The sequence below is a fragment of the Capra hircus genome, chromosome 7 (genome assembly GCF_001704415.2).
Source record: "Capra hircus breed San Clemente chromosome 7, ASM170441v1, whole genome shotgun sequence".
Classification (NCBI taxonomy): domain Eukaryota; kingdom Metazoa; phylum Chordata; class Mammalia; order Artiodactyla; family Bovidae; genus Capra; species Capra hircus.
The window spans coordinates 51,141,464-51,213,552 of NC_030814.1; the positions used below are offsets into that span (position 1 = coordinate 51,141,464).

At 38.5% G+C, this 72,089-nt stretch overlaps 1 pseudogene across 1 annotated transcript; it reads left to right on the plus strand.

Annotated features, from left to right (window-relative positions):
* Nucleotides 24,507-25,270, plus strand: LOC102170974 (annotated as a pseudogene). The gene has a single exon (XR_001295891.2). The product of XR_001295891.2 is annotated as a mediator of RNA polymerase II transcription subunit 21 pseudogene (transcript).

Sequence of the window (72,089 nt, forward strand, 5' to 3'; positions counted from 1 at the left end):
TAAAAATGATGGTGAGATAAAGACTTTTTAGCATATATATAAGTTGAAAGAATTCATCCCTTACTGCATACCTTTACTAAAAGAAATGTTAAAGGTAGATTTTCAGGCAAGAGAAAAATACATATCACATGAAAATACGGATCTACACAAAGGAAAGAATATCATTAGAAAGAGTAACTACATGGGGAAATATATAAGAATTTTTCTTATTATTTACAACTTTTTAAAAAACAGCTGCTTTAATAATAAAGAACTAAAAATCTATACATGATAATAAATTAACAAAGGGGATGCAATGAAATCATAGAATACTTGGTTTATCCAAAAGCAGAAAAAAGGATAAAGGTAGTAAGAAAACAGATGGGACCAATAGGAAACATAAACATGGCAGACTCAATAATCTATATTTAAATCTATATATTTTATGAAAAATGTATATTAAATGTAAATATGTTTTATGTAAAATTTCAAGGAGATCAAATGAGTCAATCCTAAAGTAAATCAACTCTGAATATTCACGGGAAGGACTGCTGCTGAAGCTCCAATACTATGGCCACCTGATGCAAAGAGCTGACTCACTGGAAGAGACCCAGATGCTGGGATGGATTGATGGCAGGAGGAGAAGAGGGTGGCAGAGGATGAGATGGTTAGATAGCACCACCAACTCAATAGACATGAATTTGAACAAACTCCCAGAGATAGAGAAGGACGAGAAAGCCTGGTGTGCCGCAGACCATGGAGTTACCAAGAGTAGGAGACGACTTAGTGACTGAACAACAAAAGTGTCTTAGACATAAAATATGTGTGTTATATGTAAGTGTGTAAATTGAAAGACTGTCAAATTAGATGAAAAAGGAAAATCCAACCATTTGCTGCTTTCGAGAAACACACTTTAAATATAAAGATAGAAATAGGTTAAAAGTAAAAGATGATTAACATTAATCAAAAGAAAGCTTGACTGGCTATATGAATATCAGAAAATGTAGATTTCAGAGCAAAGAATATTACCAGGGATAAGGAGAATCATTTCATGATGACAAAGAGATCAGTTTACCAAGACGACTCTCTTACCACTCTTAATGTTTGTACCCAACAAATGAGACCTAGACTTATAAAAACTACAGGAGAGAATGTTTCTTATTATTTCATTAAATGAAAACTATTCATATGTTTATAAATCATAGTATCTGTTTATAACTCACTTTAAGCCAGAATTATTACCCACTGGCATTTTGAATACTTAGGAAAGTCTTGAAATTCCTTATGATCAAGTAGAAAAAAAAAAAAAGTTTACTCCATGTAACGCAAGAGAGTAGAGCTAGAATCCGACCAAAGTTAGAGGCTGTTATGACTCAACTGAAAGGGGAAGCTCTCCAGCAATGAAATCTGTCCAGAAATAAAGCAGGTGGTTGTCTTAGAGAGACTGTCTTTTACACCTCCAGAGATGGCAGAAAAACCACAACTAACGCTTAGGAGATCACATGCACGGGCTGCTACTATTTGAGCCTGGGTAGAATAAGTGAATTTTAAACTATAAAATTTGAATGCTTTATAGAAACCAATGTAGAAATTAACTAGAAACAATGAGGTTGGTATAGGATTAAGAAAGCGTTCAACATAGAGATTTGAAATTAAGCATTATTCTCTTGGATCCTTATATATAAGGATACTAAAGCCAACCAAAAATTTAGATCAATATCAATTTGTAGGCATCATGTTGAATTTTATTCATTGAAAGCTTGAAAATCATAGTTGCTGGAAGTAACAATAAAAATTTTTTTTTAATTTTTCTGCATTAAGGAATCTATACTTGCCTCAGAAATGATTCAACAGAACATAAAATATTAACATGTCATAAAATAAGTACAAGTGAAGTGTCCAGGAAAGATATATTATTTCTCTCTGGAAGATAGCAGTGGGCCTTTAGGATTAAGAATATTTGAACATGTGGGGATGGTAATGTAACTGATTTTTCAGCAGAATGACACACACAGAATTCCAGGAGCAAAATAATGTGGGGTCTCTATGAAAGAATGTGTAGTACTCCTTTTGACTGTGTTGATATATGAGAAAGGAAAGAGCAGGAAGTAATTTTAGAAGAGTGGGATGCCAGAATGACTGAAACAGTAGTGACCATAGAGTGCTGGCAAGTATTTGGAGGAACCAGATCTCTCATATGTTTCTGGCAGGAATGTAAAATGGTGTGCCGCTCTGGAAAGTAAGTTGGCAGCTGCTTACAAAACTAAACATATACTAATTACACTACCCAGTAATTGCACTCCTGGGCAATTATCCCAGAAAAATGAAAACTTACATTCACACAAAAACCTGCAGTAGCTTTATTTATATCTCCAAATTGGAAACAACTACAATGTCCCTCAATAGGTGAATGGTTAAACAAACTGTGGGCTTCCCTGGTAGCTCAGTGATAAAGAATTTGTCTGCCAATGCAGGAGATGCAAATCTGATTCCTGGGTCAGTTGAAAAGATCCCCTGGAGGAGGGAATGGCAACCCACTCCAGTATTCTTGCCTGGGAAATCCCATGGACAGAGGAGCCTGGCGGGCTGCAGTCCATGCGGTTGCAACAAGTTGGATCCAACTAAAGCAAGTGAGCATCTAAACAAATTTTAGTACACTGAGCCCTGGAATCCTATTCAGCAATAAAAAGGAATCAATTATGTATACATGTAATCACTTGGATGGATTTCAAGGATATTATTCTAAGTGAAGGAAGGCTATCTCCAAAATGCATATACTATAGGTCAATTTATATAACACCCAAAATTACGGACATGGAAAACAAATTGTCAGAGGTTAAGGATGGCTGTTGGAGAGGGAATGGAGGATATGGATGTGACTCTACTGAAGTAGCATGAGGGAAATCTTTGTGGTGATGGAAAATCCTACATCCTGATTGATGAAAAAACTATGCATTCAATAAAATAACATGGAAGCACTCACATACATTTCATCAAAATAAATTCCTAGTTTTGCTTTTATACTACAATTATATAAGATTTCATTATGGGGGAAACTGGGTAAAGAATATACAGGACTTCTTCGTATGGTACTATCTTAGCAAAATTCCAAAAAAAAAAAAAGGTTTTAAAACATGTAGATTATAAAATCCTACTTTTTTTTTCTATAAAGCTAAACATATACTTATCATTGGACTCAGAAATCTCACTTTTTAGTATTTATTCAAAAGAAAATTAAAATATATGTTCATACAAAACTTATAAAAGAATATTTATAGCAATTTTGTTCATAATCACTGAGAAACAGACATGATCCAATTGTATGTCAGTTGGTGAATGGATTAAAAAAAAAAACTATTGTACATCCTTACAGTGGATTTTTATTCAAGAATAAAAAGAAATGAACTGCTCCACCATGGATGAACATTAAGAACATTATTCCAAGTGAAAGAAACCAGATACAAAATTCCATTCATATGACAGTTTTAAAGTGACAAAATTACAAGGGTAGAAATCAGATCAGTTGCTTCCAGGGGCCATGAACCAAAGGACAGGATACAGACTTGACCACAAAGGTACACATGAAAATACTCTGTGGTGAAGTGTGTTACTCAAGTGACTGTTAAGCATAACTTATGTAAATATACACCCAAATTTTGAATTTTGCCTTTATAAATTTCACTTCAATAAACTCAACTTTGGTAAAAAAAAAAAAGGTGACATTCAATATCATACTATTTAAAAACATTTTTATATATATGTCAAGGAATATAGAAATGGATTTACATGACAGTCCTAACATTTGTTATCTCTGAGGGAATTACCTATGATTTTTCATATTTCTCTTTCGTTTTTCTTGTCTGATAAGTTTTTGCATGCAAGTGGGTATTATCTTTAAGAACAAAAATGCTATTTTAAAAAATTAGTTAAGCATTTTTATGGCAGGATAGGACACAGAGTCATCCAGCTCTCTGGTTTAGTTTACAGATGAAGATATGAGGGTTAAGACAAACAGAATGATTTTTCCTAATTTACTTAAATTTAAAGGGTTTACCAGGTGGCTCAGTGGTAAAGAATCTGCCTGCCAATGCAGGGGATGAAAGGGATACAGGGTCAATCTTTGGGTCAGGAAGGTCCCCTGGAGAAAGAAATGGCAACCCACTCCATTATTCTTGCCTGGAGAATCCCAAGGACAGAGGAGCCTTGTAAGTTACAGTCCATGGTGTCACAAAGCATCATTTGCTAAGACTAACAGAATGATTTTTCCTAATTATTTAAATTTAAAACCACACATCCACAGTCGCTTGATCTCCTAAGTTGTATGATCTAACTTCAAATGTCATAATTTATTTTGATAGAGGGGGCAATTTTCATCCTTCCAGACTCCTGCTTCTTAATGCCAAAACAAAGTGTTTCAGGATTTGTGGCCGATCTCCCACAGGTGGATCCCAATACTGTCTGGACAGAGAAGATTAGTTCTGTAACCTGCACCACAGAAGATGAGTAGTTTTTGGAAATGTGTAACTTCCTAGCATATTGATCTCAGCAAACATGATAAGAGAATCATTCACTTTACAGAATTGTTGAGCAGACTGACATGATTGTGTGAAAAGGTTAAAACAGCTATTATTATTGGTAGCAGTTCAAGTTATACATGCTGAAATCTACTTGAGAGTCAATGGAGATATAACTTAGAAATGTTGGCTTTGGAGCAATGCTGCTGCTGCTGCTGCTGCTGCTGCTGCTGCTGCTGCTAAGTTGCTTCAGTCATGTCTGACTCTATGCAGCCCCATAGAGGGCAGCCCACCATGCTCCCCGGTCCCTGGGATTCTCCAGGCAAGAACACTGGAGTGGGTTGCCATTTCCTTCTCCAATGCATGAAAGTGAAAAGTGAAAGTGAAGTCGCTCAGTCGTGTTGGACTCTTGGCAACCCCATGGACTGCAGCCTACCAAGTTCCTCCATCCAAGGGATTTTCCAGGTGAGAGTACTGGAGTGGAGTGCCATTGCCTTTTCCTGGAGCAATGCTATCTGAATTCAAAAACTGACTTTTTGGCTGTGTGACCAGGAACACTTTTCCTAAACTCTCTGTCTCAAATTTCTTCACCACTAACCTGAGAAGTGTTACATGATTGCCATGAGGATTACATGAGGTATTTCATGTCAAGTGTTTAGATGGTACCTGGAGTATGGAGAGTTCCCAGTGTTTTCTGTTGTTAGAAAGGTCTTCTTGTTAGGCTGCTGACTACATTGAATTAGAGACCACAACAGGGAAATCCACTTCTCGGTCTTTTAAAGTGTTGACATATTTAAGGAAGTGCTAAAAACCAGTACTTAATTTTAGGTGCACATCTAATAGACTCCGCTTCTGTGAAAAGAAGAGAAGTGAAAAGCAAAGGAGAAAAGGAAAGATATAAGCATCTGAATGCAGAGTTCCAAAGAATAGCAAAGAGAGATAAGAAAGACTTCCTCAGCGATCAATGCAAAGAAATAGAGGAAAACAACAGAATGGGAAAGATTAGACATCTCTTCAAGAAAATTAGAGATACCAGGGGAACATTTCATGCAAAGGTAGGTACAATAAAGGACAGAAATGGTATAGACCTAACAGAAGCAGAAGATGTTAAGAAGAGGTGGCAAGAATACACAGAAGAACTAAACAAAAAAAGATCTTCACGACCCAGATAATCACGATGATGTGGTCACTCACCTAGAGCCAGACATCATGGAATGTGAAGTCAAGTGGGCCTAAGAAAGCATCACGATGAACAAAGCTAGTGGAGGTGATGGAATTCCAGTTGAGCTATTTCAAATCCTCAAAGATGATGCTGTGAAAGTGCTGCACTCAATATGCCAGCAAATTTGGAAAACTCAGCAGGGGCCACAGGACTGGAAAAGGTCAGTTTTCATCCCAATCCCAAAGAAAGGCAATGCCAAAGAATGCTCAAACTACCATACAATTGCACTCATCTTACACACTAGTAAAGTAATGCTCAAAATTCTCCAAGCCAGGCTTCAGCAATATGTGAACCGTGAACTCCCTGATGTTCAAGCTGGTTTTAGAAAGGCAGAGGAACCAGAGATCAGATTGCCAACATCTGTCGGATCATTGAAAAAGCCAGAGAGTTCCAGAAAAACATCTATTTCTGCTTTATTGACTGTGCCAAAGCCTTTGACTGTGTGGCTCACAATAAACTGTGGAAAATTCTGAAGGAGATGGGAATACCAGACCACCTGACCTGCCTCTTGAGAAACCTGTATGCATGTCAGGAAGCAACAGTTAGAACTGGACATGGAACAACAGACTGGTTCCAAATAGGAAAAGGAGTATGTCAAGGCTGTATATTGTCACCCTGCTTATTTAACTTACATATAGAGTATATCATGAGACACGCTGGGCTGGGGGAAGCACAAGCTGGAATCGAGATTGCTAGGAGAAATATCAATAACCTCAGATATGCAGATGACACCACCCTTATGGCAGAAAGTGAAGAGGAACTAAAAAGCCTCTTGATGAAAGTGAAAGAGGACAGTGAAAGTGTTGGCTTAAAGCTCAACATTCAGAAAATGAAGATCATGGCATCTGGTCCCATCACTTCATGGGAAATAGATAGGGAAATAGTGGAAACAGTAGCAGACTTTATTTTTTGGGCTCCAAAATCACTGCAGATGGTGATTGCAGCCATGAAATTAAAAGTCTCTTACTCCTTGGAAGGAAAGTTATGACCAACCTAGATAGCATATTCAAAAGCAGAGATATTACTTTGCCAACAAAGGTCCATCTAGTCAAGGCTATGGTTTTTCCAGTGGTCATATATGGATGTGAGAGTTGGACTGTGAAGAAAGCTGAGTGCCGAAGAATTGATGATTTTGAACTGTGGTGTTGGAGAAGACTCTTGAGAGTCCCTTGGACTGCAAGGAGGTCCAACCAGTCCATCCTAAAGGAGATCAGTCCTGGATGTTCATTGGAAGGAGTGATGCTCAAGCTGAAACTCCAATACTTTGGCCACCTCATGCAAGGAGTTGACTCATTGGAAAAGACTTTGATGCTGGGAGGGATTGAGGGCAGGAGGAGAAGGGGAAGACAGATGAGATGGCTGGATGGCATCACTGATTCGATGGACATGAGTTTGAGTGAACTCCGAGAGTTGGTGATGGACAGGGAGGCCTGGCGTGCTGCGATTCATGGGGTTGCAAAGAGTTGGACACGACTGAGCTACTGAACTGAACTAATAGACTCCAGGTGAGGGGAGTTATTTCCTTCTTGGTACCCCTTGCTTTGGACAACTTATTGTACTCCAGCTGGTATAGTCTGTAAGGAACTGGGTCGCTGTCAAAGAACAATAGCCGCACATGGCTGGACGGACTGACAGGTCATCTGAGTCATCAAGAAGCGATACCTTTTCAAATAGTTCATAAAATCAAACAGCTCACTCTAAGCCCATAAGTTTTCAAATACTTCACCTGTTGAAAAGAGAGGAAGTGGCTTATTATCCATCAGCGAATGAGACTGGAGGGAATGCCTTTTCTTTCTGTTACCAGTCTTTTATGCCCTTAGCTTATTTGCAAGTTCATGAATAAGGTCAAAATAGTGTTTGATATGGAATTAAGAAGCCTTTTAATTCCAGTCCTCACTTTTACCCAAAGGGAGAGAGATTAAATTCTTAAATTACTAGTGAGGTGAGGCACACTCGGAATGAAAAAAGGGAACAAAAAGAAGGTAGACCAATTAAACTGTACTAATGAAGTGTATCAACCAATATAATAAAAATATTGCTTCACAGAGGATATTTAAGATAGTGAAAATACTCTGTATGATCCTATAATGGTGGAAACGCGGCATTATACATCTTATACATTTGTCCAAACCCATAAAATGTACACTACCAAGTGTGAGCCCTAATACATGTATATATATGGCTGAGTCCCTTTGCTGTCCACTTGAAACTATATTCCAATATAAAATTAAAAGTTTTTGAAAAAAATAAATACAAAAGTGAACCCTAATGAAGATATAATTAAACAATATAAAAGGAAGGAATTTCTGAGCTATAAGGTGTTAAGAAGAAGCCAGTCACTCTTCTTGGTAAAGACTGGTATTGTGTGCCTCAGCTCCTGTCTTTATCAGGTATTATATATTCACCTACATGTCTAGCTCGTCACATCTCCAAATCTCCAACAAGTATGTGAGGTTTGGAGAAGAGAGGGAAGCTCTGATGCAATTTTTTTTTTTTTTTTTGCCTCTAGATGAATGACTATATGCAATTTTTAAATTAAAGCTAGTCCTTAAAAAATACAATTTGTTGTCATCTGGGCGAGGTTGCATTGTAAGATGCCACTGCTGTGAGGGTGACTGGCTGTGGCACCAGGCCAAATCCATTGTGGGTGTGGAGACATCCAGAATAATAAAGTATCACTCCACCCTGTTGTCTTGTCACCTAATTAACTGGTGTGCTCTGAAAACAACTCTTGGGAGTCAAAATAATCTCTCATCTTAGACTTGTGATGCAATGGGAAAATGGCAGCCTACTTAGGGCGGAAATGCAGAACATCCTCTGACGTTGGTTTTCTGGGAAGGGAGGCAAGTGGAGAGAAATGGGTGCTATAATTCCCATGGAAGTTCACTCTTGATTCCTTGCCCACTTGGCCTAGGCTTCTGAGCTCAGCAGAAGGTGCTTGCATAACCCAAACAGCTTAGTCCCAGGCCTCCTCTCCACGGGTGGAAAAAATTAATATCATCTTAGGGCCAAATAAATGCCTTTGTCAGAGTTTACTTTTTCCTTTCATTTCTCATGGAAGTAAACAGTGAGAGTAGATATAAGGTGGATCCTCTGACCAAAGGAAAAAATACTGAAAACCTTTCAGGTCAGGCCCTAACAAGAAAACACACAGCCCTCTTGAGTCTTCAGTCTTTGCAAGAGTTCAATACCCGAAGAACCAGGTGTATTGATATATAAATTTATGCATAGTCACAAATATGTGATAGTCTTTGAGCAGGAATGGATCATAGTATATTCTACCATTTTAAAATATCTTCATTTTATTAGCAAGGGGAAGCCACAGATTCAAGGACAAATAGCTAGACACTAGGAGAGCTGGAACCTCATTTCACTTCTCCTGACTCCTAGCTTCATGTACTTTTTGCCAATCACAACTTTTTCACTCACTCATTCATTGCCTGATTTGAGGATTGACTCTTTATTCAACACCCTGTATGCCAGGGAATAAACTCAGACTCATAATGGGATTTCATTGCTCAGTTACATTTTAAATAGTTTTAATTTATTTTAAGTAGAGGCCGTTTTGACCCCCAGGAGACACTTAGCAATGTATGGAGACGTTTTTGTTTATGACAGTTAGGGATAAAATCACTGCAGATGGTGACTGCAGCCATGAAATTAAAAGATGCTTACTCCTTGGAAGAAAAGTTATGACCAACCTAGATAGCATATTGAAAAGCAGAGACATTACTTTGCCAACAAAGATCTGTCTAGTCAAGGCTATGGTTTTTCCAGTGGTCATGTATGGATGTGAGAGTTGGACTGTGAAGAAAGCTGAGCACCGAAGAATTGATGCTTTTGAACTGTGGTGTTGGAGAAGACTCTTGAGAGTCCCTTGGACTGCAAGGAGATCCAACCAGTCCATTCTGAAGGAGATCAGCCCTGGGTGTTCTTTGGAAGGAATGATGCTGAAGCTGAAACTCCAGTACTTTGGCCACCTCATGCGAAGAGTTGACTCATTGGAAAAGAGTCTGATGCTGGGAGGGATTGGAGGCAGGAAGAGAAGGAGACGACAGAGAACGAGATGGCTGGATAGCATCACTGACTCAATGGACGTGAGTCTGAGTGAACTCCGGGAGTTGCTGATGGACAGGGAGGCCTGGCGTGCTGCAATTCATGGGGTCGCAAAGAGTCGGACATGACTGAGCGACTGAACTGAACTGAACTGATGGCCCCTACTAGCAGAAAGTGACTGGGAATGCTGTTAAGCATTCTGAAAGGCACAACTCTCCCCACCCAAACAAAGAATTATCCAATTTAAAATGCCAATAGAGATGTTCAGAGACTTCACTGATTATCTTGGTTATTATACACTTGATTCCAGAACAAGGAATTTGGCTATATTCCACAGGGAGTATAATATACTGATAGAAAAGTCAAGTGATACTTATTTTTTAATGTTTTACAGGATTGGCCAATTTCTTATTTCTGATTTTAAAAATAAAATCCTCCCCTGAGTGCAGAATATATGAACAAATATTAAATCCATCATTTTTGAGAGAAAGAACCATTAAAAAAAAATGTAGAATACTCGACATTTTACTTAGGTCTTCTGTTTCCTCCATGCTTTCCAATCATTATTTTTTCAGAAGCATCTCCAGAGCTGAACTTCTTGTAGATCTAATGTCAAGATCCTTTCCTTCCAAGGATCTTTCATGAGTGACTTTTCATCTTTGACGAAACTTCACCAAGTTACCTAGGGATTCACAGCTGGTCACATATAAAGGTTTATTTGTATTTCTGATCCTTTTCACTGTTTAAACCATGATTACCTTAAATTGCATTTCAAAGGATGCTTTCCTCACTTCCATTCTTCCTGCTTCTTCAGAATTTTCCTAAGTGTCTTCTGTTCTTACTTTGGAGATGGCAACATTTCTGTCTTTGCTATATGTAGTTCAATGTTTAAACAACAGAATTTGTTCAAATATAATCTTGAATATAACTACGCAAGTGAAAAAGTGAAAATGTTAGTCACTCAGTCGTGTCTGACTCATTGCAACCCCATGGACTGTAGTCCGCCTGACTCCTCTCTCCATGGAATTCTCCAGGCAAGAATGTTGGAGTGGGTTGCTAGTCCCTTCTCCAGGGAATCTTCTGAGTCCAGGGATTCAACCCGGGTCTCCTGCAGGTAAACTGCAGGTAAATTCTTTACTGTCTGAGCCAACAGAGAAGCCTGAATATAACCATAACATACATAATAAATAAAAGTGTTTTGTTTCCGAACAGAGATGGGAGGACTAGTATGCTTCATCTAGCCTCCCCCTACATTTGTACAGTTGTTCAGTCTTTAAGTCCTGTCTAACTCTGCAACCCCATGAACAGCAGCATACCAGGGTTCTTTGTCCTTCACTATCTCCCAGACCTTGCTCAAACTCTTATCCATCGAGTCAGTAATGCCATCCAACCATCTCATCCTCTGTTGCTCCCTTCTCTTCTTGCCCTCAGTCTTTCCTGGCACTAGAGTCTTTTCCAATGAGTCATTCTTCACATCAGGTGGCCAAGTACAGAGACCATAACTTTTCAAGTCATTTGGACACATCTAGCATTTAGGATGGGGGTACCTGCCAAGACTTATACACTTACTTTATTGATCAAAATGAAAGAAGAAGGGTTCTTCTTTCCTAAATGCTAGATGTGTCCAAATGACTTGAAAAGTTATGGTCTCTGTACTTGGCCACCTGATGTGAAGAATGACTCTGTTTGGAACGCATGTAAGAATTAAAGATTTTAAAATTAAAAAAAAAAAAAAAAAAAAACAAAATGAAAGAAGAAAAAGATACAAACTGTTTGAAAATCACAACAATGTCAAGTGTACTTTTCTCCCTGTTTTCCTCCTATATCTCAGTTGCTCCGAGGTATGCTAAATATTCCTGTCATGAAGAACTGTATTTTTCTTCACTGAACACATGATTCAGATTAGCCATCCCTTCTCTTCATTTTTAAAGATGTCTTCTCATTTCCCATTATATCAAAACTGTTCATTCACTGTACTTGCTTCAGCAGCACACATAGTGAAACTATTCATTCGCTGATTTGCTGAGTCATTACTGAACATCAATTTCAAGGTTGGTGGAAGTTACTGAAGATGAATCAGATACAAATCTTGCCTTCAAGGATCTTCTAATAGGGTAGGCAAGGTGTATGCCCAATGTAGCTCTATTTTGAAATAAAAAGTGTTAATTGCCGAACAATATACTGGCTTGGGGATTTAGAATGAAAAATTGTACTATCAGCTGAAATATGAAGAAAAAGTTTATAGGAGACATGAAATCTGAAAAAAAAAAAAAGCCTTGAAAAATGAAATGAACCTTGAGAAATGGTGTCAACATAGATATGTGGGTTAAGACTCAGGAGATGTATATCTGGAAGAACAATGATATCACAGAGCTTAATTTGACTGTAACAAAATGTGAATGAAATAACAACAAATACAATTAGGAAAAGATATTAAGTGCTCACATCGGCAGCACATATACTAAAATTGGAATGATACAGAGATTAGCATGGCCCCTGTGCAAGGATGACATGCAAATTCATCAAGAGTTCCATATAAAAAAGAAAGAAAAGGATATTGGGACCACAATGTAAAGGACACAATACCTGGATCTCGGACTCATTCAGCTTTATCTCTCATGGCTTCTTCTACCTGATATTTTTTAATATCAAATATTTTATAGGAAGTCTGAATACCAGATTCAGTTCAGTTCAGTTCAGTCGCTCAGTCATGTCTGACTCTTCGCGACCCCATGAATTGCAGCATGCCAGGCCTCCCGTCCATCACCAACTCCCGGAGTTCACTCAGACTCATGTCCATCGAGTCCGTGATGCCATCCAGCCATCTCATCCTCGGTCGTCCCCTTCTCCTCCTGCCCCTAATCCCTCCCAGCATCGAAGTCTTTTCCAATGAGTCAACTCTTCGCATGAGGTGGCCAAAGTACTGGAGCTTCAGCTTTAGCATCATTCCTTCCAAAGAACACCCAGGGCTGATCTCCTTCAGAATGGACTGGTTGGATCTCCTTGCAGTCCAAGGGACTCTCAAGAGTCTTCTCCAACACCACAGTTCAAAAGCATCAATTCTTCGGCGCTCAGCCTTCTTCACAGTCCAACTCTCACATCCATACATGACCACAGGAAAAACCATAGCCTTGACTAGATGGACCTTAGTCGGCAAAGTGATGTCTCTGCTTTTGAATACCAGATTAATGCTCTATTAAAAGAAACATCTTTGTTACTTATTCTGCTTTAAATATTTGCTGAGTATGGACAACTTTTGGCATGCCAAATTGAAGAGCAATATGATATACCTTTATAAGTTAGAGAATATAATAAACTGGAAACTGTTCTCACTTACATATAATCAATAAGGAAATATTATTTTAATACTTGGCCAATGTTAGAACAAATGACATTTAAAGTGGAGTTGAAAAAGATATTTTACTGGAAATGAGCTAAGCTTTATGAGTAATATTTGGAAAAATAGTAAAATGAAAAATTATCAAAGTTGTTTGAAAAAAATATTATAAGCTGTGGTTTTAAAATACATTTAAGAGAAGTGAAAGTCACTCAGTTGTGTCCAACTCTTTGGGACCCCATGGAGTATACAGTCCATGGAATTTTCCAGGCCAGAATACTGGAGTTGGTCACCTTTCCCTTTCCCAGGGGTTCTTCCCAAACCAGGGTTTGAACCCAGGTCTCCCACATTGCAGGCAGAGTCTTTACCAGCTGAGCCACAAGGGAATCCAAAGAATACTGAAGTGGGTAGCCTATCCCGTCTCCACGGGATTTTCCCAACCCAGGAATCAAACCGGGGTCTCCTGCATTACAGGCAGATAGTTTACCAATTGAGCTATCTGTATTCTATCTTTACATCTTTCTATCTATCTATCCCAATATTCAGTCATGATAACAATTACTATGGCAAATACCGTAACAGATTGGTGGTGCTAGGAAAAAGTGTTGCCATGTGATAATCTCCCTTGACAATGCTGATTACCATGCCAAACATACCTGCTTTAGGAGAAACGTTGGAACATTGACCATTACAAGTCATCTGGCCCTGGACAAGTTACATTGTCCTCTTAGAACAAAGATTATTCATTTATGCCACATAGAGACTAGACCAAATGTTTTCTAATTTCAAATAATAACAATAATAGTAATTTTGTCTTCCATGATGCATGACTTGTCTATGAGGAAACTTCCCTGCCCAGTTCATCTGAGGAAAAAGAAGCTCAAAGCCATTTTTTGATTATGGGAAGACAAGGGCACTAACTGGACAAAGATCCTAGGGCAGTCAATCCATAGGTTGAGAATACTTTGCTCAAAGACTTCTGAATAAGGGAGGCAATGGATGTTATTTTAGCTAAATAACCCTCTGTTTTAGCTAAATTTTCCTGATGGAATTTGAGTGATACAGTATGGAGAGTATCAAAATACTGACGAACAAAAAAATAAATAAGGCATAAAAAAGTAGCTTAAAGCTAGGAAAATAGTGAAGTCAGAACTAATGAAGGGCTGAAGAAAGGAAATCTGTTGTTCCCAGAAATAAAGGCAGGACAGGGGTTTTAAGTATTGCAATTGCATCAACAGAACTCTCAACAAAATATGAAATTCCAAAACTGTAAAATTACTAAACACCAAAACATGTCTACAGCAGTTCAAGACACTTGAATTTTACCTTGGTGACTATGCATTGATTGTAATGTAATATCAAAACCTTAAAAAAATAAAACTCTGGTACCTCAGCTTTGTAGGTCCCTTAAGTATACTGTCAGTTTTCCTATTGGATCATTTATTTGAACTGCTTTCAGTCTTCAACCAAAGGCTTTTGAGGGTCCCCCTAGTATCCTTCTTTGTTCTTTTTTATTCAACTTCAGTAGAAACTACATAACTTCAGATTCACCCTCTTAAAAAAAACTTCAGTGTACTATACAGTATTAACTATAAGCACAAAGCTGTACAGCTGATCTCTAAGATTTTTTCATCTTGTATACCTAAAATTCTAAACTGATTAAACAACTACTTCCCATTTACCCCTCCCCCTAGCCCCTGCAACCCATCCTTCTACTTCCCATTGCAATGAGTGTGACTACTGTAGATAAAGTGGAATCATGGAACATTTGTCCATCTGTGTCTGTCTTGCTTCACTTAGCGTAATATCATCAAGGTTCATCTATGATGTAGCATGTGATAGGACTTCCTTCTTTTCTGTGGCTGAATAACATCCCATTGTATGCGTATACCACATTTTCCATCTATTATCCTTCTTTCTTATTGGCACATGTTATCCTCACAATATGTTCTCATTACTAGAGGTAGTTTGGGTAAAACTTCTCCTGAGGGCCTAGAGAACTATGTTTTTCACCTGTCATCTTATTTAATGTTCCCCATAGGCCTATGAATTGTTTTTCTCTCCATTATAAAATTAGAAACTGAGGCTAAGAATCTTAACCTAAATCATAAAACTAGAGAGTGGCACAGACTGGATTCAAACCTAGAGACATGTGACCACAGAGGCCATGCTATTGTGCTGCCTTCCAGATTTGAAACACCAACAGTGGAAACGTAAACTGGAGAAGCCTATGGGCAACAGTATGCTGCTAAGTCACTTCAGTCGTGTTCGACTCTATGTGACCCCATAGACGGCAGCCCACCAGGCTTTCCCGTCCCTGGGATTCTCCAGGCAAGAACACTGGAGTGGGTTGCCATTTCCTTCTCCAATGCATGAAAGTGAAAAGTGAAAGTGAAGTCGCTCAGTTGTGTCCGACCCTCAGCGACCCCATGGACTGCAGTCTACCAGGCTCCTCAGTCCATGGGATTTTCCAGCCAGGAGTACTGGAGTGGGGTGCCATTGCCTTCTCCCGGAGAACAGTATAGAGGTTCTCAAAAAAAGAACTGAAAACAGAGCTACCATATGATCCAGCAATCCCACTCCTGGGCACATATTTGGAGAAGACTGTAATTCAAGAAAATACATGACCCCAGTGTTCACAGCATTTACAATAGCCAAGACATGGAAACCCAAATGTCCATAACTGAAGGATGGATAAAGATGTGATTTGTATAAACAATGCAATACATACTCTCAAGAATGAAATAATGCCATTTGCAGCAACATGGATGCAACTAGAGATTATTATACTAAGTGAAGTAAGTCAGAGAAAGAACGACCATATGATGCCACTTATATGTAGAATCTAAAATATTATACAAATGAATTTATTTATGAAACAGAAATAGACCCACAGACATAGAAAACAAACTTATGGTTACCAAAGGGGATAACAGGTGGAGAGGGACAAGTTAGGAGTTTAAAATTAGCAAATATTAAACTACTATATATAAAACAGAGAAACAAGGTCTTACTGGTCCTATAGCACATGGAACTATATTCAATACCCTGTAATAGACCATAATGGAAAAGGATATAAAAATAATATATTTATACATGTATGGAAAAGGCAATGGGAACCCACTCCAGTACTCTTGCCTGGATAATCCATGGACAGAGGAGCCTGGTAGGCTGCAGTCCATGGGGTCGCTAGGAGTCGGACACGACTGAGCGACTTCACTTTCACTTTTCACTTTCATGCATTGGAGAAGGAAATGGCAACCCGCTCCAGCATTCTTGCCTGGAGAATCCCAGGGATGGGGGAGCCTTGTGGGCTGCCGTCTATGGGGTTGCACAGAGTCAGACACGACTGAGGCAGCTTAGCAGCAGCAGCAGCAGCATACATGTATAACTGAATTACTTTGCTGTATACCGGAAACTAATACAGTGTCATAAATCAACTATATTTTAATAAAAAAAATTTTTTTTGATGTCAGAATGTTGTAATCACACACTTCTGGCTGAAAATAATAGCATAACATTTTTCAAAATACTTTCATATCTTTAGTTCATTGAATAATAAAACTGTTTTACATTCCTATATGGGAGATAAATGAGAAAAGTAATAACATTCTCATTTTACAGATGAGGAAACCTAATATTCCACCAAATCTAGAGACTGTATAAAGCAAACTAATTCAGAGGACACAACACATGCTTTAGAGCCAACCTTCTCCACATACCAGGTATATTAACTATGGCATCTCTTCAGAAGAGGAGAAATAATGACATTGATCTCACAAAATAATGTGAGGATTAAAGTTAAATGAAATCTAGCTCAATACTTGGCAAATAAAAGGTGTTCAATAAATGATTGTTCTCTTCCTCTTCCATTCCAGATCCCACCCAATTCTTTTTAAGAATTAAATCACACTGTCCTTAATAGCCACCAAACTCTCCAAGGTCAAATCATAATGTGAAATGCATGAAGTATGATTCATTGTATAGGATTTCCTTAGATTTAAAGAATGTCATTTTATCCAGGACTATTCATGTCTATTTATGTTCACTTGCTAATTTATTTCTACCCCACCTTCTTCTAAAAAGTATTTGAGGCAAACAACTCAACTTCTAAATCAAATTTCCTGAATATGAACAGGCTCCTCTGTCCATGGGATTTCCCAGGCAAGAATACTGGAGTGGGTTGACATTGCCTTCTCTGAACATAAACATAAGACAGCTTATTCTTTCTGAGGTCTTCTAAGGAAACAATTGCCTATAGAAAAGGAAAGAAGTGCTAAGGTACAAAGATCTAAAAGCCACATACATTTAGCAATGAGCACTGATTTCATCTGTGAGATAGTGGAGGAGCCTGACAGGCTATAGTCCATAGCGTAGCAAAGAATCTGACATGACTTAGCAACTGAACAATAACAAGTGATTTCATCATCAAAAACAACTTCATCCTAAAAATCTGTGGTTTCTGAGCCCTAATTTCCACACTGGCAAAATAAGGAATGGGGATTAGCGGATCCTTCATTTTCTTCTCAATTTTATGATATAACATCGTCATGTGGGAAGAGCATCAATCAGAATTCAAGTGGAGGAGAGTTCCAGCTGGTACAAAGAGCTTCCCCTCTCCAACTGGCCTCAGAGAACATTCCCTCCTCTGACTTCCTCTAGCATATACATACTGACTTGCTCACCCATTTAACACATTATTTTAATGATTAAATTATAATTCGCTCTTGTTTTTAAAGCTGTATATCTAACAGAACAGAGTCAATACCTTATACATTTTTCATAACCAAAATACCTAATAAAATATCAAATAACAGAGAATACTTGCTGATAAGGGAAATCTTTTTTTTCTCCCCAAATTAAAAAATTTAAATTCCTTGAATCTGCTTACAATTATGAATGTATCCTGGTCCACACAGACAATTTTCTGTCATTTTATTGGTCTCAGACATTGTAGCAATAACACACTTTTACCTTAATTATTATATTTGATGCTTCCAATAATCTTAGATCATGCACAGTTTTATTTGATCTACATTTTTATAACATTTTATAACCAGGGATGCATGCCAAGTGAAGACAACAGATAGATTAGGTTTTGTGAAATCTTCAGAAAATTACTTAAAATTTCTGAGCCTTGGTTAAAATTTCTGAGATTAAGGTATTTCATAGAATTATCATGAAGATTATTTAGAAAATATTTGAAAATTCCTTTGTAAGTGCTTAATAAATGATAGCTATTAGTTCCATTAAAATAAAAGTATTGAAAAAATTAAGGTATTGGAAAGGAAAACATAAAACCATGTTTATTCAGAAATGATGTGATTGTCTACACAGGAAGTTCAAAAGAACCATAAAAAGATTCCTGGAACTAATAAACAGTTATGACAAGATTCTTCCAAACTTGGTCCATAGATTCAATGCAATTCCAATCAAAATTTTAGCAAGTTATTTGGTGGATATTGACAAACTGATTCTAAAATTTATATAAAGAGGTAAAACACAGAGTAGTCAATACTCTGTTGAAGACATAAAATAAAGTTAAAAGAGTGATGTTACCTGACTGTAAGACTTACAAAGCTACAGTAATCAAGACAATGTGGTGCTGGCTAGAAGACATACAGATCAATGGAATAGAACAGGGAGCCCAGAAATACACGCACATAAATAGTCAGCTTATCTTTGACAAAAGGAGAAAAAGGCAATAAAATGAAACAAACATAGTCTTTTAAATATATAATCCTGGAACAAGTGAACATCCACAAGCAAAAAATAAATAAATAAGATGGACTTTACACCCTTCACAAAGATTAACTCAATAGAAACATTACCTCAAAATGTAAAATACAAAACTATAAAACTCCTAGAAGACAATACTGGACAAAACCTAGACAACTTTGGGTACAGTGATGACTTTTTAGACATAACATCAAAGGAATGATCCACGAAAGAAATAATTGATAAGCTGTAGATAATCAAAATTTACCTGAATCTTCCCCTGAATTTCGCTGAGATTCTAAAAGCTCTAAAATATTGAGTCCTAATTAAAAATTTAAAAATCTTTCCATCCTCAAAAGTCTTCCAATGACTCCTCCAAGCTTCAAAATATTTCTACTCATCTCTGTTTTGTAAAATTTACATAATTTGGCTATCATTTACTTGTTGGAATATATGTGAGTTCTTGGACTTTGATCACACCTTGGCTTATGAATATATCTGCTATTCTTCTTTTTGTTACTGTAGGAAGAGTAAGAATTTTAAGCTAGATACAAATTGAGTTTGAATCCAGGTTCTGTTCATACCCATGGGACTCTACACATTCATTTAACCTAGCTTCATCTGTGAAAAAGTGATGGTAATATAAGGGTTGCTGATAATACCCATAGTGCTTATAACTCAGGACTTGACACATAGTAGGCACTCACGCAGGGCTTCCTAGGGGGCACTAGTGGTAAAGAACCTGCCTGCCAATGCAAGAGATGTTAAAGTCACAGATTCAATCCCAGGGTCAAGGAGATCCGCTAAAGGAGGGCATAGAAACCCACTCCAGTATTCTAGCCTGGAGGATCCATGGACTACAGTCCATAGGATCGCAAAGAGTCGGACATGACCAAAGTGACTTAGCATGCACATACAGACACCCACTAGTTGGAAGTGATGGTAATACTGAGGAAGATGGGTTTTTGACCACTAAGCAGATTTTCAGAGAGTAGAGAAAGTCTCTATCTGAATAAAAACTTCAACTAAGTCCTAAGTTAATCAATACTTATTTAGCTTGCATGTGTTTTTCCCTAACTACTAGAATACCTGATATCTAAACACTATATTCTATCTCATATAGCTCCTGGAGATGGGGAAGGGCAGGGAAGCCTGGCATGCTGCAGTCCATGGGGTTACACAGTCAGATACGACTGAGTGACTGAACTACAAAATTCTATCTCATGCTGTTGTCTTTATGTAAATAAAACATTCACTAATCAGATGTTTTGGAGACTGTTAATGGAAGTTAATGATTAGAAGTATGGATTTTGGAAGGATTATGTCTGCCACCAACAAACTGCTTAAAACTTGGCAAGTTACTTTATCTCTCCTTGCCTCAGTTTTTTTATACATAAATTCTGAATGGTAAAAGGAGTTCTCATAATTAAATTAACACTTACATAAAGTACTTAAAATAGTTCTTGACAATTAAAAGCTCTCAATTTCAGATAGTATTTGCTTATCATTATTATTTCATTTTTAGTTCTCTTTGATAACCTTCTCCCCAACTCCCTTTCAAAACATTTAGCATTATCTGGTCAAAGAAAGGGTCCTTTAGTACTTAGTGACTTGAAATAGGATTCAATTTGGGTTCGCAAAGGTTAAAAAGAAAAACACTGACAGTGCCAGGAGAGTTTGTGGAAATCAGCAGAATTTATAGAGTTTAGTGTACTAAACTCTGGCAGAAGTGTGAATTGGAAAAGCCTTTCTAAGAGCATTGCAGAGCAATTTAACTTTGTTATGCCAGTGAAATAACAGAGCAAATGCACTAACCTGAACATATAAGATTGGTAATTGCACACCTTTATATAAAAGGGAATATCAACTTCAACCTATACCAAAAGGAAAATGGTAAAATAAACTATAGAATATTCACACGTGTGTACTCATAAGCCCCTGAAGCCTCACTCTCCATTACTATAGCCTTTCTCAGTAAACATGTCCAGCTTCAATTCAATTTCTCTAGCCTAAAGTCTACGATTCCTACCTGACTCCTTTCTATATAATCTTTGAGTAAGTCCCGCCAATTCTTCTATTACATACTCTAAATTACTCAGTCGTTACCAACTGAGCTAAGCCATTATCATCTCTCACATGGGCTGCTGCTATAGCCTCCTCGTCAGTTTCTTTGCTTCCATGCCAATGAAGTTTTCACAGAGTAGTCTGAGATGTCTTAAAAATGTAAATAAGATCAATTAAAACATTTGCTTAGAGCTTCTGATTATTCCCCACCAAACCACACGTGCAGAGATAGATACAGACTTTCAGCTGTGGTCCACAGTATGCTAGTGAATCTTTCCAATGTCACCCTGCGCTGTTCTTTCTTCTTGTGTACTGTATTCCAGCACCATCAACCCTCTTACTGTTTCTCCAACACGCCAAGCTTGTTCCTGCCTTAGAATCTTATACCAGCTTACCCTCTGCCTAGAAAGTCTCTCCCCTAGATTTGTGAGTGCCTGATTTCTTTACAGGGTCAACTTAAATATTTCTTCTCAGATCTTTCTTCACAACCAAATCTAAAGCAGTCCTCCATCTACTTCATCCCCATTCCCAGTCATTTTCATGACACAGTTTATTGCCTTTGGAGAATAATCATATTTGGAATCCTCTTGCTATTAATCTGTTTCTGCGCATTGCTTGCTCAGTCATGTCTGACTCTTTTCGACCCCATTGATTGTAGCCCACCAGGCTCCTCTGTCCATGGAATTCTCCAGGCAAGAGTACTTGAGTGGGTTGCCATTTCATTCTCCAGGAAATCTTTCCAACCAGGGATCGAACCCAGGCCTTCTACATTGCAGGAAGATTCTTTATGTCTGACCACCAGGGAAGCCTGCTTACTTCTTCACTGTTAATCTGTTTACTTCTTTACTATTTTTCTTTTCCTAGGAAGATCCCCTGGAGAAGGGAATGACAACCCACTCTGGTATTCTTGCTTGGAGAATCCCACATACAGAGGAGCCTGGTGGGCTACAGGTCCTTGGAATCACAAAGAGTCAGACACAACTGAGTGACTAAGTCCAGTCCACTTGAATATAGGCTCCATAAAGCAAGGATATTACCTAAGAGAGAACTCTGGGTTATTTCTCAGATTTTACTCCATGAAAAGGTATTTCATGATGATTATTATTATCATTATCATCATTATTATTGCTTATTATCTGACTTAAGAATCTTTACATGGTTTTCACTATTTCAGAGCAAAAACAAGAGCATTTCTTTACATAGATCTCATAAACCATATAGCTTCTCCCACTTATTTTTTCTTATACTCCCATTTAAAAAATAGTAAACCCATTAATTTGGTGCCGAAGATATTTATTTTTCCTTAAATCTTCTCATCACAGTCCTATTTTTATAAATTAGAATATTTATATATAACAATTGCACTTGAAAAATCTTTAAAAACCATGTCAGTCATTTAACCTACCTTATTTCATATAACTATACTTAACAATCTGAAAATACAGGAAATATTATGTCTGTGAGTAAGAGCTAACATTTGTTGACTGAGTGGTTAAAAACCTGCCTGCCAATGCAGGAGACATGAGAGATATGGGTTCAATCCCTGCGTCAGGAAGATCCCCCGGAGAAGGAACTGGCAACTCACTCTAGTATTCTTGCCTGGAGAATTCCATGCACAGAGGAGCCTGGTGGGCTACAGTCTATAGGGTCTCAAAGAGTCACACATGACTGAAGTGACTTAGCACTTAGCACAGAACACTGTGAAATTTGTTCTCCTTATGTTAACCGATCTTCAAAACAACTAACAACACATTCTACAGATCAGGAAGCCAAGAAGCAAACAAATTAAGTTGTCTGATATTTCGCAAGTATTGTTAATGGCAATGTCAGAATTCAAACCCAATTCATCTGACTCCATATATTCTTTTAACTTCTATAGTATGTGGATTTTAACTTCTATATTATATTAACTTCTTTATTATATTGCTTAACTTCGTTTCTTAACTTTTCTTAACTTCTATCTTACTTTCATGTATGAAGAAATTTCCTTAGAGTTTGAGGAACTTGAGAGTACATGGCAGAACAGAATGAAAAACATGTGCTCTATTAATTTATTAAACTATCCTGTCTATTCCAAAGAGATTTGGTGCCTCAGTCAAGATAATGAAATGTTTCGTGATAAGAGATGCTGTAAGAACCCACTTCTTACCTCCTATCCACTGTTTGCTTATTCTCTGTTGAAAGTTTTCTTCCTCATGGGATTGATTAAAAATCTTGTGGTTGTCCACTACTCACTGTTACATCCACTTTTGTCCCAGCACATGTGAACACATGGGACTGGCATAGAAAAGGAACTTCAGGGAGAATGTGTGGTCTCAGGAGCTAGGATGTCAGATTTGGCTGAGAAACACCAGCAGTAATAGCTGTCCTGGATGGAGCGCTATCTGTATTACAAGTACTCTGAGCACTCAGCGTGCATTATCTCATTTGGATCTTCATAATAATCCTATGAGGTACCTATAATTATCTCCATTCTGAAGTGAGGCAACAGAGTTTAAGACTTACCCAAGATCACCAATACAGTATACTAACGCATATATATGGAATTTAGAAAGACGGTAACGATAACCCTATATGCGAGACAGCAAAAGAGACACAGATGTATAGAACAGTCTTTTGGACTCTGTGGGAGAGGGAGAGGGTGGGATGATTTGGGAGAATGGCATTGAAACATGTATAATATCATATATGAAATGAATCACCAGTCCAGGTTCGATACAGGATACAGGATGCTTGAGCCTGGTGCACTGGGATGACCCAGAGGGATGGTACGGGGAGGGAGGAGGGAGGAGGGAGGGGGGTTCAGGATGGGGAACACATGTACACCAGTGGCGGATTCATGTTGATGTATGGCAAAACCAATACAATATTGTAAACTAATTAGCCTCCAATTAAAATAAATAAATTTAAATTAAAAAAAATACTTACCCAAGGTCATGCACAGGGGTAGAAGTAAAACACCAGGATATGAATATGAGTTTCTCTAATGCCATTGACTACTCTTAAACACTACTCATACGAATTCCTAAACAAAACTAGGAGGGATCAGAATACTCTGTACCAGAGTCTTATTTTAAGCCTGTTTATAAATGACTTTTTAAACTGCAATATGGAGAGTACAACTTGTAATTCACACAGGGAGAATGCTGGCTAAGGGAGGGCTCAGAAGTAAAGGAGGGCATCCTGAGATAGAACAAAGTTTCTGTCCTTACATAACACAGGTGTGTAAAATGTTTCCAGCCTAGACATGCATCAATGCTGTCACTTGATTACACGTTCATAGCTGTCATTCCCAATATTATTATGGTATCATGGCAACTAATTCAGGTCAGAATTCCTGCATTTTAATTCTTGCCAAACAGTGGAAAGAATGTCTCACTTATTGTCAGAAGTCAAAAACTCCTTAGAGTTCATCTAGCCCAACCTATTCATTGTGTAGATTAAGACATGGAATCCAAGCTGACATTAAAATGTACGGTAGCAACTTGGATGAATCACAAAGACAGTATGTGGGGTGACAGAAGCCAGATACAAAAGATGAGGACTAACATGTAAATTTTACAAGGAAATTTAAGCCTACTATTTTTAAACCACATGATATACAATTTTTTTAATATAAAGTTCCACTCTGTTTGCGGGAGGAACATGGCGGATCGGCTCACGCAGCTGCCGGACGCTGTGAACTCGCTTGCAGATCAGTTTTGTAACGCCATTGGAGTGCTGCAGCAGTGTGGCCCTCCTGCCTCCTTTAGTAATATTCAGACAGCCATTAACAAAGATCAGCCGGCTAACCCTACAGAAGAATATGCCCAGCTTTTTGCAGCGCTGATTGCACGAACAGCAAAAGACATTGATGTTCTGATAGATTCCTTACCCAGTGAAGAATCTACAGCTGCTTTACAGGCTGCTAGTTTATATAAGCTTGAAGAGGAAAACCACGAGGCTGCTACCAGTCTGGAGGATGTTGTCTACCGAGGGGACATGCTTCTGGAAAAGATACAGAGCGCACTTGCTGATATCGCACAGTCCCAGCTGAAGACGAGAAGCGGCACCCATAGCCAGTCTCTTCCAGACTCATAGCACCAGTGTATACATACTGCGGGTGAGGAAAGAACTGTTTCAATGCCAGTAGGAATTCTGCATCAGATTTAGGTGTAAGCCTTACCAACAGTTTCAGAAACATTGAGCACTATGACACATGTTATCTTTTCAGCTATTTTAAATAGTCTTCTGTTTTCACTCTTAATAAATAAGCTTATAAAATCATGAATGAACCAGCTTTAAAACTGTCACTATGCCACTATTTTTTATTATCTGAGTGAAATTATTGAGGCCAATATTACATTAATGTTCATAATATAATTAATAAACAGCTGTACTGTAAATATATATATATAAATATATATATATAAAGTTCCAGACAGATAAAACAAATATGTAGTGATAGGAATTCAAATAAGGGCAACATCTGTGACTGGGGGGAAGAGACATTTGCTATAAAGAGGCACAAAGAAACCTTTAAGGCAAAAAAAGATTTCTATGCTTTGATCTGAATGATGATTACAAAGATATATACATACATAAACACCTCAAAATGTGCACTCAAGATTTGCAAATTTTAGTACATGCAACTCCTATCTAAAAAGAAAATGAAAGAAGAAAATAAATGCCTACATATTAAGATGCTTGTCTTCTCTTACATCATCCTAAGATGCTTGCTCATCTTCCACTGAATAATACTCAGAGACTATTTCTTCATTATATTTAGAATTACATTTAGGATTGTATACAAAAAAATTACTCTGTACCACAGGGAAAAATTCACTCAGGATCATGTAATAAGGAAAAGACTAGGTTTGGATTTTACATTTCATCTCATAATGGCTTAGAAATGCCTGAAATTATAAGTTTTCAGTGAAGTCCCCGGCAACACTTTTGGAAAACACAGTACAAAAAACAAAAGTACTGAGTCTCAAGCTAGACAATTCATATTCAAAGGTCAACTTTACCATCATTTGTACAAATTACACAGCCTTTCACATGATAGGCACTCAATTTATTTTGGGGGAGGAGCAGTGTGAAAGGCAAATTTGGAAAACTCAGCAGTGGCCACAGGATGGGAAAAGGTCAGTTCTCATTCCAAACCCAAAGAAAGGCAATGTCAAAGAATGCTCAAACTATCACACAATTGCATTCATCTCACACGCTAGTAAAGTAATGCTCAAAATTCTCCAAGCCAGGCTTCAGCAATATGTGAACCATGAACTTCCTGATGTTCAAGCTGGTTTTAGAAAAGGCAAGGGAATCAGAGATCAAATTGCCAACATCCACTGGATCATCGAAAAGCAAGAGAGTTCTAGAAAAACATCTATTTCTGTTTTATTGACTATGCCAAAGCCTTTGACTGTGTGGATCACAATAAACTGTAGAAAATTCCGAGAGAGATGGGAATACCAGACCACCTGACCTGCCTCTTGATGTATGCAGGTCAGGAAGCAACAGTTAAAACTGGACATGGAACAACAGGCTGGTTCCAAATAGGAAAAGGAGTATGTCAAAGCTGTATATTGTCACCCTGCTTATTTACCTTCTATGCAGAGTACATCATGAGAAACACTGGACTGGAAGAAGCACAAGCTGAAATCAAGATTGCTGGGAGAAATATCAATAACCTCAGATATGCAGATGACACCACCCTTATGGCAGAAAGTGAAGAAGAACTAAAGAGCCTCTTGATGAAAGTAAAAGAGGAGAGTGAAAAAGTTGGCTTAAAGCTCAACATTCAGAAAACTAAGATTATGGCATCTGGTCCCATCATTTCGTGGCAAATAGATGGGAAAACAGTGAAAACAGTGGCTGACTTTATTTTTGGGGGGCTCCAAAATCACTGCAGATGGTGATTGCAGCCATGGAATTAAAAGACGCTTGCTCCTTGGAAGAAAAGTTATGACCTACCTAGACAGCATATTAAAAAGCAGAGACATTACATTGCCAACTAAGGTCCATCTAGTCAAAGCTCTAGTTTTTCCAGTAGTCATGTATGGGTATGAGAGTTGGACCATAAAGAAAGCTGAATGCTGAAGAATTGATGCTTTTGAACTGTGGTGTTGGAGAAGACTCTTGAGTGTCCCTTGGACTACAAAGAGATCAAACCAGTCCATCCTAAAGGAAATCAGTCCTGAATATTCATTGGAAAGACTGATGCTGAAGCTGAAGCTCCATACTTTGGCCACCTGATGGGAAGAGCTGACTCATAAGAAAAGACACTGATGCTGAGAAAGATTGAAGGTTGGAGGAGAAGGGGGTTATAGAAATTGATATGGTTGGTTAACATCACCGACTCAATAGACAGGAGTTTGAGCAAGCTCTGGGAGATGGAGAAGGACAGAGAAGCCTGATGTGCTGTCGTCCACAGGGTCATAAAGAGTTGGACACACCTGAGCAACTGAGCCACAACAGAGAACTCAATAACCAAGAAAACAAAAATTCAGTTGAAAAATGGGCAGAAAACTTAAATAGACATTTCTCCAAAGAAGAAATACAAGTGACCAATAGGCACATGAAAAGATGCTCAACATTGCTCATTATTATAGAAATGCAAGTAAAAACTATAATGAGGTACATGGCACGCTGATCAGAATGACCATTGTTAAAAGTCTGAGTGAGTGAAGTAGCTCAGTCTTGTCCGACTCTTTGCGACCCCATGGACTATAGCCTACCAAGCTCCTCTGTCCATGGGATTTTCCAGGCAATAGTACTGGAGTGGATTGCCATTTCCTTCTCCAGGGGATCTTCCCAACCCAGGGACAGAACCCAGGTCTCCCGCATTGTAGACAGCTGCTTTACAGTCTGAGACAAATAACAAATTCTGGAGTGGTTGTTAAGAAAAGGGAATCATCTTACACTATTGTTAGGTAGCAACTCACTGTTACATCTTCTGTAAGTTGGTGTAGCCACTTGGAAAACACTATGAAGGCTTCTCAAAAAACTAAAAATCGATATCATATAATCTAGCAATCTTATTCTTGGGCATACATCCAGAAAAAAAGCTATAATTAAAATACTACTCAACCATGAAAAATAATAAAATAATGCCATTTGTAGCAACATGGATGCAACTAGAGATTATTATGCTAAGTGAAATAAGTCAGGAAGAGAGACAAATACCATTTGATATCGCTTACATGTGGAATCTAAAATATGACACAAATGGGCATCCCTAGGAAACAGAAACAGGCTCGCAGACACAGAGAACAGAACTGTGGTTGCCAAGGGGGAACAGGGGTGGGGTCGGGACAGAGTTTATGGCTGGAGTCAGCAGATGTAACCTGTTATATAGAGAATGGATAAATAAGGTCCTACTGTATAGCCCATGGAACTATATTCTATATCCTGTGATAAACTTTAATGGAAAAGAATATTAAAAGGGAATGTGTGTGTGTCTATATATATATATATATATATATAAGTTGGTGATGGACAGGGAGGCCTGGCATTCTGTGATTCATGGGGTCTCAAAGAGTCGGACACGACTGAGCGGCTGAACTGAACTGAACTGATGTATAACTGAATTGCTTTGCTATGCAGCAGAAATTAACACAACATTGTACATCAACTGTTCTTCAAAAAATAAATATAGTATAAAGTGAAACCATTTATAATAGAATTTTTAAGAAAATCAAACACTTAGGAATAAGACTTCAGAAAGTTGTGCAAGATCTCTGAACTTAAAAAATCTGAAAGACATTGAAGACCCACATAAATGGATAGATACTCTGTGTTCATGGGTCAAAAAACTCAGTATTGAAGATGTTAATTCTCCCTAAATTGGTCTATAACTACAATGTAAACCCATTTTAAAAGATAAGTATACTTTGCTGGACTTTTTTTGTAAGTTTTTAAAAATTAATAGTCTGATTCCAAAGTTTATCTATAAATTCAAAGGATACAGAACAGCAAGGATAACATTTAAAAGGGAGAATAAATTTGGAAGACTTAAACTACAAGACCTTCCAGAAAGCAACAAGCTAAGACAATATGAATTTGATGCAGAGATAGAAAAATAGACCAATGGAAAAGAATACTGAAACCAGAAATATTATATGAACTAATAAGAAAAGCAACCTAACTAGTAAGTGGGCAAAAGCCTTAAATAACAGTTCAAAAAAAGCAGTATCCAAGAGGCCAATGTGCATATCAAAAGGCACAAAGCATTATAAGTAATTAAACACAAAATCACAATAATGTATCACTATTCCTCTACCCAAAGAGCTAAATTTAGAGGACTGATAATGTCATGTGTTGTCATTACTACTGTCTCTACTACATCACGTAGTATATTGAGCAACTTGAACTCTCCTGCATTCCTTGTGGGAGTACAGGTTTGTTCAACCACTTTGGAAAACCATTGCCTACTTTGTGATACACCCATTAAATTTTTAGGGGTAAACTCAAGAGAAACAAAGTGTATTTCCACTAAAAGACATGTAGAAAATGTATATAAGCTTCTCCATAAGAGAAAAACCCAAATGCCCATTAACAACAGAATAAATAAATATATTGCAGTATATTTATACAATTTAATATTCATCAATAAATAGCAACATACATACATCCATTTAAATTAATAAATTTCAAAAACATTACATTGAATGAAAGAAGCCGGACACCAAAGCATGATTATGCTATGTGATTTCATTTATATTATGTTTAAAAATAAGCGAAATAATATGTCCTTTAAAAAGAAATAGAAACAATAGAAGACAGTAACAGCATAGAGAAAAAAAGTGAAAGTGAAGTTGCTCAGTTGTGTCCCACTCTCTGCGACCCCATGGACTGTAGCCTACCAGGCTTTTCCACCCATGGGATTTTCCAGGCAACAGTATTGGAGTGGGTTGTCATTTCCTTCTCCAGGGGATCTTCCTGACCCAGGGATCAAACCAAGGTCTCTGGCATTGCAGGCAGATGCTTTACCCCGGGCCAATCAACATCCAGTTTTAAAAAGAGCACTGAGAAGTAACAGCAATCTGGAGTCCCTGTTTGAAAAGGGTTCTGGGTAGCGTGTCCACTCCACAGGTGAGATTTTGAACTGCAATTTTGGAGGTTCCCACTTACAGTCCCAGAGAGCAAACAAATATCATCATCAGTTTGCATGCAAAAATGCAGCTCTCGTTTTACTTTAACCTTTTTACAATGCTGTTTGTTTTATCTTGTGAGTCATTTATTTTGTTAAACCCTAAGTGGTTGCCCAGACCTCAAGAATTCCGAGACCCACTCTCTTTCTAAGGTGCCACCTGACATGCTGTGCTTGTGGGCCAGCATGGGATCTGGGCAGTGTCCAGGGAGGTCAGAAGTAAGGTCAGAGCCCTGCCCCCCTGCCTCTGAAGCCTGAACAAGATTTCCTCCATTTCCCTAACACATAAGAATAAGTTAGAAATCTAAATCACCTGACATACATTAAGAAAATAGAAACTTAAACATTTCACAAAGAAAGAGGAAACAACCATTAACTCTGCTTATGAAGCCAACATAACATTAATTCCAAAACTAACAGAGATAATACAAGAAAGGAAAATTAGAAAACAGCTCTCACATGGACATAGACACAAAAACCCTTAACATATTTAAATATGAGGATGAGGAGAGAGAAAGAGAACGATATATTAAAACTGAGTTTTTCCCAAGTATGCAAGGATATATTAAAATATATATCAATGTTATTATCATATTAGCAAAGAAAATAAATATGCCATGTGATCGTATAACCACAGAAAGAGCCTGAACAACAACTCAGTACATACTAAAAACACTTAGCAAACCAGAAACTTGTAAGGAATTCATAGAGAAAATTAAAGCAATCATTATTCTCAATGGTGAAATAGTTAAAACTTTCACTTGGAATATGGAACAAAGCAAAGATTTCTGCTAAAGCCATATGTATCCACCACTGTACTGGTGGCCGTCCTAGTCAATGTAACAAAGTAGAAAAAGGAAATAAGAGGCACAGGAATTAGAAAGGAAGAAATAAAACTGCTGTTGTTTATAGACAGCTCAAATGTGGGCACCAAAAGAATCTACAAATAAATTAGAATAAATATGTGGATTTAGCAAGCTTGCTATGCATGTCATTTTAAAAATCAATTACAGGGACTTCCCTGGTGGTCCAGTGGTTAAGACTTTACCTTCCAATGTAGGGGGTGCAGGTTTGATCCCTGGTCAGGGAGCTAAGATGCCACATGCTGTGGCCGAAACACCAAAACATAAAAACAAAAAGCAGTATTGTAACAAATTTAATACAGGCTTTAAAAATGATTCACATAAAAAAATCTTTTTTTTTATTCAAAAAAGGACTGACTCAAAAATCAATTCTAGCTATATAAACCAGCAATAAAAAAAACAGTATGAAATTAAAAATGAAACATAAAAATTTTCAGAATCAATATAATGAAAGATGTGCAAAACCTCCGCATCGAAAACTGTATTTCAGAGAAATGTTTCAGAGAAATTTTAAAGTACTGAAGTAAATGGAGAAGTACATATTCATGAATAAATAGACTCAATACTATAAAATTTTCAAATCTCCCCAAATTTAATATATGAAGTCAACTCAACAACCTTCAAAATTCTAGCAAGATTCTTCATAGGAAATGAGTAGCTGCATTTATATTATATATTGAAAATCTACTTTAATGATAAAATAACTTTAATTAACAAAATAATTTAAATGGTGTAAGAGTAAACAAAATGACCAATGAAAATCAAATCCAGAAACAGATCTACACATAAACAACATCCTAATTTATGAAAAATGCAACATTGAAATGTATTCCTATATTAAGGAAGATCTTTTCTTACTTTTTTTAAAAGATCTTTTCAATAAAGGGTGCTCAACAATTAGCATACAGGGAGGAATGAATACACACACATACATTATATATATATATGTTTCATACCATGCAAAAACAATAATTCTATATTGAAGATCAAAACCTGAAAAGTAAAATACTAAATCTTTTAAAGAAAACAACGATTGCGATTTCTCTCATCATTAAATTTTTAAAAATTAAAAATTCTCTAACTATAACATTTTCAAAAGTGGAACTATATTAAAATTAAGGAATTCTGATCACTAAAATACCTTTGGGAGTTACAAAGGGTCGCAAGATACTTGCGGTGCATTTATCCAACACAAGATTCTAATTTAAACTCCTACAAATCAGTAAGAAAAAATATAGGCAACTCAGTAAAAATTCTGAACACATCTGTCACACACACACACACAAAAGAGATGTCCAGATGATCAAAAAATGCAACAATGCTTTAAAAGGGAACTTATGATTGCCAGGGGGCAAGGGATAGCTAAGGACTTTGGAAAGCTCATTTACACAGTGCTATATTCAAAATGCATAACCAATAAAAACCTATTCATAGCACATGGAAGTATCCTCAAAGCTTTGTGCCAGCCTGGATGGAAAGAGGGTTTGGGGGAGAATGGATTCATGTATATGTAGGGCTGAGTCCTTTCACTGTTCACCTGAAACTATCACAGCTTGTTAGTCAGCTACACCCAAATACAAAATGCTTTTGGTGTTAAATAAATAAGTAAATAAATTTTTTAAAAGAATGCTTTAATGGTGGCTCAGAAGGTAAAGAATTTGCCTGCAATGAAGAGGACCCAAATTTGATCCCTGGATCATGAAGATCCCCTGAAGAGGGGAATGGCTACCCACTCCAGTATTCTTGCCTGGAGAATCCTGTGGACAGAGGAGCTTGATGGGCTGCAGTCTGTGGGGTCGCAAAGAGTCGGACATGACTAAGCAACTAATGATATAATTAGTCACAAAGGAAATGCTAAGTGAAATCACAATGAGATAATTTCATACCTACCAGATTGTCTAAAATGAGTAAGACAAGAAATAAAAGTGTTGGTGAGCATATGGAATAACCAGAACTTTTAAACACCGAGAATATAAATTAGAATAAATATTTGGGAAAATTGTTTGGCAATATGATAGACCCCTGCATTCTTGAAATCTGTAACTGCACATTGAACAAGCTGCAGAACAAAATTATTTTTTAAAATACCACTTTATAAGGGACTTGAGGATTTGCAAATTTCAGTATCCACAGCAGAGTCTTAGAACCAATCACCCCAGATACTAACAGATGACTGTTTCTGAATACAAGCATATACTTTGACCCAACAACTCCACTCTTGATTATATTCCCAACAAAAATGCATACATAGAATGGCTAACTGTTGCTATAGAATGGATCAGGTATATTTACACAATGGAATGTTACATGGCAATGGGATTGAATAACCCACAAATATAAGCACCAATTTGGATGTCATAAATATAACACTGAAGAAAAGAAGCAAACCATAAAAGCTAACTACAGTATAACTCCATTTATATAAAATCCATTAAAAAACAAGTGTTCTACAACATTATAAATCAACGGATTGGTCATCATTGACAAACACAATGATCTGAAGAGAGTGTGAGGAAATGCTGGTTAAACAGGTGTGTTCAGTTTTTGGAACCTACCTAATTGAAAATCTATTATATGTGCATTTTATGTATATAATAAAACCATAACAACTTTTCAGTATCAACATTGTTGTTGTTCAGTGGTGGCAAATAGATTCTAACTTTGGAGTGGGGAGTGATGTGATATAAAGAGAAATAGGATAGATGTTATGATGGATGAGGGAATCAGAACTTTAATTTTTCTCTCAGGGCATAATAATTTTGCTTTTAATTTAAAATATAAATAAAAAGAATATTAAAAGTTAAGAATTATAAAAAGTTTACAGGTTGGACTTAGAATCAAATTAAAATAAAACCGAATAGGTAATTATGGGTACCACTTACAATTACTGCAAGTCATATGAAGACATAATGTTTCAACTCTTAAACTTCAAAGAGCCTGTGCTACCCTTCTTAGGTCAAAAAATTTTATTACAAAGTTCTTGATGGGCTCTACCAGATCTATGCATTTAGAGGTACAATTACTATAGGATTATCACACACGCACACGCACACACACACACACACACACACATGCACGCACGCACAAAACTCAGTAGCATATTATTGGAACATAAGAGGTGATAGCTGCATTAATCCATTAAATGGAATACATTTAAAGTATCATTATTGGACTTTCCTGGTGGCGCAATGGATAAGAATTCACCTGCCAATGTAGGGGACATGGTTTCAATCTGTGGTATGGAAAGATTCCACATGTGTGAAGTAATTAAGCCTATGTACCACATTTACTGAGCCCGGACACCACAATGCCTAAGCTTGCACGATGCAACTACTGAAGCCAGTGTGCCTAGAGTCGTTGCTCCACAAGAGAAGCCACCACAATGAGAAGCCTGCACACTGCAATGAAGAGTAGCACCCACTCGCTTCAAGTAGAGAAAGCCCATACAAAGCAACGAAGACCCAGCACAGTCAAAAATAAACAAAATATAAAGTACCATGCTCAATTATAGATCTGGTTAACAAAATCAGGCATATCTAGAGGAGGGTTATTTCTACAGGAGAGTATGTAAAATATGTCTTATAAAATAATGGAAAAAAATAGGGACGTTGCTCCCAGAGAAGAGTACCTGAAAATACTGAAAGCTTATCTAGGGAAAGTGGGTGCTGATTCCTTTAGTCTTTGTAGCTGCAGAATGCGAACTGGGACCCTTGGATAGAAATTATAAGAAGACCAATTTCAGTTTATTATAAGGAAAAACAAATAATCCAATATGGACTTACTTGCCTTGAGAGGTATATACTGCCTATCTCTGCCAAAATATTGAAGATGGGATATTAGCAATTAACAGAAAGTGGCAATTGATCTTTTTCTTCCAACACTAATAATACAACTTTTTTTTTTAAAGGATGAAGCTCTTGTGGGTGAGATTTGACTTCAAAAGACTTAGGTTCTCACACTGGTCTTCTTTACTTACTAGGAAAAACAACCTTGAACAAGTAACTTGACCTTTCTCACTGATCAGTAAATTGCAGATATTTCAACTTCCTCACAGCATTGAAATGGGGACAAAAATGTACAGATTGAAGCATTTTGAAAACATCCATATGTATATTTGCTGTTGTTACTTGAGGAATCTTACTTGTATCAGGAAGAAGACAGAAAAACTAGATGACAGGAGATATTTTAGGAGCTATCAGAAATAACTGAGTGGGAAAGAAGCAGCTGGGATATGGGTGGGAATTTCCCGGGATGGGATCTGAAGCAGGGGAGAGCTTATCAAACACGATGGAAGGGAAGCTTAGTTGAGATTCTCCCCCTGAACAGAGAAGGTTCTTAGGTATCTGAGGACTTCTGTACCTACTGGAGCTATACCTAACTAACTCAGCCACGTGGAAAAGGACAATTGGGGCCAGCACACTTCGTAAGCATAAAGTTAGTGAAAATGATTTTAAATACAGTGATAATCAGTAAGCCAAGATTGTAAAGAATGAGTTATTGAACATGGTAAAGATTTCTGAAAAACTGACAATGTACCATTTATGTGCCATACAGCTTATCCACATCCAGGGGAGAAATATTCTAAATATCAGTGCATACACATTTTGCCTCCTTGGATAAAAAATAAAAAATAATCCACATAATTTAAATTACTCTTTACAACTATATAAAATGCAGTTATACTCTCTGGACTTCATTAAGGCTTGTGGTCGTTTGCCCTGTACTATTTTTATCCCCTAATTTATGTGTTCTCTTATAAGGTTTGTGTGTGAAATTTTCTGCCTTAGCAGTCTATACAACATAGCCTCACCCTTGGCCTCAACATGACATGGAAATCCTCCATCCCCAAGATGCAAAACTAAAGTCCTCTTTCTGATCAGATCACCCTCTTTCTATTTTCCCCACTAACTCCCACTCAAACTGCTTCTTATATTAATCACTTCCTTAACATTAATCAGGTCCTTCTCCCCTTTCTATTATCTCTGGCTGAATATCCCTTTTAAGTTTTTTTTTTTTTTCTTCTCTATTTCAACTTAAATTCAAGGCTGAAAATATCAAGTCCTCTTTCATTTTCAGAATCACAGGATCTTGAAATTTCAAGGCTCCTCTTTGCAAAATTCCAGACCCAGACAACAAAGTCCAGAGCTTCCCTGGTGGGCCAGTGGTTAAGAATCTGCCTTGCAATGCAGGGGACACCAGTTCAATCCCTGGTCCAGGAAGATCCCTAACGCTACAGAGCAACAAAGCCTGTGCACCACAGCTCCTGAGCCCACGTGCCACAGCTACTGCACCCTGCACACCTAGAGCCAGTGCTCCACAAGGGAAGCCCCCACAGTGAGAAGCCCGCACTCCACAACTAGAGAATAGCCCCCACTTGCTACAACTGGAGAAAACCTGCACAGTCATCAAGACTGAGTACAGCCAAAATAATAAATAAATCTTAGAACAAAACAAACAACAACAAAAAAAAGCCAGATATTTTCATGTGGAGGCATAGCTTATATTTAAGAAACTAGGCTCTTTGTTTAGGCATTTTTTTCTAAATATTTTTCTAAACATTAGACAAATACAAATCAAAACTACAATGATGTATCACTTCATACCAGTCACACTAGTCTGAATGGACATCAACAATAAATCTACAAACAATAAATGCTGGAGAGGGTGTGGAGAAAAGGGAATCCTCCTACACTGTGAGATTGTAAACTGGTGCAACTGCTATGGAAAACAGTATGGAGGTTCCTTAAAAAACTTAAAATGGAGCTACCACATGATCCAGCAACCGCACTCCTGAACATATGCCTGGAAAAACCATAATTTGAAAGGATCCATGCACCCCAATGTTCACATTTTACACATTTCACAAAAGCTAGGACATGGAAGCACCCCAAATATCTACTGACAGAGAAAGAAATAAAGATGTGGTACATATCTACCATGGAATATTACTCAACTATAAAAAAAAAAAGAGTGAAATAATGCCATTTGCAGCAACATGGATTGACCTAGAGATTGTCACACTGAGTGAAGTATGTCAGACACAAAAAGATAAATACCATATGATATTTCTTACATATGGAATCTAAGGAAAAAGGCTGCAAATTAACCTATTTACAAAACAAAAATTGAGTCACAGATATAGCAAACAAGTTTACTGTTATCAGGAGGGGAGAGGAGGGATTTAATTAGGAGATTGAGATTGAACATAGATACACTGCTGCTGCTGCTGCTGTCACTTCAGTTGTGTCCAACTCTGTGTGCGATCCCGTAGACAGCAGCCACCAGGCTCCCCCATCCCTGGGATTCTCCAGGCTAGAACACTGGAGTGGGCTGCCATTTCCTTCTCCACATATGTACACGGCTATACATAAAAGATGGGCTTCTCAGGTGGCTCTAGTGGTAAAGAACCTGCCTGCCAATGCAAGAGACATAAGAGACAGGGGTTCGATTCATGAGCTGAGAAGACTCACTGGAGGAGGAAATGGCAACCCACTCCAGTATTCTTGCCTGGAGAATCACATGGACAAAGGACCCTGGAGGGCTACAGTCCATAGGGTCACAAAGAATTGAACACAGTGGAAGCGACATAGCGTGCACACACAGCATATATAAAAGATGGATAACAATCTGTATAGCACAGGAAACTCTATTCAGGGCTCTACAAAGAGCTGTATGGGAATCAAGTGTAGAAAAGAGTGCATATATGTATATGTGTGACTGATTCACTTTGCTGTACAGCAGAAACTAACACATTGTAAATCAATTATACTTCAATAAAAAATAATTTTAAAAGTGAGATTGCCTTTGTAAAAATATATTGTTATTGACAGATATATCTAATACATGATTTTTGTGAATTCTTTCCTCCTACTAATTTTTTGGTGGTTTTTTTTTTTTTTCCTTTGGTGGTGGTGTTCTTTTTCCAGTTGTTTTAGGTGTAAAGTTAGGTTGTCTATTCAATGTTTTTCTTGTTTCTTGGGATAGGATTATATTGCTATAAACTTCCCTCTACCAGTACTTTGGCCACCTCATGTGAAGAGTTGACTCACTGGAAAAGACTCTGATGCTGGGAGGGATTGGGGGCAGGAGGAAAAGGGGACGACAGAGGATGAGATGGCTGGATGGCATCACTGACTCAATGGACATGAGTTTGGGTAAACTCTGGGAGTTAGTGATGGACAGGGAGGCCTGGCGTGCTGCGATTCATGGGGTCGCAGAGTCAGACAGGACTGAGCGGCTGAACTGAACTGAACTGAGGACTGCTTTTGCTGCATCCCATTGGTTTTGAGTTGTCTTGTTTCCATTGTCATTTGTTTCTAGAAATTTTTTAATTTCCCTTTTGATTTCTTTAGTAACCTGTTGGTTATTTAGAAACATATTGTTTAATTTCCATGTGTTTGTGTTTTTTACAGGTTTTCTTCTTGTAATTGATATCTAGGCTCATACTGTTGTGGTCAGAGAAGATGCTTGATATGATTTCAATTTTGTCAAATTTACTGATGTTTGATTTATGACACAAGGTGTGGTCTATCCTGGAGAATGCTCCATGTGCATTTGAGAAAATGCATTCTTCTGCATTTGCATGGAATGTCCTGAAGATATCAATGAGAACCATCTCATCCAATGTATCATTTAAGACTTATGTTTCTTTGTCAGGTTTTGGTATTAGGGTGATGGTGGCTTCATAGAATGAGTTTGGAAGTTTACCTTCCTCTGCAATTTTCTGGAAGAGTTTGAGTAGGATAGGTGTTAGCTCTTCTCAAAATTTTTGGTAGAATTCAGCTGTGAAGCCGTCTGGACCTGGGCTTTTGTTTGCTGGAAGATTTCTGATTACCGTTTCAATTTCCATGCTTGTGATGGGTCTGTTAAGATTTTCTATTTCTTCCTGGTTCAGTTTTGGAAAGTTGTACTTTTCTAAGAATTTGTCCATTTCTTCCACATTGTCCATTTTATTGGCATATAACTGCTGATAGTAGTCTGTTATGATCCTTTGTATTTCTGTGTTGTCTGTTGTGATCTCTCCATTTTTATTTCTAATTTTATTGATTTGATTTTTCTCTCTTTGCTTCTTGATGAGTCTGGCTAATGGTTTGTCAATTTTATTTATCCTTTCAAAGAACCAGCTTTTGGCTTTGTTGATTTTTGCTATGGTCTCTTTTGTTTCTTTTGCATTTATTTCTGCCCTAATCTTTAAGATTTCTTTCCTTCTACTAACTCTGGGGTTCTCCCTTTCTTCCTTTTCTAGTTGCTTTAGGTGTAGAGTTAGGTTATTTATTTGACTTTTTTCTTGTTTCTTGAGGTATGCCTGTATTGCTATGAATTTTCCTCTTAGCACTGCTTTTATAGTGTCCCACAGGTTTTGGGTTGTTGTGTTTTCATTTTCATTAGTTTCTATGCATATTTTGATTTCTTTTTTGATTTCTTCTGTGATTTGTTGGTTATTCAGAAGTGTGTTGTTCAACCTCCATATGTTGGAATTTTTAATAGTTTTTCTCCTGTAATTGAGATCTAATCTTAATGCATTATGGTCAGAAAAGATGCTTGGAATGATTTCGATTTTTTTGAATTTATCAAGTTTAGATTTACGGCCCAGGATGTGATCTATCCTGGAGAAGGTTCCATGAGCACTTGAGAAAAAGGTGAAATTCATTGTTTTGGGGTGAAATGTCCTATAGATATCAATTAGGTCTAACTGGTCTAATGTATCATTTAAAGTTTGCATTTCTTTGTTAATTTTCTGTTTAGTTGATCTGTCCATAGGTGTGAGTGGGGTATTAAAGTCTCCCACTATTATTGTGTTATTGTTGATTTCCCCTTTCATACTTGTTAGCATTTGTCTTACATATTGCGGTGCTCCTATATTGGGTGCATATATATTTATAATTGTTATATCTTCTTCTTGGATTGATCCTTTGATCATTATGTAGTGGCCTTCTTTGTCTCTTTTCACAGCCTTTGTTTTAAAGTCTATTTTATAGGATATGAGTATTGCCACTCCTGCTTTCTTTTGGTCTCTATTTGCGTGGTATATCTTTTTCCAGCCCTTCACTTTCAGTCTGTATGTGTCCCTTGTTTTGAGGTGGGTCTCTTGTAAGCAGCATATAAAGGGGTCTTGTTTTTGTATCCATTCGGCCAGTCTTTGCGTTTTGGTTGGGGCATTCAACCCATTTACGTTTAAGGTAATTATTGATAAGCATGATCCCATTACCATTTACTTTATTGTTTTGGGTTCGGGTTTACAAAAAAAGAAAACTACAGGCCAATATCACTGATGAACATAGATGCAAAAATCCTCAACAAAATTCTAGCAATCAGAATCCAACAACACATTAAAAAGATCATACACCATGACCAAGTGGGCTTTATCCCAGGGATGCAAGGATTCTTCAATATCCGCAAATCAATCAATGTAATTCACCACATTAACAAATTGAAAAATAAAAACCATATGATTATCTCAATAGATGCAGAGAAGGCCTTTGACAAAATTCAACATCCATTTATGATAAAAACTCTCCAGAAAGCAGGAATAGAATGAACATACCTCAACATAATAAAAGCTATATATGACAAACCCACAGCAAACATTATCCTCAATGGTGAAAAATTGAAAGCATTTCCCCTAAAGTCAGGAACAAGACAAGGGTGTCCACTTTCACCGCTACTATTCAACATAGTTCTGGACGTTTTGGCCACAGCAATCAGAGCAGAAAAAGAAATAAAAGGAATCCAAATTGGAAAAGAAGAAGTAAAACTTTCACTGTTTGCAGATGACATGATCCTCTACATAGAAAACCCTAAAGACTCCACCAGAAAATTACTAGAGCTCATCAATGAATATAGTAAAGTTGAAGGATATAAAATCAACACACAGAAATCCCTTGCATTCCTATACACTAATAATGAGAAAGTAGAAAAAGAAATTAAGGAAACAATTCCTTTCACCATTGCAACAAAAAGAATAAAATACTTAGGAATATATCTACCTAAAGAAACTAAAGACCTATATATAGAAAACTATAAAACACTGATGAAAGAAATCAAAGAGAACACTAATAGATGGAGAAATAGACCATGTTCATGGATTGGAAGAATCAATATTGTGAACATGAGTATACTACCCAAAGCAATTTACAAATTCAATGCAATCCCTATCAAGCTACCAGAAATATTTTTCACAGAATTAGAACAAATAATCTCAAGATTTGTATGGAAATACAAAAGCCTCGAATAGCCAAAGCAATCTTGAGAAAGAAGAATGGAACTGGAGGAATCAACTTGCCTGACTTCAGGCTCTACTACAAAGCCACAGTCATCAAGACAGTATGGTATTGGCACAAAGACAGAAATATAGATCAATGGAACAAAATAGAAAGCCCAGAGATAAATCCACACACATATGGACACCTTATCTTTGACAAAGGAGGCAAGAATATACAATGGAGTAAAGACAATCTCTTTAACAAGTGGTGCTGGGAAAACTGGTCAACCACTTGTAAAAGAATGAAACTAGATCACTTTCTAACACCGCACACAAAAATAAACTCAAAATGGATTAAAGATCTAAATGTAAGACCAGAAACTATAAAACTCCTAGAGGAGAACATAGGCAAAACACTCTCCGACATAAATCACAGCAGGATCCTCTATGATCCACCTCCCAGAATACTGGAAATAAAAGCAAAAATAAACAAATGGGATCTAATTAAAATTAAAAGCTTCAGCACAACAAAGGAAAATATAAGCAAGGTGAAAAGACAGCCTTCTGAATGGGAGAAAATAATAGCAAATGAAGCAACTGACAAACAACTAATCTCAAAAATATACAAGCAACTCCTGCAGCTCAATTCCAGAAAAATAAACGACCCAATCAAAAAATGGGCCAAAGAACTAAATAGACATTTCTCCAAAGAAGACATATGGATGGCTAACAAACACATGAAAAGATGCTCAACATCACTCATTATTAGAGAAATGCAAATCAAAACCACAATGAGGTACCACTTCACACCAGTCAGAATGGCTGCAATCCAAAAATCTGCAAGCAATAAATGCTGGAGAGGGTGTGGAGAAAAGGGAACCCTCCTACACTGTTGGTGGGAATGCAAACTAGTACAGCCACTATGGAGAACAGTGTGGAGATTCCTTTAAAAATTGCAAATAGAACTACCTTATGACCCAGCAATCCCACTGCTGGGCATACACACCGAGGAAACCAGAATTGAAAGAGACACATGTACCCCAATGTTCATCGCAGCACTGTTTATAATAGCCAGGACCTGGAAACAACCTAGATGCCCATCAGCAGATGAATGGATAAGAAAGCTGTGGTACATATACACAATGGAGTATAACTCAGCCGTTAAAAAGAATTCATTTGAATCAGTTCTGATGAGATGGATGAAACTGGAGCCGATTATACAGAGTGAAGTAAGCCAGAAAGAAAAACACCAATACAGTATACTAACACATATATACGGAATTTAGAAAGATGGCAATGATGACCCTGTATGCAAGACAGCAAAAAAGACACAGATGTGTATAATGGACTTTTGGACTCAGAGGGAGAGGGAGAGGGTGGGATGATTTGGGAGAATAGCATTGTAACATGTATACTATCATGTAAGAATCGAATCACCAGTCTATGTCCGATGCAGGATACAACATGCTTGGGGCTGGTGCATGGTGATGACCCAGAGAGATGTTATGGGGAGGGAGGTGGGAGGGGGGTTCATGTTTGGGAACGCATGTACACCTGTGTGGATTCATGTCAATGTGTGGCAAAACCAATACATATTGTAAAGTAAAATAAAGTAAAAATAAAAATTAAAAAAAAAACTAAAAACAAAACAAAAAAATAAAAAATAAAGTTAACTGTATTTGTTAAAAAAAAAAAGACTTATGTTTCCTTATTAATTTTATGTTATGATGATCTGTCCATTGGTGTGAGTGGGGTGTTAAAAGTCTCCTACTATTATTGTGTCACTGTCAATTTCTCCTTTTATGTCTGTTAGTGTTTGTCTTATGTATTGAGGTGCTCCTATGTTGGTTACATAGATATTTACAATTGTTATGTCTTCCTCTTGGATTGATCCCTTGATCATTATGTAGTGTCCTTCCTTATCTCTTGTAATCTTCTTTATTTTAAGGTCTATTTTGTCTGATATGAGGATTGGTATTCGAGCTTTCTTTTGCTTCCCATTTGCATGGAATATATTTTTCCATCCTTTCACTTTCAGTCTATATGTGTCTTTAGGTCTGAAGTGGGTTTCTTGTAGACAGAATATATATGGGTCTTGTTTTGTATCCATTCAGTCGGTCTGTGTTTTTTGACTGGAGAATTTAAACTGTTTACATTTAAAATAATTATTGATATATTGTTCCTATTGCCATGTTCTTAATTGTTTGGGGTTGATTTTATAGATCTTTTTCTTCTCTTGTATGTCTTCACTATATAAGTCCCTTTAACATTTGCTGTAAAGCTGGTTTGGTGGTACTGAATTCTCTTAACTTTTGTTTGTCTGAAAAGCTTTTTATTTCTCCATCAATTTTGAATGAGATCATTGTCAGGTACAGTGATCTTGGTTGTAGATTTTTCCCTTTCAGCACTTTAAAGATATCCTGCCATTCCCTTCTGGCCTGCAGAGTTTCTGCTGAAAGATCAGCTGCTAATCACATGGGATTTCCCTTGTATGTTACTTGTTGCTTTTCCCTGCTGCTTTTAACATTCTTTCTTTGAGTTTGGTCTTTGTTAGTTTGATTATCATGTGTCTTGGCATGTTTCTCCTTGTGTGTATCCTGTATGGGACTCTGTGCCTCTTGAACTTGATTGACTATTTCCTTTTCTATGTTGGGGAAATTTTCAACTATAATCTCTTCAAAAATTTTCTCATATCCTTTCTTTTTCTCTTCTTCTTCTGGTATCCCTATAATTTGAGTGTTGGTGTGTTTGATATGGTCCCATATATGGTCCTCAGTTCATTTTTTTTAGTTTTTTCTGCTCTTCAGAAGTTATTTCCACCATTTTATCTTCCAGCTCACTGGTTTGTTCTGATTCAGATATTCTGCTGTTGATTTCTTCTAGAGTATTTTTAATTTCAATAATTATGTTTTTGTCTCTGTATATTTATTCTTTAATTCTTCTAGGTCTTTATTAATTGATTCTTGCATTTTCTCCATTTTGTTTTCAAGGTTTTTTATCATCTTCACTATCATTTTCCTGAATTCTTTTTCAGGTAGTTTGCCTATTTCCTCTTCATTTATTTGGACTTCTGGTTTTCTAGTTTGTTCCCTCATTTGTGTAGTATTTCTCTGCCTTTTTGTTATTTGTTATTTTTTTAAAACTTATTGTGTTTGAGGTCTCCTCTTTCCAGGCTTCAAGGTTGAATTCTTTCTTCCTTTCAGTTTCTGCCCTCCTAAGTTTGGTCCAGTGGTTTGAGTAAGCTTTGTTTAGGGTGAGATCTGTACTGTGTTTTTTTTGTTTGTTTGGTTTTCCTCTGATGGGCAAGGCTGAGTGAGATGGTAATCCTGTCTGCTGAGGATTGAGTTTGCATTTTTGTTCTGTTTGCTGTTTAGATGAAGCATGGGTGCTGCTGGTGGTTGGGTGATGCCAGGTCTTGTATTCAAGTGATTCCCTTTGAGTTCTCATTATTTGATACTCCCTATTGTATGGACCTAACAGAAGCAGAAGATATTAAGAAGAGATGGCAGGAATACACAGAAGAACTGTACAAAAAAGATCTTCACGACCTGGATAATCACAATGGTGTGATCACTCATCTAGAGCGAGACATCCTGGAATGTGAAGTCAAGTGGGCCTTAGAAAGCATCACTACGAACAAAGCTAGTGGAGGTGATGGAGTTCCAGTTGAGCTATTTCAAATCCTGAAAGATGATGCTGTGGAAGTGCTGCACACAATATGCCAACAAATTTGGAAAACTCAGCAGTGGCCACAGGATGGGAAAAGGTCAGTTTTCATTCCAATTCCAAAGAAAGGCAATGCCAAAGAATGCTCAAACTACCACACAATTGCACTCATCTCACACGCTAGTAAAGTAATGCTCAAAATTCTCCAAGCCAGGCTTCAGCAATGTGTGAACCGTGAACTCCCTGATGTTCAAGCTGGTTTTAGAAAGGCAGAGGAACCAGAGATCAGATTGCCAACATCTGTCGGATCATCGAAAAAGCAAGAGAGTTCCAGAAAAACATCTATTTCTGCTTTATTGACTATTCCAAAGCCTTTGACTGTGTGGATCACAATAAACTGTAGAAAATTCTGAGAGAGATGGGAATATCAGACCACCTGACCTTCCTCTTGAGAAATCTATATGCATGTCAGGAAGCAACAGTTAGAACTGGACATGGAACAACAGACTGATTCCAAATAGGAAAAGGAGTACGTCAAGGCTGTATATTGTCACCCTGCTTATTTAACTTCTATGCAGAGTACATCATGAGAAATGCTGGACTGGAAGAAACACAAGCTGGAATCAAGATTGCCAGGAGAAATATCAATAACCTCAGATATGCAGATGACACCACCCTTTTGGCAGAAAGTGAAGAGGAGCCTCTTGATGAAAGTAAAAGAGGAGAGTGAAAAAGTTGGCTTAAAGCTCAACATTCAGAAAACGAAGATCATGGCATACAGTCCCATCGCTTCATGGGAAATAGGGAAACAGTGGAAACAGTGTCAGACATTATTTTGGGGGGCTCCAAAATCACTGCAGATGGTGATTGCAGCCATGAAATTAAAAAATGCTTACTCCTTAGAAGAAAAGTTATGAGCCAACCTAGATAGTATATTCAAAAGCAGAGATATTACTTTGCCGACTAAGGTCCGTCTAGTCAAGGCTATGGTTTTTCTTGTGGTCATGTATGGATGTGAGAGTTGGACTGTGAAGAAGTCTGAGTGACGAAGAATTGATGCTTTTGAACTGTGTTGTTGGAGAAGACTCTTGAGAGTCCCTTGGACTGCAAGGAGATCCAACCAGTCCATTCTGAAGGAGATCAACCCTGGGATTTCTTTGGAAGGAATGATGCTAAAGCTGAAGCTCCAGTACTTTAGCCACCTCATGCGAAGAGTTGACTCACTGGAAAAGACTTTGATGCTGGGAGGGATTGGGGGCAGGAGGAGAAGGGGACGACCGAGGATGAGATGGCTGGATGGCATCACTGACTCGATGGACTCGAGTCTGAGTGAACTCTGGGAGTTGGTGATGGACAGGGAGGCCTGGCATGCTGCGATTCATGGGGTCACAAAGAGTGAGACACGACTGAGTGACTGAACTGAACTGAACTGAACTGATGGGGCCCCAAAGAGTCAGACATGACTAAGTAGCTTCACTTTCACTTTTCACTTTCATGCATTGGAGAAGAAAATGGCAACCCACTCCAGTGTTCTTGTCTAGAGAATCCCAGGGATGGGGGAGCCTAGTGGGCTGCCATCTATGGGGTCACACAGAGTCTGACACGACGGAAGCAAAGTAGCAGCAGCAGCAGCAGGGTTAGTTCTCTTGTAGTCTAGGGTCTTAGAGTCAGTGCTTCCACTCCAAAGACTCAGGGCTTGATCTCTGGTCAGGTACGAAGATTCCACAATGGTTTATTGTGGCATTAAGTGAGATTAAAACAAATACCCCATAATAAGAAACCAAAGATGAACCCAAGACAAATGGCAGTTACAAAGTCAGGCAAATAATAATTAAGATAATGGAATATACACATATACATATACACACATAAGCAAAATCAAAACCGTCCAACAAAAATAAAGTACAGTAGACTGACCTGACAAACAAAGGAAGTCAAAAATTATATCTATCAGTTAAGAACAAGACTAACTAAAGCACAAACTGGAAAACAAAACTAAAGCAAGGTGCCAAGTTGGGAATAAAGGAATGAAAACAAAACTAGCAAAGGTGACAGAATATACACATATACATATACTCCCATAAGCAAAATCAACACAGTCCAGCAAAAATAAAGTAACAATAGATTGACCCTGCAAAGAAAGGAAACCAAAAATTGTATCTATCAGTTGAGAATAAAACTAATTAAAGCACAAACTGGACAACAAAACTAAAGCAAAGTGCCAAGTAGGGAATAAAACAATGAAAATAAAACTAACAAATATATTGAGAGGAAAGGAAACAAGGAAAAGAAAGAAAGAATAGATATGCAAAGTTAAATAAAGGTAGATAAAGAAGATTTAAATATACATTAAAGATTTAACTACATTAAAGGGGAAAAGAAAAGTAGGAAAAGCAAAGTAATAAATGTAGAAAAATAATAATAGGTTTAAAAAGTTAAAATTTTTTTAAAAAGAGGAGAAAAAAAGGAGGAAGAAAAGAAAAACAAAAAAGGTAAACTCCACAGAATTGCAAAAGTCCAACATAGAGGCAGAGGTTTACAACAACAATAAAAAATGTGACTAAGGGAGAAAAAAAAGCTCAAAAGCTTAGATTTCTTAGTGCCAATAAAACTGACAACTACAATGGTCGGGGGTGGGGGGGCGGGGCGTGGTGGTGGGGAAAGAAAAGGAAAAAGAAAAAAATCCCAAAGAATCTACAAAACAAGTCAAAACATAAACGTAAGAATGATAAATGTTTTTCTTGAGTCACTGCTGTCAGAGCCTTTTTCCTCTCTGGGAGTCACAGTCCACCTCAACCTGCCTAGGATGCCCTCCAACACTGTGCCGGTTTCTGGACCTGCCGTGGGGGCAGTTCAGATTCTAATCTGATCCTACTCCTGTGTGTTCTTGCCTCCAATGTCCACAGCTATCAGAGCTAGTGTGTTTTCTTTTGTGGGAGTTCTCAGTTCCTTTTATATATTCCATAGACACAGAGTCTGCCTCGGTGATCATGTGGATTTAATCTGTAGCTTGTACAGCTGGTGGGAAGGTTTTGGGTCTTCTTCCTTAGCCACATTGCCTCTGGGTTTCAGTTGTGGTTTTATTGCCACCTCTGCATGTGGGTCCTCTACTGGGATTTGCTCCTGAGGCTGCCCTAGAGGACTTGGATCTGCCCCTCTGAGGGCCAGGTTTTACGGTGGTGTAGCTGCTTGAGTTGCAGGGGTTCTGGCAGCACCAGGTACTCAAGGGATGTTGGCAGCTAGGGCAGCAGGAAATATAGTGCTCTAGAAGGATATGGCCAAAGAAGGCAATGGCACCCCGCTCCAGTACTCTTGCCTGGAAAATCCCATGGGCAGATGAGCCTGGTAGGCTGCAGTCCATGGGGTCACGAAGAGTCGGACACGACTGAGTGACTTCACTTTCACTTTTTGCTTTCAAGCATTGGAGAAGGAAATGGCAACCCATTCCAATGTTCTTGCCTGGAGAATCCTAGGGACAGGGGAGCCTGGTAGGCTCCTATCTATGGGATCGCACAGAGTTGCACACAGCTGAAGCGAATTAGCAGCAGCAGCAGAAGGATACGGCAACCAATATTGGCCAATATGCTCCAGTATTCTTGCCTAGAGAAACCCCCTGACAGAGAAGTCTGGCAGTCCACAGGGTCGCCAAGAGTCGGACATGACTGAAGCAACCCTGCATATTGTAGACACAGGACATTTTATGCTTATGGCTGCTCTGCCCTAGTGAGGGTTGAGCGTGACGGTGGCTCAGCTGCTTGGTTTGTGGAGATCCTGGTGGCGCCAAGTGTGCAGGGACACAGACTGCCTCCGCCACAGGAGTTATGGCCCTATCCAAGTCTTTTCTTGAGCCTCCTGTAGCTGGTGATCAAACCTCTTTGGCCAGTCTTTCTCCATAGCTCTGCCCATTCAGGCACTTGGAAGGCTCCCTTGCCTGTGGTCCTTCTCTATTATTCTGCGTGTCAGGCACATAGAGAGGCTCCCCTGACTGGGGTCCTACTCTGTTGATTGGCAGGTCGGACACTTAAAGGGGCACCCTGGGTGGGGTCCTATTCTGTAGTTCAGTGCTATAGGCATTTGATGGGCCAGTCTCTCACTCATTCAACTACTGATAGTGGGGTGTGGGGAGAGGCTATGGTGATGGCTCCACCCCCTACTAGTGACTCAGCAGTATCCTCTTGCTTCCATGGCTGCCTGGCTTTCCTCCACAGGCATTTCCCACCACAATCTCCTCCCTAACAAGCCCTCGATCTGTCTCACCACAGTCAAAAACAGTCCTCACCCTGAGATTGCTCCACAATCCCTAACACTAGCTCCCAGCCACTGCACTTTCTCGGAGACCTGCTTCCCTGTCAGGGGTATAGCTGCAGCAAGGACTGTCTGATTCTTATTCCATTTGGGCTGCCACAGATCAGCTGTTTCACTCTCAGCTTTGAATGTTTCTCCTCTGACTCAGACAGTTGCCCTGATGCGGGGATCAGACCGCTGCTTCAGTTCCCCCACCCACCCAGGGCCAGTCCAGTCCCACTAACACCCCTGTTTTTCCACCTGGCTCTTTGGTCCTACCGAGTTTTGTGTGGCTGGTTCTATATATTCTTTTCTGCTGGTCAGGTACTCCTGTCCGCTCTCAGCTGGTGTTCTGCATGCATTTCTATGTCTGAATTTGTATTCTTGATGTATCTGTAGAGAGAGATGTACTACACACCCACCTACTCCTCTGCCATCTTTAGGCCTCTACATTTACAGAAAGAAAAGTGAAGTTGCTTAGTCGTGTCCAACTCTTTGTGACCCCATGGACTGTAGCCTACCAGGCTCCTCCATCCATGGGATTCTCCATGCAAGAATACTGGACTGGGTTGCCATTTCCTTCTCCAGGATATCTTCCCAACCCAGGGATTGAACCTGGGTCTCTTGCATTATAGGAAGATGTTTTACCATCTGAGCCACCAATTATAGTTAAATACAAACTGTTCAGTATAGCCAACAATGCCCTGCATAATCTCCTTCTTACCTATCTCTTCATTTTTATCGTGCTATTCTTACTGTGTTCACCTGGCTTTGACTGCGCTACCTTCCTTGGTGTTTATAAGATACCATGAACTCTTTCCTAACTCAGGAATGTTGCTCATGCTAGTTTCTTCATCTCGAAAACTGTTCTGCCTAAGTCATCCCTGACTGACTTCTTATCTCAGCCTTCATGTCTCAAACTAATAGTGGCTATTTTTCCTGAAAAACATATCTAAAGTTAAAGCCCTCATTATTTTCTGTCAAAGCACCATTTTAATTTCCTTCATGGTATTTATCATATCTGTAACCATTTTGTTAATTTATTATTTGTCCATTGCTTCTCTTCCAATGCATTATATAGTCTACAAAGTCAAAGACCAGGCTTTTCTTTTCAACACTATGGCTTCAGCACTTGATACTGTCCCCAGATCATGGGATATGCTCAATAATAATTGCTAAACCATTTGCCTGATAATTCACATTTGAAAAATCTACATCAGTTTCTACTATGTTCTAAGTGCTTGACATACAGAAAATGATCAATGTAGTTTTTAAGAACAGGCATTCTTATACAGAAGTAGGCAGAGGATTACAAAATTATGTGGGAAATGCCATAAAGAGGCATTGGTAGGAAAAGGAAAATTGGGTCTTCCTATAGGAGGCAAGCTCCAAAATCACTTCAGATGGTGATTGCAGCCGTGAAATTAGAAGACACTTACTCCTTGGAAGGAAAGTTATGACCAACCTAGATAGCATATTAAAAAGCAGAGACATTACTTTGCCAACAAAGGTCCGTCTAGTCAAGGCTACGGTTTTTCCTGTGGTCATATATGGATGTGAGAGTTGGACTGAAGAAAGCTGAGTACCGAAAAATTGATGCTTTTGAACTGTGGTGTTGGAGAAGACTCTTGAGAGTCCCTTGGACTGCAAGGAGATCCAACCAGCCCATTTTAAAGGAGATCAGTCCTGGGTGTCCTTTGGAAGGACTGATGCTAAAGCTGAAACTCCAATACGTTGGCCACCTCATGAGAAAAATTGACTCATTGGAAAAGCCCCTGATGCTGGGAAGGGTTGGGGGCAGGAGGAGAAGGGGACGACAGAGAATGAGATGGCTGGATGGCATCACCAACTCGATGGACGTGAGTTTGAGTGAACTCCAGGAGTTGATGATGAACAGGGAGGCCTGGCGTGCTGCAATTCATGGGGTCACTAAGAGTCGGACATGACTGAGCGACTGAACTAAACTGAACTGAAAGGAGGCAAGGAAGTCTCCATGGAGAAACTGACATTGGAATTGAATCAGAGGTTCTCAAAAGGTTCCAATTTTGCTCCCAAGGGCATTTGGCAATGTCTAGAGACATTTCAATCATCACGGCTGGGGAAGAAGGAGATTGTTGTTGATACCCAGGTGGGTAAAGACCAGGAATCATCCTGCAATGCACATTACAGCAACCCCCAAAGAATGGGTTATCCAGCTCAAAACTTCAAATGGGCCAAGCTTGAGAAATTCTGAATTAGATCTTCAAAAATTAATGAGGATTTCCTACTATCTAGATGGCGATAACTTTCTGTCTTCCTGAAAATATTTATTCTATACCAGTTGCTATTTATACCCAAATCTAAAATATACATCTATTTATATCACACCCAGTTCATAATTTTCTGATATTATTACAGTATCTACAAATGTATTGAATAATTATTCCAAGTCAGGGTTTTCATGACAATCTTGTGAGAAAGGTGTTATTGTCCCCATTTTACTGAAAAGGAAACTAAGATTCCAAGAAAATAAATAACCAACAGGGTCTTTATTCTCCTTTTGCCTGGAGAATAAAATCCAAACACCTTGTCATGTCAACTTACCGCCCAATCTGATTTCACCCTTCCTTTCCAGCTTCATTTCCCAATAGTCTTCCCAAACACAAAAGTTTAATTATGACTAGCAATTACTAATGACAAAATGCTAATTTCCAAAAATACTTTGGAAACCAACTGGACACTATCTAGCAAAGTTGAGAAGACATATACTCTGTGGACAAGCAATGCAAATCCTAGATGTACATCTCAGAGATGCTCTTGTACCTCTTCACTAGGAGATGTGTACAAAAATACTCAAATACCATTTCTGTGCAACAGGAGCAAAGAATAGAGGGAAAGAGATAAATCAATACAAAAATCTGTCAGTAAGACACTTAGCTAAATGAGTTGTGGCTCTTTTATACAATGGAATAATACAGAGCAATTAAATGTTATATATGCACAGAAATATACATATCAACATGGACAAAATCTCACAAATATAATATTAAGAAAAATGCAAGTAGTGTGAATATAAATAGCATATAATAATATTGATATGCAGTTCAAAACATATAAACACCTAAACAAATTATTCAGATGCCCATATTTAAGAAACAAACCTGTATGTAAAGGAAAGCAAAACAATCACAAACACCACATTCAGAATAGTGGTTATTTTTAAAGGGAAAAGAAGGCCATGAGATCTAGAATCTTCAGTATATTTGGTAATATGCTACTTCTTAAGATGAAATGTGGGTACACAAGTCTTCATTATAGTATTCTTTTCATTGTATGTAATATTGGCCTATGTATACATTATTTATATGTAGGGACTTCCCTGGTGGTCTGGTGGTTAAGACTCTGCACTTCCACTGCAGGAATCATGGGTTCCATCCCTGATTAAGGAACTAAGATCTTACATGCAAAGTGGCACAGCCAAATAAATAAATAAATAAACTGTTATTCATATGTAGTAAATGTTTTAAACTGATACCATATATATATTTTTTAATTTTAAAAAACCTATTTATTTTTAATTGTAGGATAATTGGTTTACAATATTGTGCTGGTTTCTACCATACAGCCACATGAATCAGCTGTAGGTATACATATGTCCCCTCCCTCTTGAACCTCTCTCCCACCTTCCACACCATCCCACCCCTCTGGGGTATTACAGAGCCCCAGTTTGAGTTCCCTGAGTCATACAGCAAATTCCCATTGGCTATTTATTTTACATATGTAAACTTATACCATTTTTTTTTTAATTTAGTTCTTGTGGTTCCTTTTGCCTAAAATGACCTCCTTTTTTTTCCATTTAGTGGAAACATTTTTAAAAGAACTATTGAAGTTCAGAGGGGGAAGTTTAATTCAGGACAGGTAACAAAGACAGGTCACAAAGCGGAAGTGACATTTGAACTACCCTTTAAATTTTGAGAAGTGTAAACAGAGTCAAAAAAAGATTATTCAGGGCAGAGGAAACAGCTCAAACTAAAACATAGTGAATAATAAAAAGCTCAAAGAATCCAGTATGGCTGAAGAGAAGAATAAGAACAGAAAAGTATGAGCTAGAAATTTAGAGAGATAGAGACATTTCAAATGTCATCCCAATATCCTAATATGAGACTTTTATCCTAATAAGGGAGTTACTAAGATTTGTACTGTTAAAAAAATAAAAAAGATGTTTTGGGAAAAGAACCATGAGAAAAGAACAAAGGATAGATTGGAATGGAGAGTAAGAAAAACAATTTAAAGGCTTTGGAAAGAGACAGAAAGATCAGAACTAAGAAAGTAGCTTGATCAGACTAATTAGGCATCTGTTTAATCTCACCTATCTTTGGTATTATTAAGTATGGGTTAGTTACCAAATCCCAGAGCTGCAGATTAACTTGAGATAGAACATGCTCATTTACCAGTAGCATGAAAAATACATGGGAATTTTTAAAGGAGTTATCTTTAAATTTCTAAAAATAAAGTATAATAGCTTTAGAAATTAACCACAATATTTCCCTTTAGCTGAAGATATTCTGTGAAATGAAATGAGTCACACTAACAAATTACATAAACTCAGGTCAACAGGATGTCAAGTTGACTGTTCAGTTATACCACTCTAAAACTTATTTGCTGGAAAGAATAAGCACAGCTTCTCAAGATGCTTAAATAATTTCTAGGAAGCTGTTCCTTGATTCCTTGGCAGACCTCAGAGTTGAAAGGGTCAAAGACATTCAAAACTGGAAAGGACACTAGAGATTATCTAGTTCAACACTTTCCTTGTACTGATGATGAGGCTAAAGCTCAGTGGGGGAGGGGTACTTATCCAAGGTTGCAGGACAAGTTATTTGATTCACTCACTAAGGTAAATATTCATTGAACTCCTACCTTGTGTGATGTACTGCTTTGGTATCTGAACCAGGAATAGAATCCTGATCTCCAGAACCCTGGCTTTGGGCTTTTGTGCAACAACGTGTGCAGCCAAGCTTTAATATTAAATTAATTCACTGGGGACCAATTTCAGCTCATATATCTGAGGTCCTTGTCTATCAGTTGTGGAATCCTGGGCCCTTATCTAGACCTACTAAGTCAGAATCTCTTGGGGAAGGGTTATGAAAACTGTATTTATTCATTTCCTAATTCTCGCTAAAATATGAAATTTGAGAAGCACAATCTTGAGGGAATGGAAAGGGAAAAGCAAGGATTTAAATTTTTAATTGAATTTAGAAAGGCAAATGGGCTTCCCTGGTGACTCAGCAGTAAAGCATCTGCCTGCCAATGCAGGAGACAGGGGTTCAATCTCTGGATTGGAAAGATCTCTTGGAGAAATGACAACCTACTCCAGTATTCTTGCCTGGGAAATCTCATGAACGGAGGACTTGACGGGCTACAGTCCATAGGGTGACAAAAGAATTGGAAACAACTTAGCGAGTAAGCAACAACAACAGGAAGGCAAATAGCTAATAGAAGTCAACATATTCCCAGAAGGAAAGAAACTGATCAGTCTCAGAAACTGATTAACCATTTACCAGTGAAGTATACTTCACTGTTGTTCTATGCACTTTTACATTTATCTACAATTACCTCTTCTCTTTTCCTATCAGAAGAACATAGTTCAAGATGGTTAAGTAGCTTACAGGAGGTCACAAAGCTAAGAGGCAAGGGCAAAATTTTTTTCCACTACACCACAGTTTCCTCACCTGTCAAATACAGGAACTGTATCTGATGAAATTTAAAATTCTCTTGATGGTGTATGAAAAATCAGACAGTGTGCTTCTCTGTGTTTCAATTCACTGCAGACTCAATGCCAATGTTTCCTTTAAGGAAGCAGAGGGAAAAATAAAGGCCAAATATCTCTCATCAGACCGAGACCCAGAAACTGCCTTAGAGGAGAATATCCTATGGCAGTCCAATATTTGGACCCACCATACTATTCTTACAAATATTGAACTGTGTTGGTTGGTCTCCAATTCCTAACTTCACCATCTGCAACTGAGTCCCGGCCTGTCACTATCGAATCCGAGTGACTGGATCGAGTTCTGGGTTCCAGCTTCTCTCAGTTATTATATTCCACTGAAGTTAACCAGGTTTAGCAACTGAACAACAAGTCTGTGTTATATAGCTGGCAAGGAGCAAAACCATGACCATACCCAAGCTTCCCGATGCAAACACCAAAACACTGTACATTAAACGTCCCTCAAATGCACTTAAGTTAGGGAAAGAACGTGGAAAATAATATGCTCAGAATCCAATCCATCACAATATTGAAGTACACAGAAAGTCGGTTTTGTATTAATATGATTGCTTGAGGCTAAATGTTACCAGCCTCTTCTCCTCTACACACCACTTCTTTGTGCCACATCAGCCCATCTGCTAGAACAATAACCCATTCACTGTATGACGCAGCCAAGTTCAATGCTCCAGAACATATGGCCAGGAGATTTGAATGAAATTATATAATTGATGGAAGAAGAAAAACAAGAAATGAAGTAACAGTGAAATGAGTAAGATCGCTGGGTGGATCTGGACAGGAATCTCGAAAGGAAAGATTTTGTTCATGGGGTTGGAAGAACTGTGGTAAAATAAGTGTTCCTCCACGGGTAGCCTGGGGTCCCCAGACTAGTTTTGGCTGAGCCAAGTTGACATTTTACGTTTTACCAGAGCAGCAGAAACAAACAACATTGAAGGTGATAATACATATGGAGGCTTCTATCCAACCTTGCCATTTTTTTTGGAAAAATTTTAAGGAGACAAGAAACCAATGGAAGCCAGTCATTCTGTACCCTTACTTGGAGACACACTCGTCTCCATTTAGCTCTTCAGAGAAGTGTGGAACCTTTGAGTGGGAAAGGCCTTAAAGGTCATCCCTTGTAACTCCTTCAGGTTACAGATGATGCAACTGATGCACAGAAAGAATAAATGACTTGCCCAAGGTCACACAATGAGTCACTATCCAAGCTGGAGCATAAGCACCCATTGTACTCTGCCTTCCTCTTGCGTGCTTAGTCACTTCAATTGTGTCCGACTCTCTGCGACTCTATGGACCGTGGCCTGCCAGGCTCCTCTGTCCATGGGATTCTCCAGGCAAGAATACTGGAGTGGGTTGCCATTTCCTTCTCCCTGCCTTCCTCTTAGAAGTTATATAACTGAAGTTTTTCTTGTTATTATTTCACATTTTATTAGTATGGTACAGAACTTGATCATTTATGAGCTAGACAAAATGAAAGCAAGATACTAAGATGATTTTTGTGTTCTTAGCATTCTGAACAATTTTTTTGGTAAGAGGAGGTGGTGAAAATTTTTATATATCCCATTGGCTACAGTAACTGTATTTCTATCTTCATTTTATTTAGAGTATAAAATAATGAACTGGTCAACAATTAATCAAATGTAGGATTAGTCCTTAAATTAAAGGTGGGTTAGACCAAATCACTCTAAGATTCCTAGAAGCATTTGAGGCTCTATGATCCAATTACAGTGGAAGAAACCTTGAACTCCAAGTCCAGAAATATCGGTTAAAATTCTAACTCAACCCATTCTACAACCTTAGACAAATTAATCTAAGTTTCAGTTCCTTCATTCATATGAAAATATTAATAAACTCTAAGCTTCAGATTTGCCTTGGAGACGAACAGAGATCATTCCGTCATTTTTGAGATTGCATCCAAGTACTGCATTTCAGACTCTTTTGTTGACCATGATGGCTATTCCATTTCTTCTGAGGGATTCCTGCCCACAGTAGTAGATATAATGGTCATCTGAGTTAAATTCACCCATTCCAGTCCATTTTAGTTCGTTGATTCCTAGAATGTCGACATTCACTCTTGCCATCTCTTGTTTGACCACTTCCAATTTGCCTTGATTCATGGACCTGACATTCCAGGTTCCTATGCAATATTGCTCTTTACAGCATCGGACCTTGGTTCTATCACCAGTCACATCCACTGCTGGCTATTGTTTTTGCTTTGGCTCCATCCCTTCATTCTTTCCAGAGTTATTTCTCCACTGATCTCCAGTAGCATATTGGGCACCTACTGACCTGGGGAGTTCCTCTTTCAGTATCCTACCATTTTGCCTTTTCATACTGTTCATGGGGTTCTCAAGGCAAGAATACTGAAGTGGTATGCCATTCCCTTCTCCAGTGGACCACATTCTGCCAGAAATATGGAAAAAGCAAGAGAGTTCCAGAAAAACATCTATTTCTGCTTTATTGGCTATGCCAAAGCCTTTGACTCTGTGGATCACAATAAACTGTGGAAAATTCTGAGAGATGGGAATACCAGACCACCTGACCTGACTCTTGAGAAATCTGTATGCAGGTCAGGAATCAACAGTTAGAACTGGACATGGAACAACAGACTGGTTCCAAATAGGAAAAGAAGTATGTCAAGGCTGTATATTGTCACCCTGCTTATTTAACTTATATGTAGAGTAGATCATGAGAAACGCTGGGCTGGAAGAAGCACAAGCTGGAATCAAGATTGCTGGGAAAAATATCAATCACCTCAGATATGCAAATGACACCACCCTTATGGCAGAAAGTGAAGAGGAACTAAAAAGCCTCGTGATGAAAGTAAAAGAGGAGAGTGAAAAAGTTGGCTTAAAGCTCAACATTCAGAAAATGAAGATCATGGCATCTGGTCCCATCACTTCATGGGAAATAGATGGGGAACCAGTGGAAACAGTGTCAGACTTTATTTTGGGGGGCTCCAAAATCACTGCAGATGTTGACTGCAGCCATGAAATTAAAAGATGCTTACTCCTTGGAGGAAAAGTTATGACCAACCTCGATAGCATATTCAAAAGCAGAGATATTACTTTGCCGACTAAGGTCCGTCTAGTCAAGGCTATGGTTTTTCCAGTAGTCATGTATGGATGTGAGAGTTGGACTGTGAAGAAGGCTGAGCGCCGAAGAATTGATGCTTTTGAACTGTGGTGTTGGAGGAGACTCTTGAGAGTCCCTTGGACTACAAGGAGATCCAACCAGTCAATTCTGAAGGCGATCAACCCTGGGATTTCTTTGGAAGGAATGATGCTAAAGCTGAAACTCCAGTACTTTGGCCACCTCATGCGAAGAGTTGACTCATTGGAAAAAACTCTGATGCTGGGAGGGATTGAGGGCAGGAAGAGAAGGGGACGACAGAGGATGAGATGGCTGGATGACATCACTGACTCGATGGACGTGAGTCTGAGTGAACTCCGGGAGATGATGATGAACAGGGAGGCCTGGCGTGCTGCAATTCATGGGGTCGCAAAGAGTTGGACACGACTGAGTGACTGAACTGCACTGAAGTTTCAGATTTATAAGGAAAATGCAAAATTGTGTATTTAGCCACAGTTTACATTCTATATTATTAATATCAGCCTCTAATTACTGAAATTCCAGGTGCTCTATATGTGTGTTTGTATGTATATACATGTATATGTATAGGGAGGCACAAATGTATGTTTGTCCATGCATGGATGAATGAATGGTGTGTATGTACCTGTGTATTTATGCACATTTCTAGTTTAGCTGTCTGTGCCCAGTTTGACTCAGTTGTAGCCTGTTACCACAAAAGCACTCCTCCAGGATGTGCCATACCTGCCCTAATTTTACTTCCTATGAAAATTCACCTCTTCCCACTTCCTCCTGCCTCTATCTGCCAAGGTTCACACATCTGACATTCATGCCTTTGCACCTACCATGGGTGGCAAGGCTTAGGATTCTACTTTTTCAATATTCTGACTTGTGATTTATGTTTCAACTTACCTTTTAAAATGAACAGATAAGTTTTCCTTTTGTTTTTATTTTTTTCCTAGATCTTCCAGTATTTTCTGTAGTAAATATGTGTGCATCTTTCCCTTATGGGATTCAAGGTCCAGTCCTAAATATAAAGCCTGTGAATTAGAAGTCTTTGAACTCAGGATGTGGTTATTTTACTGTCTTTAATTTATAGGCAGGCAGGAATAATCAGCTATAATCTTATGGGTGTATACAATGTCTCACACAAGTTAGGAGTTCAAGTTTTGATGACGTGACATTTTCATGCAGAAGTATTGTCACTGAAAGTAAATTTAAAAACTGGCAAAGTTTAAAAAGGGGAAAATTCCTCAAATTACTATCTGACTGTGTGGATCACAATAAACTGGAAAATTCTGAAAGAGATGGGAATACCAGATCACCTGACCTGACTCTTGAGAAATCTGTATACAGGTCAGGAAGCAACAGTTAGAACTGGACATGGAACAACAGACTGGTTCCAAATAGGAAAAGGAGTACATTAGGGCTGTATGTTGTCACCCTGCTTATTTAACTTATATGCAGAGTACATCATGAGAAACGCTGGGCTGGAAGAAGCACAAGCTGAACTCAAGATTGCCAGGAAAAATATCAATAACCTCAGATAATGCAGATGACATACCCTTATGGCAGAAAGTGAGGAAGAACTAAAGAGCCTCTTGATGAAAGTGGAAGAGGAGAGTGAAAAAGTTGGCTTAAAGCTCAACATTCAGAAAACTAAGATCATGGCATCCGGTCCCATCACTTCATGGCAAAGAGATGGGAAACAGTGGCTGACTTTACTTTGGGGGGCTCCAAAATCACTGCAGATGGTGACTGCAGCCATGAAATTAAAAGATACTTACTCCCTGGAAAGAAAGTTATGACCAACCTAGACAGCATATTAAAAAGCAGAGACATTACTTTGTCAACAAAGGTCCATCTAATCAAGGTTGTTTTTTCTAGTAGTCACATATGGATGTGAGAGTTGGACTATAAGGAAAGCTGAGCACAGAAGAATTGATGCTTTTGAACTGTGGTGTTGGAGAAGACTCTTGAGAGTCCCTTGGACTGCAAGGAGATCCAACCAGTCCATCCTAAAGGAGATTAGTCCTGGGTGTACATTGGTAGGACTGATGTTGAAGCTGAAACTCCAATACTTTGGCCACTTGATGGGAAGGACTGACTCATTTGAAAAGACCCTGATGCTGGGAAAGATTGAGGGCAGGAGGAGAAGGGGATGACAGAGGATGAGATGGTTGGATGGCATCACTGACTCAATGGACATGAGTTTGGGTAGACTCCGGGAATTGGTGATGGACAGGGAGGCCTGGCATGCTGCATTACATGGGGTTGCAAAGAGTCAGACATAACTGAGAGACTGAACTGGAACTGGAACTATCTGGAAAGCTGTGGCAAGAAACCAATCTGGAGATGGGTGGAAATAGGGGGAGCATTGGACAGAGTAAATTATTAGCTTTAGCAATAATATCATAACAAAAATCACCTCTTCCGTGTGGTCGGTGGTTTTAAATTTACAGTGCTTTTTATTTTCTGCATCTCATTTCATCCTCACAACACTGCTACGGAGACAAGTCAGTGATATATATTTTCTCTATTTACAAACAAGTATCTAAAGTTTGGGCTTCCCTGGTGGCTTAGTGGTAAAGAATCTGCCTGCCAACACAGGAGACATGGGTTTAATCCTTGGGTCAGGAAGATCCCCAGAGAAGGATATGGCAACCCACTCCAGCATTCTGGCCTAGGAAATCCCATGGACAGAGGAGCCTGGCAGCTACAGTCCATGGGGTTGCAAAGAGTTGGATAAGACTTAGTGAATAAACAATAACAACAAATCTAAAGTTTGGGGAGGTTAAATATATGTCTGAGGTCTCTTGTATAGGGACTGGAGAAGTTCAGATTACAAGTTAAGGAATTTTTTGAAAGATAAATTTTATTTCCTAGAACTGAATCTCAGTTGCTTCATTACTCTTTGATATTCTCAGAACACATTATTTTTAAAATTATCAAATAATCGTTTTGGATTGCACAAGTCAGAAATTTTATCTTTAACAATACCCACAATGTCTAATATGAATACTGACTCATGCGTGCAAGCTCAGTTGTATCCAACTCTTTGTGATTCCACCGACTATAGCCAGCCAGGCTATCTGTACATAATATTTCCCAGGAAAGAACACTGGAGTGAGTTGCCATTTCCTACTCCAGAGGTTCCTGATCCACACATTGGACACATGGATCAAACCTGTGGTTCCTACATTAGCAGCTTGCAAAATCTCGGGAACCCCTTCTCACCACAGAAACTCTATCCTTTTTTATTGGGAATCACTATGTTAATACAGTTAAGGTTAAGGCTAGGGTTGTCTTGATTACAATATCTTAATCAGAGAGGGAATCATTATTTCACAAAACAGGAAGTCAGAGGTGGAACAGGCTTCAAGACTGGGTGACTCATTAGCAGTTTGCATCAACCTCAGGCAAGGGGTCAACCGGGTACAGCAGTTCCAGGTATGAAGCCAGAGGAGAAAAAGACCATGCCATCCTCAGGCATCCTTACAGGGAAAGGAACCTCTTCCAGAAGCCTCTAACAGTTGCTGCCTTGGCTTGCACTGAGTTCAGGCTACTTCTAAGCTAATCACTAATGGCTAGGAAATAGTATAATATTTCTCTCACATCAGTAAGGCCCAGCCTAGAGCTGTGCATGAGGTCAGCTTCCCAAGAGACACAGAACTCTCTGCAGAGATGAGTAGAGAACACAATCAGGATTCTGGTAGGAGAAGTGAGGAACACAGGCTGAATAGAAAGCAACATTGGTCATTAGAGGCCAATACATGGGCTTATCTCCAGTGTGGAAACAAGGCCTGCTTGAAGGAATGCTTAATAGAAGTTCTCAGATTAGATGATCGTTTTTGTTTTACAAATTCAAAGTCATTCAAATATTACTCAGCAAATGGAATATTACTCAGCCATTAAAAGGAAGGAAATTGGGTTATTTATAGAGATGTAGATGGACCTAGAGACTGTTATACACAGCAAAATCAGTGAGAAAGAGAAAAACAAAATATTAATGCATATATGTGGAACCTAGAAAAATGGTAGAGATGAACTTATTTGCAAGACAGCAGTAGAGATCTAGATGTAGAGAACACATGTATGGACATGGGAGGGAAGGGAAAAGAGGGTGGGATGAATCAGGAGACTGGGACTGATATATATACACTGCTGCTGCTGCTGCTAAGTTGCTTCAGTCGTGTCCGATTCTGTGTGACCCCATAGACAGCAGTCTACCTGGCTCCGCTGTCCCTGGGATTCTCCAGGCAAGAATATTGGAGTGGGTTTCCATTTCCTTCTCCAATATATATACTACAGTATACAAAATAGGTAGCTAGTGGGAACCTGCTGTAAAGCACAGGGAGCTCAGTTCAGTGCTCTGTGGTGACCTAGATGGGTGAGATGGGGGTGTGGGGTAGAAGGGAGGTCCAAGAGGGAGGGCATACATATAGCTGATGCACTTCACTGTACAGTAGAAACTAACAATATTGTAGTTGAAACTATACTGTATTGTATATTGTATATTGCAACTATACTCCACTTTTTAAAAAATGAAAATCAATACTTCATAGAGTAACAGTACAATAAATACATTCACATTGTTTATTAACTTGAATGACAGAAAATTATCATTTGTAAGGATGCAAGAATTACAGTAACAGCATGATAGCTTTTGTCATTCATTCACAAAGTTCATTAATCAATTTAATGAGTTGTCACTGAGCAAGTGCTGCATGCTGCATAGAGTTCTAGACAGTGAGTTTGTGTGTGTGTGTGTGTGTGTGTGTGTGTGTGTGTGTGTGTGTGTGTGTGTGTGTGTGCTCAGTCGTGTCTAACTCTTTGTCACCCCATGGACTGTATCCAGCCAGGTTCCTCTGTCCATGGGATTTTCCCAGCAAGAATACTGGAGTGGGTTGCCATTTCCTCCTTCAAGGGAATCTTCCCAACCCAGCGATCAAACTCATGTCTCCTGGGTGTCCTGTATTCCAGGCAGATTCTTTACCACTGAGCTATCTGATAAGCCCAGTGAGCATATCAATGTAAATTCATCAGTGTATGTGTGTAAAGGGAGGGGGTGGAGGTAGATGCAAGTTATCACAATGAAACATTTTTCTTTTTATTCTGTACAAAGTAGAATGGGAAAATGGTTCAGTACCCTGGGGTCAAGTATATCCATATATAATGAAAAATAATAAATGTAATAAATAAGCATATGCATACTTTGATCTTAGCAGCAATAGAATAGAGAATCTTTATTATTGATCCTGTTCAGTTCAGTTCAATTCAATCGCTCAGTCGTGTCCGACTCTTTGCGACCCCATGAATCGCAGCACGCCAGGCCTCCCTGTCCATCACCAACTCCCGGAGTTCACTCAGACTCACGTCCATCGAGTCCGTGATGCCATCCAGCCATCTCATCCTCAGTCGTCCCCTTCTCCTCCTGCCCCCAATCCCTCCCAGCATCAAAGGCTTTTCCAATGAGTCAACTCTTCACATGAGGTGGCCAAAGTACTGGAGTTTCAGCTTTAGCATCATTCCTTCCAAAGAAATCCCAGGGCTGATCTCCTTCAGAATGGACTGGTTGGATCCTGTTACATAGACCCTAAGTATTAAGCGTGATATTCCACTTGCAAAATGAAATTGCATAAAGACATAGATAGGTAGCATGACTATTTTCCCAAGAGCAGTTCTAACAAGGCCAGCAGACTGACAGCTAACTAACTATAAGATGTAATTGTTGAAGATATGACACCCAGTTCTCTACAAAGAATCGTAATTTCAAAAGACACATGTACCTCTATGTTCACTGCAGCACTATTCAGAGCAAGGACATATAAGCAACCTAAATGTCCATCAAAAGCGGAATGGATAAAGATGTGGTACGTGTATACAATGGAATATCACTCAGCCATAAAAATGAATGAAATTGGGTCATTTGTAGAGATGTGGATAGACCTAGAGACTGTCATACAGAGTGAAGTCAGAAAGAGAAAAATATGATATATTAACAGTTATATGTGGAATCTAGAAAAAATGGTATAGATGATCTTATTTGCAAAGCAGAAATAGAGACACAAATATGACACAAATAGGGGAGGTGGGTAGGATAAATTGGGAGAGTGTGATTGACATATAAACACTATTGATACTATGTATAAAACAGGTAACTAATGAGAACCTAATATATAGCTCAGTGAGCCCTACTCAGTGCTCTGTGGTGACCTAAATGGGAAGCAAATCTAGAAAAGAAGGGATGTATGTATGCATATAGACAATTCACTTTGCTGTCCGTCTAGTCAAGGCTATGGTTTTTCCAGGGGTCATGTATGGATGCGAGAGTTGGACGGTGAAGAAAGCTGAGCGCCGAAGAGTTGATGCTTTTGAACTGTGGTGTTGGAGAAGACTCTTGAGAGTCCCTTGGACTGCAAGGAGATCCAACCAGTCCATTCTGAAGGAGATCAGTCCTGGGTGTCCATTGGAAGGACTGATGTTGAAGCTAAAACTCCAATACCTTGGCCACCTGATGCAAAGAGCTGACTCATTTGAAAAGACCTTGATGCTGGGAGGGACTGGGGGCAGAAGAAGAAGGGGACGACAGAGGATGAGATGGCTGGATGGCATCACCGACTCAATGGACATGAGTTTGGGTGAACTCCAGGAGTTGGTGATGGACAGGGAAGCCTGTGTGCTGCTATTCATGGGGTTGCAAAGAGTCGGACACGACTGAGCAACTGAACTGAACAGAACTACTATTAGTATGTGGAAACTGAAACTCAGAGGATGAGTAATGAAATCTGTCACTACTTCTACCTTTTCCCCTTCTGTTTGCCATGCAGTAATGGGGCTGCACGATATGATCTTAGGGTTTTTTTTTTTTTAATATTTAGACTTAAGCTGGCTCTTTCACTCTCCTCCTTCACTCTCATTAAGAAGTTCTTTAGTTCCTCTTTGCTTTCTGCCATTAGAGTGGTATAATGCACATACTAATGTTGTTGACGTTTCTTCTGCCTATCTTGATTCCAGCTTGTAACTCATCCAGCCAGGTATTTCTCATGATTTGCTCAGTGTATGAGTTAAACAAACAGGGTGTCAGCAGATAGCCCTGTCGTACTCCTTTCTCAACCTTGAACCAATCAGTTGTTCCATACAGGGACTGTTGCTTCTTGACTCACATACAGGTTTCTCAGGAGACAGGTAAGATGGTCTGGTATTCCGATCTCTCTAAGAGCTTTCCACAACGTCACTCCTAATTTCTTTCAGATGGCCACTAAAGTGGCAAGTTAAATAAGTTTCCCCAAATTATTTAAAGTGATAAATAATAAAGAAAGGGCCTTAAAATATTAATTTTGACCCTCTTTGATTTTTATAGATGATAAAACCAGCCAGAGAATGGACCCAGTGGAATACTCCTGTGTTACTCTACTCCACCTAAGGAATGCTTGTGCATTTAGTCTCTGCTTGCTTAAAGCAGTGCTACTGTTGCTATAGCCATGTGTTTTCTACAACAGTAAACTTAGCCTGTGGCCCGGGAGCAGGGCAGCATTTTCCAAAGCTTAGAACCCTGTCCTCTAGTCAACTACCAGAATACTGAAATACTGGCCAAGATACTGAAGAGGGTAGCTGTTCATTTCTCCAGGGGATCTTCCCAACCCAGGGATTGAACCCAGGTTTCCCACATTGCAGGTGAATTCTTTACCAACTGAGCCAGCAGAGAAGCCCAAGAATACTGGAGTGGGTAGCCTATCCCTTCTCCAGCAGATCTTTCAGACCCAGGAAAAGTACTGGGATCTACTGCATTGCAGGCAGATTCTTTATCAGCTGAGCTACCAGGGAAGCCCTCTAGTCAACTACAAGAAGATTTATTTGGTTTTAAATAGTGCTGAATCACATAAAAGAAAAATAATTTCCTTGTCAATTAAAAAAAAATTTACTTACTTCAAAGAGAAAGTCTCAGGATGGTTCTAATATAGCCTTAGCAGCTCTGTGACTTGATAATCTCCCTTTTTAAGAAACTCACAATAAGCGGTTCTGTTTAGTTTTATTGTTTTTTTATACTCATGGTCACCTTTTCTTAATGGAAAGTGGCATAAGCTTTGCAAATATCATAGTTATATGAATTTTTCTTTTAAAAATCAATCAACTGAAAAAAAATAAAAATCAATAAAAATAAAAATCAATCAACTGAAAAATATCAAGCAATTAATAGCATAAGTGACATGACAAAAAATCATAAAAATGGTATGAGAATGATTTTAAATGATGAAATGCTTCAAGACAGATTCTGGAGTCAAATACACATAGAATTCAAATACAACTTGTAAATGTATAAGACATGGAATAACATATATTATTTCAGTGATTCACATTTACTACTGGCAAAATGAGAACATTTGAGGTGTCCACCCATGGTTTGCTGTGAGGACTAACAAAATTATCATTTTCAGGTTCTTACCACAGTGCCTGGATTAGGGCGAGTGATCAGCAAGTGCCAACTGCTATTTTATCAGCAATGGCAGCACCACCATCACCTTGGCTAAGGAATGTTGATATATTTTATTTTATAGAATCACAGATTATAAAAACGTAAGGAATTTAAAAAAAACTCTAAAGTTTATCTAAGTGAACTTTCCCCAGACCCCAACATCTGAGGGTGTGGAGAAAAGAGAACCCTCCTACACTGTCGGTGGGAATGTACAATTGTTATGGAGAAGAGTATCAGTTCAGTTCAGTCACTCAGTCGTGTCCGACTCAGTGACGCCATGAATCGCAGCACGCCAGGCCTCCCTGTCCATCACCAACTCCCAGAGTTCACTCCGACTCACGTCCATCGAGTCAGTGATGCCATCCAGCCATCTCATCCTCTGTCATCCCCTTCTCCTCCTGCCCCCAATCCCTCCCAGCATCAGAATCTTTTCCAATGAGTCAGCTCTTCGCATGAGGTGGCCAAAGTACTGGAGTTTGAGCTTTAGCATCATTCCTTCCAAAGAAATCCCAGGGCTGATCTTCAGAATGGACTGGTTGGATCTCCTTGCAGTCCAAGGGACTCTCAAGAGTCTTCTCCAACACCACAGTTCAAAAGCATCAGTTCTTCGGCGCCCAGCCTTCTTCACAGTTCAACTCTCACATCCATACATGACCACAGGAAAAACCATAGCCTTGACTAGACGGACCTTAGTTGGCAAAGTAACGTCTCTGCTTTTGAATATACTATCTAGGTTGGTCATAACTTTTCTTCCAAGGAGTAAGCGTCTTTTAATTTCATGGCTGTAGTCACGATCTACAGTGATTTTGGAGCCCAAAAAATAAAGTCTGACACTGTTTCTACTGTTTCCCCATCTATTTCCCATGAAGTGATGGAGGGTCCTTAAAACACTAGATTTAGAACTACCATATGATTCAGCAATTCCATATACCCACTCCTGAACATATATCCAGAGAAAAACATAATTAGAAAAGATATATGCACCCCAATGTTCATTGCAGCACTCTTTACAATAGCCAAGACATGCCAACAACCTAAATGCCCATCAACAGAGGAATGGATAAGATATCAATTCAGTTCAGTCACTCAGTCATGTCCAACTCTTTGTGACCCTATGGCCTGCAGCATGCCAGGCTTCCCTGTACAGCACCAACTCCTGGAGCTTACTCAAACTCACGTCCATGGAGTTGGTGACGCCACCCAACCATCTCATGATCTGTTGTCCCCTTCTCCTCCTGCCTTCAATCTTTCCCACCATCACAGTCTTTTACAATGACTCAGTTCTTCTCATTAGGTAGCTAAAGTATTGGAGTTTCAGCTTCAGCATCAGTCCTTCCAATGAATATTCAGGACCGATTTCGTTTAGGATTGACTGGTTTAATCTCCTTGCAGTCCAAGGGAATCTCAAGAGTCTTCTCCAACACCACAGTTCAAACGCATCAATTCTTTGACACTCAACTTTCTTTATGGTCCAACTCACACATCCATACATGACTACTGGAAAAACCATAGCTTTGACTAGATGGACATTTATTGGCAAAGTAATGTCTCTGTTTTTTAATATGCTGTCTAGGCTGGTCATAGCTTTTTCTTCCAAGGAGCAAGCATCTTTTAATTTCATGGCTGCAGTCACCATCTGCAGTAAGTTTGGAGCCCACAGAAATAAAGTCTGTCACTATTTCCATTGTTTCCCCATCTATTTGCCATGAAGTGATGGGACTGGATGCCATGATCTTAGTTTTCTGAATGTTGAGTTTTAAGCCAACTTTTTCACTCTCCTCTTTCACTTTCATCAAGAGGCTCTTTAGTTCTTCTTGCTTTCTGCCATAAGCATGCTATTATCTCCATATCTGAAGTTATTAATATTTCTCCCAGCAATCTTGATTCCAGCTTGTGATTCATCCAGCCCAGCGTTTCACATGATGTACTCTGCACAGAAGTTAAATAAGCAGGGAGAAAATAGACAGCCTTGAAGTAGTCCTTTCCCAATTTGGAACCAGTCCATTGTTCCATGTCCACTTCTAACTGTTGCTTCTTGACCTGCATACAGATTTCTCAGGAGGAAGGTAAGGTTGTCTGGTATTCCCATTTCTTTAAGAATTTTCCACAGTTTGTTGTGATCTGCACAGTCAAAGACTTTGGCATAATCAATAAAGCAGAAGTAGATATTTTTCTTGAACTCTCTTGCTTTCTCGATGATCCAATGGATGTGGGCAATTTGATCTCTGGTTCCTCTGCCTTTTCTAAATAGCTTAAACATTCAGAAGTTCATGGCTAACGTACTGTTGAAGCCTGGCATGGAGAACTTTGAGCATTACTTTGCTGGCATGTGAGATGAGTACCACTGTGCGGTAGTTTGAACATTCTTTGTCAATGCCTTTCTTTGGGATTAGAATGAAAACAGACCTTTTCTAGTCCTGTAGCCACTGCTGAGTTTTCCAAATTTGCTGGCATATTGAATGCAGTACTTTCACAGCATCATCTTTTAGGATTTGAAATAGCTCAACTGGAATTTCATCACTTCCACTAGCTTTGTTCATAGTGATACTTCCTAAGCCCCACTTGACTTTGCATTCCAGGATGTCTGGCTCTTGGTGAGTGATCACACCATCGTGGTTATCTGGGTCATGAAGGTCTTCTTTGTATAGTTCTCTTCTGTGTATTCTTACCACCTCTTTTTAATATCTTCTGCTTCTGTTAGGTCCATACTGTTAGGTCTGTCCTTTATTGTGCCCATCTTTGCACGAAATGTTCCCTTGGTGTCTCTAATTTTCTTGAAGAGATCTCTAGTACTCCCCATTCTATTGTGTTCCTCTATTTCTTTGCATTGATCACTGAGCAATGTTTTATTATCTCTCCTTGTTATTCCCTGGAACTCTGCATTCAAATGGGTGTATCTTTCCTTTTCTCCTTTGCCTTTCTCTTCTTTTCTCAGCTATTTGTAAATCCTCGTCAGACACCATTTGCCTTTTTATCTTAAATTAATTTATCTTTCATTAAAGGACAATTGCTTTACAGAATTTTGTTGTTTCCTGTCAAACCTCAACATGAATCAGCCATAGGTATACATATATCCCCTCCCTTTTGAACCTCCCTCCCATCTCCCTCCCCATCCCACCCCTTTAGGTTGATGAACAGCCCCTGTTTGAGTTTCCTGAGCCATAGAGCAAATTCCCACTGGCTAACTCTTTTACATAAACCATTTGCCTTTTTGCCTTTCTTTTTCTTGGGGATGGTCTTAATCACTGCCTCCTGTACAATGTCACAAACCTCCATCCATAGTTCTTTCAGGCATTGTGTCTATCAGATCTAATCCCTTGAATCTATTTGTCACTTCCACTGTATAATAATGGAAGGGATTTGATTCAGGTCATGCCTGAATGGTCTCGTGGTTTTCCCTACTTTCTTCAATTTAAGTCTGAATTTGGCAAAAAGGAGTTCATGATCTGAGCCACAGTCAGCTCCCAGTCTTGTTTTTGCTGACTGTATAGAGCTTTTCCATCTTTGGCTGCAAAGAATATAATCAATCTGATTTCAGTATTGACCCTCTGGTGATGTCCATGTGTAGAGTCTTCTCTTGCGTTGTTGGAAGAGGGTGTTTGCTATGACCAGTGTGTTCTCTTGACAAAACTATGTTAGCCTTTGCCCTGCTTTGTTTTATACTCCAAGGCCAAATTTGCCTGTTACTCCAGATATCTCTTGATTTCCTACTTTTGTATTCCAGTCCCCTGTAATGAAAAGGACATCTAGAACTAACATAGTTCTAGAAGATCTTGTAGGTCTTCACAGACCCGTTCAACTTCAGCTTCTTCAGCATTACTGGTTGGGCCATAGACTTGTGTTACTGTGATGTTGAATGATTTGCCTTGGAAACAAACAGAGATCATTCTGTCATTTTTGAGATTGCATCCAATACTGCGTTTTGGACTCTTTTGTTGACTATGATGGCTACTCCATTTCTTCTAAGGGATTCTTGCCCACAGTAGTAGATATAAAGGTCATCTGAGTTAAATTCACCCATTCCAGTCCATTTTAGCTCACTGATTCTTAAAATGTCTATGTTCACTCTTGCCATCTCCTGTTTGACCACTTCTAATGTGCCTTGATTCATGGACCTAACATTCCAGGTTCCTAAGGAAGATATGGTACCTATATATGCAATAGAATATTACTTAGCCATAAAAGGAATGAAATAATTCCACTTGGAGAAATGTGGATGTACCTAGGGATTGTCGCACCAAGTGAAGTAAGTCAGAGAAAGATATCATACATCACATATCACTTATATGTGAAATCTAATAAAAATAATATAAGTAAACTTATTTACAAGCTGAAAGAAAGTAACAGATCTTGAAACGAAACTTATAGTTACCAAGGAGGAAATGTGAGGAAAGAGATAAATTAGGAGATTGGTATTAACATATACATACTACTATATATAAAATGGATAACTAACAAAGAGCTGCTATATATCACAGGGAACTCTACACAATATTCTATAATTACCTATATGGGAAAAGAGCCTAAAAAAGAATGAATGTATGTATAAAACTGACTCACCTTGCTCTATACCTGAAATTAACACAATACTGTAAATCAACTGTACGCCAATAAAAATTAAAATAAATAAAAATAAAAGCAACATGTTTTCCTTTTACCGTAACCAATATATGATTACAAAAAAATACAATTTGTTTTAAAAATTTAAAAAGCAAACACTAAAAACCTCTATAATTTATCTACTCTAACCTTCCCCAGACCCCACCCACTGAGGCTCAAGTTTCCTCTAAAGGAGTTTTTAACCTCTATGGTTTATGACTTGTAATCATTTGTTTTAAATATTGTAATGCCTTTATTCTACTCAAACTAAAATTTAGCATACATTTTAATTATGATGTAGGCAGTAGTATAAGCAGTACTGACTTTGTCACTAATAGAAATCACAGCCATTTTCACATGATGCCTCTTGAAATATTTATATTCTTTGGCACTTAGAGATTTAAGACAGTTATTAGAGCATATGGTTATGAGCATATTAAATAGAAGCAAATTTATTACTATATCTCAAATGTGTAGTGTTTTGATAACTCCATTTCAATATAATTAATTTCCTTATAATCTTATATATTTTAGGTTATACATTTACAAGCATTCTGAGACAAAAATCACTGGCATTATCACACTGCCTCAGCTGTCCATAGAACACACAAAAGGTTTAAACACCCCTGCTCTAACACCTAACCAAACAGAAAGTTCCTGTGGTCCACTTGCATAACTTGGGAGATTTCCTGGTGAGCTCTTAAACACATAGACAACAAATTCTATGGAAAAAAACAGACTACTGTGCTAAAACAAATTTCTGAATAATTCTGACACATACCTTGCAAAAGCATTTGATTTACCAGCCAAGAAAAATGTTAGCATAAGTAGCTGACTTTCCAAGATTTAAATCACCTAATGAATAAAGGTAGCACGATTTCATTCTATTTTATAGCATACTCTGTCTACAAAGCATTTTCTTATCTCCTAAGTCACAATTAATGTTGCTTCACTGTTGCTCACACATTACTTGCCTTGCTAACAAAAAAAGCTTTCAATCATTTTAACTAATCCATTTTCTCTACAAAAGACATGTAGATAATTACACCAGGTTTTTTTTTTTTTTTTTTCCCAGCAAATGTTTTTATCTCTTTAAAATTACAAGGCACAGGACTTCCTTGGGAGTCCA